The 65,465-nt window shown below is 52.0% G+C and overlaps 2 protein-coding genes across 5 annotated transcripts; both read left to right on the top strand.

Moving 5' to 3' along the window:
* The first annotated feature begins 19,570 nt into the window (after positions 1–19,570).
* Positions 19,571–41,073, top strand: TPM4 (tropomyosin 4). 4 transcript variants are annotated; one of them, XM_070416294.1, is made up of 9 exons: positions 19,571–19,765; positions 25,081–25,206; positions 29,475–29,608; positions 31,844–31,961; positions 32,527–32,597; positions 33,502–33,577; positions 35,765–35,827; positions 35,910–35,979; positions 36,980–39,799. In XM_070416294.1, exons 1-9 carry the CDS (start codon positions 19,652–19,654, stop codon positions 37,060–37,062), a joined length of 855 nt encoding a protein of 284 aa, XP_070272395.1. In that variant the 5' UTR covers positions 19,571–19,651; the 3' UTR covers positions 37,063–39,799. The 4 variants fall into 4 exon arrangements, with proteins under 4 accessions (XP_070272395.1, XP_070272393.1, XP_070272396.1 ...); XM_070416292.1 differs by lacking the exon at positions 36,980–39,799 and adding an exon at positions 39,806–41,073 and having other exon boundaries at positions 19,578–19,765; XM_070416295.1 differs by lacking the exons at positions 19,571–19,765; positions 25,081–25,206 and adding an exon at positions 25,311–25,714.
* A 3,615-nt stretch (positions 41,074–44,688) lies between these two features.
* Positions 44,689–63,718, top strand: RAB8A (RAB8A, member RAS oncogene family). Its single transcript, XM_070416296.1, has 8 exons — positions 44,689–44,843; positions 49,769–49,829; positions 51,645–51,705; positions 54,954–55,031; positions 56,454–56,543; positions 57,124–57,189; positions 58,623–58,673; positions 62,439–63,718. Exons 1-8 carry the CDS (start codon positions 44,720–44,722, stop codon positions 62,529–62,531), a joined length of 624 nt encoding a protein of 207 aa, XP_070272397.1. The 5' UTR covers positions 44,689–44,719; the 3' UTR covers positions 62,532–63,718.
* The last annotated feature ends 1,747 nt before the right edge of the window (positions 63,719–65,465 follow it).

Raw genomic sequence — 65,465 nt, forward strand, 5'->3', positions numbered from 1 at the left:
ATTTTGATGTGTGTAGCGCAGTTTCCACGTGCCAAGACAAGATTTACTGATTATATTGTCCATTTTTTTTCTCAACCCCTCATCCAAAATGAGCCTATAGCAGCCCCAGCCAAGCTGCTCAGTTGGTTGGAGCATCATCCCATACTCCAAGAAGGTTGTGGGTTTGATTCCCGGCCGGGGCACATATGTAGGTTATGGTTCGATCCCTGGCCTGTGTGTACAGGGGGCAACCGATTGATGTTTCTCTCTCACATTGATTTCTCTCTCTCTCTCTCTCTCTTCCTTCCTCTCTCTCTAAAATCAATAAAAACATGTCGTTGGGTGAGGATTTAAAAAAAAATAGAATGACCTTTCATTTCTAGGTCGATCCCCAAAAGTATTGAAAGCTGGGTCTCCAAGAGATATTTGTTCCTAACAGCATTATTTACAATAGCTAAACCATGGAAGCAACCCAAGTGTTATGAATGGGTGAGCGAAATGTGATGTATATGTACGATGAAATATTATTCAGCCTTAAAAAGGGAGGAAATTCTGACACATGCTACCACATGGATGAAGCTTGCGAACATTATGCTGAGTGAAATAAGCCAGTCACGGAGGACAAACACTGTGTGATTCCACTTATATCAGGTACGCAGAGTAGTCAAAATCACAAAGACAGCAAGTGAAATGGAGGCTGCCAGGGCGGGGGGGAGGGGTAACGGGAGTTCGTGTTTAATGGGGACAGAGCTCCAGTTCTACAGGATGAGAGGTGTTCTGGTGACGGTGGTGGTGAGGCTGGCCCAGCAATATGAGTGTATGAAATGCCACTGAACTGTCCACTTAGAAATAGTAAAGAGGGTAAAAACACAATTTTACAATGTGAAAAACACACACAGTGAGATGCCTCCTCACACCCACTAGGGTGGCTATCATAGGAAAAGATAAGCAATAACAAGTGTTGATGAGGATGTGGAGAAATTGAAACCCTTGTGCCCTGCTGGTGGGAATATAAAACGGTGCAGCCACTGTGGGAAACAGCTTAGCGGTTCCTCAGAAAGCTAAACATAGGGTTGCTACATGACTCAGCAATTCTGCTCCGAGAGATAGACCCAAAAGAACTAAAAACAGGGACTCAAACAGAAACCTATCCAGAGCAGAAACATGTTCATGGCAGCACTATTCATGGCCACCCAATAGTGGAAACAACCCAAGACCATCAAAGAGTGAATGAATAAACAAAAATAATATTCACCGTGGAAAGGAATGAAGCTCTGACACAGGCCACAATGTGGATGAGTCTTAACAACCCTACCTTGAGTGAAGACGTCAGACACAAAAGATTACACACTGTGAATGACTCCATTGGCATGAAATGTCCAGAACAGGCAAATCCACGGAGACAGGAAGCAGACTGGCCGCTGCCAGAGGTGGGGGCAGAGGGAAATGGGGAGTGACTGATAATGGGGACAGTTTATTTTGGGGTGATGAAATGTTCTGGAACTAGATAGAGGTGATGGTTGCACATCATTTAAATGTGCTAAATGCCACTAAATTGCTTACTTTATTATTTTTTTTAATATATTTTATTGATTTTCTACAGAGAGGAAGGGAGAGAGATAGAGAGCTAGAAACATCGATGAGAGAGAAACATCGATCAGCCGCCTCCTGCACATCTCCCACTGGGGATGTGCCCGCAACCCAGGCACATGCCCCCGACCGGAATCGAACCCGGGACCCTTGAGTCCGCAGGCCGACGCTCTATCCACCGAGCCAAACCGGTTTTGGCAAAATTGCTTACTTTAAAATGATTCATTGATGGCGTATGAATCTCACCTCAATTTTAAAAAATGAACATTAGGAAGCCATTGCTGCAGCAGTGAGGAGCCATGGACATATCCCAGTGGTTGGCTGGACCAGCAGAGCTGGGGGAATTCTGCTGGGCCCAGTCCCCACATGGGGGTCCCCCCAAAGAGACCTGGACCCCCCAGTACCTCAGGCTCAGGAGTAGAGTGAAGCGCCCAGAACAAGTTACGGTCACCTCCTCCCCAGAGACGCAGGCCCAGCAGGAGAGAGTGTGGAGTGGAAGAGCAGCAGATGCCCTAACAAGACACAAGGGACTGAACCTGAGTTGCAAGGATGGAGGGTCAACTGGGCTCTGCCAGGTCCATGTGCTCCCTCCTGCGCGGGCCCCAGACCTCCTCCAGGGCCCAGGACGTTCTCCCAGCAAGAGCTGGCTCACATCCTGCCAGACATCTCCGCAGCCAGAAGGGACACCTCCCACAGGGGACTGGGGACAGAGAGGGCAGGGAAAGAAACCAGCAAGCTTGGTGTGTGACTGCAGAGAAGTGGTTTTGCCTCTCTGAGCCTCGGTTCATTGGTCTTTATAATGAAAACAAAATAAAGTGGGAAATGCCCTGTGTGTGTAAGCCCTGCTAAGAGGTTCTAGATCTGGGTCTTTCGTCAAAGAGTTGTAAGGGCTTCAGAACAAGACAGACTGTGAGATTCTGGGTAGTTGATTCTTCTCGCCTCTTCACCCTATGAATGGAAGTAAGAGTGCCTACCTTAGACGGTTAGTAATGAAGCATGTCAACCTCCCTGTCGCGGTGGCACGTGCACAGAAGCACAGAAGAAATGTTCGCTGTGAGCAGCGGGGGTGGGGAGCCAGTGCAGGAGAGGCAGGTCATTTCACCGGGGTGGTGGCCACTGTGAAGGCTGAACTAGAAGAGCGAGCGGAGCCCAAAGAGACCAGGGAAAGGACAGGCAGGAAGTCTAAGAGCACCAAGATGAGAGCCAGGTGCTGGGAAGGAAAGGAGGGTCGGAGAGAAGATAGAGGCCAGGGTGCAGTGAGTGGGGCCAGGGCCTGACTGCTGCCCGTGTCTCTGGCCTGGGTGGCTGGGTGGTCAGCAGCGCCAGCACTAAGTTTGCATACATATGAAGGACGGGACTGAGGTAAACGCTGAGCTGGGTTAGACACGGGTCTGGGGGGGCGGGCTGGGCAGTCCCAGCAAAGGTGGGATGTGGTGGGACCCCCAAGAGGTATGTCCGGACCTTCGGGCTGAGAGCTCCAGGGACACAGTGACCTTGACCAGAGAATGGGTGTGGAATCCAAGACTTACTTGCCATGATGTGTGTGTGTGTGTGTGTGTGTGTGTGTGTTGTGCACAGATCATCATTAAGCTGGAATGCATCTTGTCTTCACCCAGTTTAAAATGTAAAACCTCCACCCCAGTCAGTTTGGCTCAGTTGTTAGAGCATCGGCCTATGGACTGAAGAGTCGCAGGTTCAGTTCCGGTCAGGGGCATGTACCTCAGTTGCAGGCTCTTTCCCCGGCCCCAGCTGGGATGAGTGCAGGAGGCAACCTATCAATATGTCCCTCTCACTTCAATGTTTCTCTCTGTGTGTCTCTTCCCCTCGCTCTAACAATCAATGGGGAAAATATCCTCGGGTGAGGATTAACAAACAAACAAACAAAGAGTAGAACATCCATGCCCATCTCCCTACTCTCATTTTCTTGTCTATCTCCCCTCCTCCCTCCTCCTCTCTCTCCCCTCCCCCTCCCTCTTTTTCTCTCTCTCCCTTTTCTCCCTCTGAGATAATCATCACCCTACATCAAGTGTTTATCGCTCTCATGCACGTTTTTCACCTTCCTACATGGGATATCTCCACGAACAATATACAAAATCGTGTCACATGTGTTTGAAGGGTACATAAGTGTCATTATTCTGTGTACCTCCTTCAATGATGGTTTTCCCTCTGCCCAGCACAATGCTTTTAAGATTCACCCGGTTTGGTGTGAGCAGTTCCTCATGTCCTCCATTTCTATGACTAGAGACGCCGACAGAGTGGGAGGACCACACTGGACGGGTGCACCCCTACTGTGTACTGCTCTTTCCGAACGTCCTCGAGCGTGCCTCACCGTGCGCCGTCAAGAGAAGTGCTCTGTGGTGGCGTGTCTGGGTCCGGAGAGGGGCCCTGTCTCTGTCACTGTGGCGGAGTGCCTGTCCTCAGCTGGGACAATGCATCACTGAGGATGCTCCGTAAGCGGTCAACGAACCAATGAGGGCATGAGACAGGGTGTGCAGACTTCCTGGGCAGGGAGGAGAGCAACAGGGCAGCAGGCAGCGGGACCAGGGAGAAGGCTCCGCTCCGGGCCCACAGAGCACAGTCATATGAGGACAGAGAATCGAGTGGCTGCTGTGGCCCGAGCTACAGGAGAGGGAAAATGTTGAGGTGGGTCTCGAAAGGTGGAGAGAAGTCCCGAGGGAAGAGCATTAGAGGCAGATGAGCCATCATGTGCAAAGGCCCAGAGGCAGGCTGGGTCTTGGACCAAGAGACCTGTGTGGCTGGGGGACAGTCATGTGAGTGTGGAGACTGAGGAGATGAGCAGGGACTAGACTTCGCGAGATTCTGATTTATTTTATTTTATTTTTTACTTTTAAAAAAATATTCCACGTATACATGATACCATGTGGTACTTGTCTTCCTCTGTCTGACTTATCTCTCTTAGCGTAAGGCCCTCAAGGTCCATCCATGTTGTTACAAGTGGCAGGATTTCCTTCTTTTTCATGGCTGAATGATATTCCATGGTGTATATATGTATCATATTTTTCTTTTTTTTTAAAATATATTTTATTGAATTTTTACAGAGAAGAAGGGAGAGGGATAGAGAGTTAGAAACATCGATGAGAGAGATCGATCAGCTGCCTCCTGCACAGCCCCCAGTAGGGATGTGCCCGCAACCCAGGTACATGCCCTTGACCGGAATTGAACCTGGGACCCTTGAGTCCGCAGGCCGACGCTCTATCCACTGAGCCAAACCGGTTCGGCATATTTTTCTTTTTTTAAAAAAATATTTTTTTTCCAGAGAGGAAGGAAGGGGAGAGACAGAAACATCAATGATGAGAGAAAATCATTGATCAGCTGCTTCCTGCACGCCTCCTACTGGGGATGGAGACCCAAACCCCAGGCATGTGCCCTGACCAGGAATCAAACCATGACCTCCTGGTTCATATAGGTCAATCAATGCTCAACCACTGAGCCACACCGTCTGGGCTAAGTCACATTTTCTTGATCCATTCATCCTCTGATGGTTGCTTAGGTTGTTTCTATGTCTTGGCTATTGTGGATAATGCTGCAATAAGCAAGGGGGTAAAGATATCACTTCAATATCCTGTTTATTGAATGCATAGGGGCGCATATAACGTTTTGAGAAAAATGTTTAAAATGTTTCATTTGAATTATATCTTTTTTAATCAGGTGAAGATACCCTAACAAAGAGACTTAAATAATACCAAATTAAAACATCAGAATGCTTTGCAAATTTTGCCTGAAACTCAGAATTAAGTTATATCTGTAGAATGTCAAAGAAAGTCTTTATGCAAATATTTTTCATTGAAATGACATTTCTAAACCACCACCAGAACATTACAAGCATCATTTGATCATGGTTTAGATTCAATGAATGTAATTCTTTTTTTTTTTCTTTTTTCAGATTTTATTTCAGATGTTGTTCTGAAACAGATCACAGCCTCATATGATTAACAGCAAACCTTAAACTACAGTGGGGCCTTGACTTACGAGTGTGCTGACTAACGAGTTTTTCAAGATAGGAGCCGTCTCTCAGCTGATTTTTTGCTTTGAGTTGCGAGCTAAAATTCAAGTTACGAGCCAGCTTCAGATACTGCACCACTAGTTGGCGCAGCGAACGTCACAGTGAACGCCACAACATCAGCCCAGCATCACGTGTCTCACTCGTTCACTTTTTGATTTGACATACAAGTAATTTGAGTTACGAGCTCCATCACGGAACGAACTAAACTCGTAAGTCAAGGCCCCACTGTACCTTCAAAGTCTTGAATTTCACTTTTAAAATAAATCACAGAGCCAAGACCGGTTTGGCTCAGTGGATAGAGCGTCGGCCTGCGGACTGAGGGGTCCCAGGTTCGATTCCGGTCGAGGGCATGTACCTTGGTTGTGGGCACATCCCCGGTGGGAGGTGTGCAGGAGGCAGCTGGTCGATGTTTCTCTCTCATCGATGTTTCTGACTCTCTATCTCTCTCCCTTCCTCTCTGTAAAAGATCAATAAAAATATATTTAAAAAATAAATAAATAAAAAATAAAAAAAAATAAATCACAGAAACAATTTTAGTGACGGTGTTGGAAGCTTCATTGATCACAGTAGAAATTTTGCTGACTTAGGTAGTTTTCCGCAGAACAGCAGAGTCTTTTCAGTTTTGCATCGAGCAGATCTGTGAGTCCGAATGGCAATGTCATGCCCATATCAATATTACGTTTTTTGAAGTTCTATGATTTCATATCTGAAAAGTCTCAATTACTTTTAGCCATGCATTGTAGTGTTTTAAAAGTCCTATATTACTTTCTAAATGCTTTCCATCTGCTTTACAAATATTCTTTGACATAAAACAAATTTTTTTCTGGAACTTTTTTATTATTCAAATGCTTTTTGGTGTGATACTGAATAACAATGTCCTTTTCCTTTTTCCTTATCGACTATTAAAAATTTTTTTATTGGAGCTAAAGTAAACAAAACATGGTTGCCTTTCAGATGAAATATTTAAGCATCAGCCTTTCCCACTTTAATGAACAGCATTTGCATCCAATATTTATTTTTATTTTTTTAAACTATATTTTATTGATTTTTCACAGAGAGGAAGGGAGCGGGATAGAGAGTTAGAAACATTAATGAGAGAGAAACATCGATCAGCTGCCTCCTGCACACCCCCCACTGGGGATGTGCCTGCAACCAATAGTACATGCCCTTGACCGGAATCGAACCTGGGATCCTTCCGTCTGCAGGCCGACGCTCTATCCTTTCGCCAAACCGGTTAGGGCTGCATCCAATGTTTATATCCTGTTACCATAAATTACCCATTTTTTTTAATTTGTTTTTTTTATGCCCAAAATATAAGTTAATTGTTATATTTTACAGAGTCTTACACAGTAGCAAAACCGCTCCAGGCTGCTCTGGTGCCTGCAAGTTTTGGAGGTTCCAGGGCTGCTACTCACTATAAACATCATTTCTTCTCTCTCCTCCCACAGGAACAGCAGGATGTAGTTCCTGATACTTAGTGGGAACATTAAAACGCTTGCTCAAGCGTTGTTGCCTTTTCCTTCTGGGTGCTTCTTTCAATGTTTTAGCCTCTGCTTCTCATTTTATAATTATGAGGACATTGCACTTCTGCAACTTACACAAAAATGACAATGCACCCAGAATAACAACCAAAGTAAATCTTAGCTATTTGAAACTAGAACCAACCTGGAAATTTGAGGGTGAGGATGAACTGGTACGTCTCCTGTAAGCCAGAGCAGTTCATGCAGGGACAGCAGTCAAATTGGCAAAGTTTTGCAAATGTTTCTCAGATGTCACCAGTGCATCAAAATTCATGGCAACGTTCAACAACAATTAGCTCGAAATGTTGTTTACATGAGTTCTACTATTCTTTGGAAGGAATATAAGGGTATCTTCTAGACTGTGCCAAATACCCCCCGGATTTTAGCAATGGAACAATTGTACCAGTGCATACAGTCTGTATCGTAGCCTTGGATGAACAATAGGAGGTCATGGTTGCTCTTGACAGGCAAGGACAGGCAATGTTGTTGTTGCTGCTGCTGCTGTTTTAATCCTCACCCGAGGATATTTTTCATTGATTTGAGAGAGATAGGGAGAGGGAGCAAGGGCAGGCAATGTTTTGAGGAGTGTTGGGGTCCAATGGAGCAAAGCAAGGGGGAGTGGCCAGAGGGGCATTTGGTATGAAGAAGGGATTCTTTCACCGATGGAAGAAATTCTGGAATCTTGTGTCTTTGTTTGGGTTCTCCCGAGACCCAATGAGCATTTGGGAAAGAAAGGTGTGAATGAGCAGGTTCCTGATCTGATCAGTCGAGGGGTGATCCTTCTAGGGATCTCTGAGAGATTGTAGAACACACCCCAGAACTGCCTCCCTCAGGAGTGATGAAGCCAGGACTTCACCCAGTACGCCCGGTCCCTCGCTGTCCAAAGGTCACTCCTGGGGGTGTCAGCTCTCGGCACTTCCTTGTTACCCCATGTGCGAGCTTAGCCCGTTCCTGTGGACATAGAGAGACAGGTAGTGGAGGTGAGACATGGTCCGTGCACCTGGGAGCCATGCACCAAGCTGCCGGTGACATCCTGCAGCGGGCTGTGAGCAGAGTGGTGAGCTCACTGATGGAAATAATGCAGCAGATGGGTGTGGGGTCCTGTTGCAGAGGGGAAGGGAGGAGAATTGATGAGTGTCTGAATAATGACAGGATGAAGTCCAGGGTGCAATGGAGGGGCTGGCCTTGGCCAGGACCACGGACAGCTCCTCATTTCCTCTCTGATTGCTCCAGAGACCCAGGTGGAAGGGCAAACCTCACCTGGGTCTCTGAGTTCCTTCTCAGAAGACCCCAAGCCACAGCAGCTGCTGCTTATACTGTCCCTGAGCCTGTACCTTGTTACAGGGCTGGGGAACCTACTCATCGCCCTGGCCATCGCCACTGACGCCGGCCTCCCACGCCCAGGTACATCTTCCTGGCCTACCTGGCCGTTGTGGACATGTTTCCCTTCCACCATCATCCCCAATATGCTGGCCAACCACGTGTCAGGACACAAAGGGATCCCTTCCTCTGGCTGCCTGACCCAAATGCTCTTCATCTGGTTTGCTGGCATTGACAGCTTCCCGCTGACTGCCGTGCCTAAGGCCCCTATGCGGCCATCTGCCACCAGCTGCACTACGCCACCTCTGTACCACCACGGCTCTGTGGCTCCTGGGGGTGGCATCCTGAACTGCAGCCTTTGGAAATGTCCTGACCCACATGGTATTACTAACCCACCTCTCATTCTGCACCCACAATTGGCCCCCCCCCCCCCACTTCTTCTGCGACCTAGCCCTTTTCTGAAGCCGGCCTGCTCCGACACCTTTCCCCATAATGTGATGGTGTACACCGTGGGTGCCCTGCCCATCATCATGACTATCCCCTTGGGGGGCATATAGGTCTCCTACACATTCATCTTTGCTGCCGTCCTGAGGGTCCCGTCCACGAGAGGCAAGCGGAGGGCTTTCTCCACTGGTGGCTCTCATCTCTCTGTGGTGTCGCTGCTCTATGGGGAGCTCATTGGGGTTTATTTCAGCCCCATGTTCTCCCACACAGCCCACAAGGACACGGCGCTGCAGTGATGTACACTGTGGTCACGCCCCCGCTGAACCCCTCACCTGCAGCCTACGCAACAGCAGCACGAAGGGCACCTTGGAGGCCACGGCAGCAGGAAGCCAGTTTTTATTTAGTGACCACGGCATTGGGCTTCCCACCTGAGTGTCCACACAGAGTGTCCATCTGTCCTGGATTTCCCTGTCTGGGCCCAACCTTAGATATTTCCTTCATATCATCTTGGTTCATTTCTTTACTACTTCATCCTCCCAACAGCTACTTCGTGAGCATCTATTACAGTGTAGGCACTCTTTTAAGGGTTGAGGGTATAGCAGGAAAGAAAATCCTTGCCTCCGTAGGAACCAACAGTCTCAGAAAGAACCAACCAGCCCACACCTTGATGTCAGGCTTCTGGTCCCCAGAACTGTGAGAGAATAATGTTCATTATTTAAGCCAAGCGGTTTGTGGTAGTTTGTTGCAGAAGCCCTAGAAAACTAGGACTTCTTACAGCAAGTAAGCTATGAATCCTAGCACAGAAAGTGGAGTCATCACAAAAATGAAAAATCCGTTGGTGGTCTGGTGGTCAGGACACGTATGTTGCAGGCTGGAAGGCTGGCGGCCGTTGTTATGCCAAAGAACAACATTTGGTAACACCATCACCTGTGATAACCTGAGAGGTAGACCAGATGTCTGTGGAGCCCGTGTTTCTAAAAGTGATTGGAAAGAGCTAGAATGTCACTGTGGGTTGGCTGCTCCTTGCCATTCGTGGCAAAGAATGGCAAGAATGCGATGATCTTAGACAAGAATTGGCCACGTTTCAGAGTCAGGAACATCACAAGACGGAAGGAGCCCACAGCTTCCTGTTCCTCAAAAGAGTATAAATAGAAATATTGCCTCTTGCCCGAGGCTATTGTTTCAGGTGCCCATTCACCGCGAGTGGCAAAGAGGTAGGTAGTTTAAGGAAGCAAATGCTGCAAATGAAATAGACACAAGAACTCTGGCTAGAAAAGAGCACTGGATGTGGTTCCTAGCAATGAAACCAACCAGAAACACCTAGACCGGAAGCCCATTAAGCTTTACAAAGGAAGTGTATTGCTGAACAAATAATGAGCTCAGTTTGCAAAATTGTACGACTTTTGAGCCTTTGAATTTTAGGTGTTTTTTGTTATAAGAGCTTAACCTGAACCTTCCCCCGAAGTGGGGCTTGAATCTTGGTGTCTGGTTTCCAGAGCGCTTCCTTCCGACCATGAAGTGTTCCTCAGGCTGCTGTATCTCTTCGCCACCCAAATCTGCACCAGGTCAGAAAGGCAGCAGCTGAGGCGGAACCTAAACAGGCTGAATCCAGAATCCCAAGAGAGACACCTAGGTGACAGGCGGCATCACAGAGAGAGCAAATGGGTATCAAGAACTATAAGGGGTCTGGAAGTTTCCCTACTTTCAAGCTGTTAATTTATTTATTTATTTTTTTTTTAATATGCAATTTCTGCAAGTTTTATTTTTAATTTTTATTTTTATATTTTAATAATTTTTATTTCTTAAAGTATTACAAAGAGTATTACATATGTCTCCTTTTTCCCCCCCTTGACATTCCCCCGGCCCCTACCCCACGCCCCCCCCCGCCCCGTGTCTTGTGTCCATTGGTTAATCTTATATGCATGCATATAAGTCCTTCAGTTGGCCTCTTAATCCCCCCCCCCCCAACCCTCCCCAGGCTTCCCACTGTAGTTTAACATTCTGTTCAATGTTGCTCTGCTTCTGTATCTACCCCTGTTCATCAGTCCATACTGGTCCCCTTTATTTGTCCCAACCTCACTGGAGTAGTCTCAACCTCACCAGGGCCGTCTGAGCCTCACCAGGGCCGTTTCAATCTCACCGGGGCCGTCCCTACCTCATGGGGGCCGTTTCAACCTCACCGGGGTCGTCCCTACCTCACGGGGGCCGTTTCAACCTCACCGGGGTCGTCCCTACCACACCGGGGCCGTTTCAACCTGACCGGGGTTGTCCCTACCACACCGGGGTCGTTCCTACCTCACGGGGGCCGTTTCAACCTCACCGGGGCCGTCCCGACCTCACCAGGGCCGTTTCAACCTCACCGGGGTTGTCCCTACCACACCGGGGCCGTTTCAACCTGACCAGGGTTGTCCCTACCACACCGGGGTCGTTCCTACCTCACGGGGGCCGTTTCAACCTCACCGGGGCCGTCCTGACCTCACCAGGGCCGTTTCAACCTCACCGGGGTTGTCCCTACCACACCGGGGCCGATTCAACCTGACCGGGGTTGTCCCTACCACACCGGGGCCGTTTCGACCTGACTGGGGTCGTCCCTACCTCATGGGGGCCGTTTCAACCTGACCAGGGTTGTCCCTACCACACCGGGGCCGTTTCAACCTGACCGGGGTTGTCCCTACCACACCGGGGCCATTTCGACCTCACCGGGGTCGTCCCTACCTCACGGGGGCCGTTTCAACCTCACGGGGGCCGTTTCAACCTCACCGGGGCCATCCCAGCCTTACCGGGGAAACAGGAAGTTTGGCCCTCTGCCCCCTGCCGGCGGCTCCCCACCAGACAAAATCTCCAGGCGTTCCTGGTGGTTGAACATCCAGCACTCCTGCCCTCCACCAAGTGCACAGACTGCCTGTCTGCTGTCCCCCAGCGCCCCACAAGAGACTGGGACCAGTGGGCATGTTTGTGCGCTTGCTGGTACAGCAGTTCCACAGTGCCGGCCCAGTCAGGCCCAGCCCTGGCCGGCCCCGGACCCGACTCTGCCCCCCGATTGCGTCCCTCCCAGATGCAAGGAGCTGAAATCTGCAGCCTGCTGGGATGGGCTCTGTACTTGGTGCCTCTGCACATCCTACTCAGTCTCAATGCACTTCTTTCTATGCGAGGAGTTGAAATCTGCAGTTTGTTGGGTTGGGCTCTGTACTTGGTGTCACATCCTACTCAGTCTCAATGTTCTTTCTCTCCTTCCAGTTGTAGAGCTTCCACTGGGCCAACTTTCCCATGGTTCTGTATGATAGGTGTTTGTCTGATATTTGGTAGTTTCGATGTTGTTGTGTGAGGTAGCACGCACAGGTCTCTTCCTTATGCCGCCATCCTGGTTCTCCTGGTCTGCTTCTTGAGTGTGTCTCCCATGACTGCGAGCAGTTGAAGTCTGCAATTTGTTGGGATAGGCTGCAAAAGTGCAGGTGGGTCTTTTTGTGCACCAGGCACAGCTTGGATGGGGATGTAAATTGATTAGGGCTGAGTCTCAGGGAGTCGCCATGGCGGAGCAAATAGCACTGGCTGAGTCTCCGCGGCCCCTTGAATCTCTGCCAGGGCTTTGTGTCCCCCAGTGCCGGCGAGCAGCTGTGCAACAGAGTCTCCCTCGCTTTCTGATGGCTGCAAGGCCGTGCTGCCTTTCCCCGTAGGGTCTGGTGCCTCATGATCCCGCCTGAACCAGCTCAGTGGATTTGAAAGTTTGCAGAAGCAAAGGCGTTTCTACTTGTGAGTCTGGCACAGCCCAGATGGGAATGTAAATTGCATAGGGCGGGGTCACAGGGAGTCGCCGGGGCGGAGACTCAGCGGCCCCTTGCCTATCCAGGACACCAGTGCCGCGAAGGCCGTGCCGTCTCTCGCCTTGGGGCCTGGGGCCTCAGAGACCCGCCCGAACCAGCTCAGTGGATTTGAGAGTTTGTAAAAGCACAGTCATTCCCTCTTGTGCCTCTGGCACAGCCCTGAGGGTAGGGCGGGGTCACAGTGAGTCGCCAGCGTGGAGGAAATAGCGATGGCGACGTCTCTGCGCCCCTTGCCTCCCCGGGACACCAGGACTTCTTGTCCCTCAGTGCCGGCGAGCAGCCGCGTGTCAGAGCTTCCCTCGCTCTCCGACCACTGCAAGGCCGTGGCCGCCTCTCCCTGTGGGATCTGGGGCCTCAGAGACCCGCCCCGAGCAAGCCCAGAGGATTCGAGGGTTCGTAAAAAACCGAGAATCCATTTGCAGCCCGCGTGGCGTGTGACTGCGTACCTCTGGTTTTGGTGCCTCCGTAGCTCCCACTCAGTCTCACTGCGCTTCTTTCTTTTCTTCCAGTTGTAGATCTCCCACTGGGCCAACTTCCCCATGGTTCTGAGTGGCGGTTGTTTACTTCATAGTTGATAGTTTCAATGATGCTGTGAGAGAGCAGCACACACAGGTCCGCTCCCTACGCCGCCATCTTGGTTCCCCTCTCAAGCTGTTAATTTAATCTGTCACGGTTTCACGGATGCTGGCAGAAAATGCAACGCTCCAGGGTCAGAGACAAAAGACACAGCCCCTCACAGCAGGGCAGGCAGCATAAACCTGGGGTTTGCCAGCTCCTCCCAATCCCATGGGGACAATGCAGGTGAACCCAGATTGGCATTGGATGGGCACTGGGTTTGCATCACAGCTGAGGAACTCAAAGCTTAGAATCCCCAATCTTTTCTTTTGTTAAATATATTTTTGCTAGAGGCCGGGTGCACAAAATCTGTGCACGGGTAGGGTCCCTAGGCCTGGCCAGCGATCAGGGCCAATCAGGTTCCCCTCCTTCCTGCCTCCTCATCCCTTTGCTCCCACAGCACCCTGCTGCCACTGGTTGCCCGCCATGTTCCACGACACCCCCTGGTGGTCAGCGCACATCATAGCGATCGAACTCCTGTTCTCCTGGTCAAACTCCCGAGGTGACACTTTGCATATTAGCCTTTTATGTATACAGATTGATTTTAGAGAGAAAGGGCGAAGGAGAGAGAGAAACATCAATGATGAGAGAGAATCATTGATCAGCTGCCTCCTGCACACCCCCTACTGGGGATCAAGCCAGCAACCTGGGCATGTGCCCTGACCAGGAGTTGAACTGTGACTTCCTGGTTCATGGGTCGATGCTCAACCACTGAGCCACACCAGCCTGGCAGAAACCCCAGTCTTTTCACGTAGACTGCAAGCAAACCCACTCCTCCTTTATCTCAGAGGCATTCGTCTTTATTACATGGACAGCAAACAAACCTGCCCTCCGCCCCACAGGAAGAAACCCTCTGCCTTCCGAGGCTGTTTGCTATACAAACATCCTTGAAAAAATAGCAGGACAAAAAGCTGCCCACGCCCCTGCTTGTGAGTTCTATGAAAATACCAGAAACTCAGGAAGAAGTGTCTCCCAAGAGCGGTAGCACTGGCATTCAATGGGCCGTGCAGTCACCTGTGAGGGTGATTTGGGCTGGAAGTCAAGCATATGAGGCTGTTCAGGGTACAGCATAGTGGTTCAGTGTGTAGACTGTAGAGTCAGAGTCCTGCTTCTGCCACTTTTAACTGTGTGAACTTGAGCAAGTTACCTGACTTCTCTGCTTCAGTCTCTCCTGGAAAATGAGAACAATATGTCCTAGACCAGTGATGGCGAACCTTTTGAGCTCGGCGTGTCAGCATTTTGAAAAACCCTAACTTAACTCTGGTGCCGTGTCACATATAGAAATGTTTTGATATTTGCAACCATGGTAAAACAAAGACTTATATTTTTGATATTTATTTTATATATTTAAATGCCATTTAACAAAGAAAAATCAACCAAAAGAATGAGTTCACGTGTCATCTCTGACAAGCGTGTCATAGGTTCGCCATCACTGTCCTAGGGGCTAGGACCTAGCCGATTTTGCTCAGTGGATAGAGTGTTGTCACCCTGCGGACTGAAGGGTCCCAGGTTCCATTCCGGTCAAGGGCATGCAGGAGGCAGCCGATCAATGATTCTCTCTCATCATTGATATTCCTCTCTCTCTCTCTCTCTCCCTCTCCCTTCCTCTCTGAAATCAATTAAAAATATATATATTTTAAAAAGAACAATAGCCCCAGTAACCATAGGGTTATTGTGAAAATTAATATATGGGCTTATATGTGCAAGGCATTTGGAACAGCACTGGCAGATGGAGGGCCATGTCAGTGTTAACTGTAATTATTATTAATTATCATGACGATGCTGCGAAGCGTGTGGTCATGCCTGCTCTCCCACATTTGTGGGCAGGCTGTGTAGCCCACGCAGCTCCCTTGGAATCTGCCTCAGAGAACTCGGGGAGAGCACCAGGGCTCTCTGCTCCCTGCTCCCCACACGGACTCAATACATGGGGCTGCAGCACCGGAGCTGGGGGGTTGCAGGTTCCAAGGAAGCAAACAGACTCAGGTTCAAACCCTGCCTTTGCCACGTGCCAGCTGGGAACCCCAAGTACTTACTGCACAAGGTCTGGGTGAAGGGAGAGTGAGCCCCCCACACTCCCCACCCACACTCGCCCCAAGTGACCTGTCCAGCACACACTCTGGGCCATCCTTGGCCAGTGCCATTTTGATTATCGTCGTCATGTTATTATTCGATGAGCAAGACTCCGTAGGTGCAAGCTGAGACCATCTTTGCTCTTTGTCTCCAGTGCTCAGTGCGTTTGCCCTGGCCCCACGTCTCTCTGCATGCCTCAAACTCCAGGAGAGCCATGGGGGGCACCCCCTACTGTCCTCTGTCCTCTCACCCAAGGTACACCCAGCCCTCCCACCTGTGGGCTTCGAATATGCAACACCATCTCCACCGCCCCCATCTCACCTTTCAGTCCTCCTCCAGACCTCGCCTCAATCGCCACCTCCTCAGGGAAGACTTCCCTGACTTCCACCCAAGGCTCACCAGGTCTCCCTGTTAGATATTCCATTAACATTTTTTTGTTGTTAGTAATCTTCACCCAAGGACACTTTTCCCATTGATTTTTAGAGAGTGAAAGGGAGCGGGGGAGAGAGAAAGAAGAGAGAGAGACACATCTATGGGTTGCCTCCTGCACACACCCCAACCTGATCTGGGATCAAACCTGCAACCCAGGTACATTCCCTTGATCGGGAATCAAACCCGTGGCCCTTCGGTGCGTGGGCCGAGGCTCTAACCGCTGAACCACACCGGCCAGGCTCCATTAACATTTTTATTGGACACTCTCCCACTCTCCCCACCGCACCCCACTCCTACCCAGGGATTCCTTCTTCCAGCAACTGCATGTTTCGGAGTGCTGGTCTTTCGCCAGCTGCTGAAGCTGGCGTGGCCCAAGCAAGGCTGGCCAGAAGTGCTAGCGAATCAGCAGCCTCCCCTTCCCGGGCCACCCAACCGGGGAGCAGCCTTTAAGGAACGAGGATGGGGATTGGTGGGTAAATAGCCCGCTCCCGCGCCCTTCAGCTCTGCCGACTCGGACGAGGGTGCTCTCTGCTGCCCCCCAGAGGTCCCGGCGGCACTGCGCCCAGTGGTCCAGCCTGGTAACAGCTGGTTTCGTCACTGCAGTTACTGGCGCCTTCCCTTCCCTGTCTCACCGTCCACGCCCCGATCCGTGTCTCCTTGGGCTACCTCCCAAATAAATTACTTGCCCCGGAATTCTTGTCTCGGGGCCGCCTTCTGGGGGAGCCCAAGCTCAGACAGCACTTCGCCCTATCCCTATGAAGGTCATATTTGTTTGCGGGCATTGGGCGTGTCTCCCACTGGCCTGAGTTATGTCCACTCTTGTGTCTTCAGTGCCTGGCATGTAGGAGATGCTCAATAAATGACCCCAAGTCTCCTAGCTCTGGGGGCCAGGTGGTAACGGGGAGCTCTGCCCCCACTCGGGTCCTCAGAAGCCCCCAGTTGGAGAGAGTCACGGGGCAGGAAGGAAGCTTACTCCTCCCAAGCTATAAATGGCAGCCTCCACTGCCGGGTGCCCCAGGCCACACAGCCTGGACAGCTGGGCCAGGGCCCCCAGGGGCCAGGAACCCCAGATGACCCTTCAGGTCTGGCCAGGGCTCCTGCGATGTCCATGAGGCAGGTACATGGAGAGGACATAACTCCAGCCCCAAGGCTGCAGGGCAGGAGGGATGGCACCGCTGGGCTCGAAGGCATGCCTAGGTCCCCTCTCCTCCCCAGGCATCAGATTCCACCTGTGGGAGCTCCCCGAGCAAGAGGCCAGTGCAGGGACCAGGGTCTGCCCTACAAGGCCATGGAGCGAGCAGGCGCCTCCTGGGGGAGAGATCCCTTTTCAAGCTGGTGGTGTCAGACCTGGAATTAGCCACCCACCTGCGGTGAGGCCGGTCTCAGGGTCTCCCAGGGCCAGCGGGGGGGGGGGGGGGCGGGGGCGGGGGGGGGCTGAGCTGATTTCCAGTGACTCAGCTGAGACAGTCAGGGAACCGGGGGCGGGGGGGTTAGGACCCCTCTCCAGCTCTGTTCTAGGGTCAGCTAGGTCAGGGTCCAGCTCTGCCACTCGCAAGCTGGGTGACCCTGGGGTGCCACCCTGGACCTCAGCTTCCTCCTCTATAAAATGAGAATAAAAACAGCCCCCTGCTCAGGGCTCAGGGAGGCTGGAGTGAGATGCTGCCAGTCAAGTGCTCAGAGCCGTGTTCGACACACGGTGGGCACCAGTGAACCGTATTCCATGGTCTACTCTGTACTCTGCGCTGCCAGGAAAAGGGGGGAACAGAGGGTGGGGGAGGGATGAACCAATGTCCTCAGAGCATAAGAGATTCCAGAATGTTCTGTTTGCTACTATTATGGCCCCAATGCCTTTGAGTGGGGGAGTTCTAACCATGACAAAGAGAAGGACTAATAGCCTAAGGGGCAGTGAAGGAGCCAGGATGGGGCACAGGGGAGCCAAAAACTCTGGATCTTGGCCTCCCCCGCTCCCTCCCCCCTCCCCAACTCCCCAGTGGTGCTGACTGCTGCCCAGTCTCTCTCGTTACCCCACTCCCTCTGTGGCCTTGGGCAGGAAACCCAGAAACCTCCATACCACCTGGAAGTGTTGGTTCAGGGCTCTGTTCAGGAAGGCTTCCTGGAGGAAGAGCCATCTGGTCTGGGTTTTGAAGGATGAATAGGAGTTTCCTGGTTAAAGAACTGTGTGTGAGAGAGTGTGTGAGTGTAGAGAGGGGATTGTTCATTTTAATTAACGAGGCTCATCTGGGTCCCAGGCACTCAGGGGCCCACAGACAAGACCAAGGCCCAGGACTGCCGCAAAGCAGCTCAGTCTGAACGTGATGATCGAATAGTAACCATAAGAGCAATAGCTCGCACATTCCGAGTATGTGCGCGAGGCCTCAGCCTGCGAGGGGCGCTCTGTTTGTCAAGTGAATGAATGAGCAAACAATTCTTTCTAAAGGCAGCGAATCCGCCCAGCTGGTGCTTGAGCATTGACCTGTGAACTGGGAGGTCACTGTTCGATTTCCGGTCAGGGCACATGCCCAGGTTACAGGCTCAATCCCCAGTGGGGGGCATGCAGGAGGCAGCCAATCAATGATTTCCTCTCATCATTGAGGTTTCTCTCTCTCTCTCTCCCTCTCCCTTCCTCTCTGAAATCAATAACAAATATATTTAAATAGAATGAAACAAAGGCAGCGAGTCCTGCCCCAGTTGATGGAGGAGAGAGGGAAGCACAGTGGGCAGCGGGGACCACAGGTGCAGAGGCCCGGGAGGAGGAAATGGCAGCCCTGCCTGGGAGCTCTGAGCGCTGAGCTGGGAGAGCTGGGTCTAGGTAGGGGTGGGTGGGGGTGGGTAGGAGTGTTGAGTGAGAGGCTGAGGGGCTAGGCCTCCTGTTCCTGGGGGGGCTGCAGCGTTGGGCAGGGAGGGCATCAGGGTCTGGCCGGGGCCTGCCGGGGCCTCCAAGTTTCTGAGAGGACAGCCCAGGTCAGTCTCACCCTGGTGAGCCAGATCCATGGGGGCCAGGGAGATGACAGAGGGCGAGGGAGACAAAGGAGACAGAAAGAGAGAGGGGGACAGAGAGAGGAGTCTGAAGAAATAGAGGGAGAAAGACAACGAGTTACAGAGAGAATCAGAGATAGGGAGACAGAGGGGGGGAAATGGAGACAGACAGAGTGACAAAATGAGAGATACAGAGAGACAGAGACAGAGAGATGGAGAGAGACACAGCCCAAAAGAGGGACAGAGACAGAGAAATGATGAGAAACAGTCACCAAAACAGAGACAGAGGGAGACGATGGTGAGACGAAGACCCTCCAGGAAGAGGTGGGAGGACCCCCTGGGGTGGTAGCAGGAGATGGGATGGGGGCCTGACCCCAATTCCTGGAGGCAGTGCCAGGAGGGGAGGAGGCGGGAGGACAGGAGCCTCCCCGGCCCACTCTGTACCCACCCACCAGTCCTCCTCGCCCTCCCAACCACAGGTGTGGAAATTGAGGCCAACCAGCAGGCCACAGGGGATCGCCCTGGGCCAGCACTGTGGCCCCAGGTTCATGTGGGACCAGTGTCACCAGGTTAAAAATGGAAATGGGTTCGGCCTTTTTTTTTTTTTTTTTTTCCTTTGAGAAAATCTTAGGCCCAAATAAGGTACGGGCTGCGGGTGCCGGGCGAGCTGGCCAAGTTCTCCTGAGCGAGCGAGTGGCGGCTGGCCCGGCCAGCCTGGGCTTGGGCCTCCTCCAAGACTCGCCCCAGCAGGGCGGCACACCCTGGGAGGCTATAAGGGCCTCCACTCCACCCTGCTGTTCACTGAGCCCAGCCACAGATCCCGCCACAGACCCACCACCCGCGCCCCTCTCCGCCCAGCCATGGAGGCCATCAAGAAGAAGATGCAGATGCTCAAACTGGACAAGGAGAATGCCATCGACCGCGCCGAGCAGGCCGAGTCAGATAAGAAAGCCGCGGAGGAGAAGTGCAAGCAGGTGGGGGCCCGGCCGCTGGGCCGCGCCAGGCGGCCCAGTGCCCTCTCTGAGCCGGCGAAGCTCTGGGCTGAGGGTGGGGCTCTCAGAAACCTTGGTACCTGGAGGTTAGGAAGGGGACAGGGGGTGATGCTTCAGCCAAGGAAGAGTGAGGGGATCATTGTCTTCCTGGGAGGGGGGTCCCTGGGCTGAGAGAGAGAGGTGACAGGACCCACCCAACAGGACCAGCCGGAGCCAAGCAAGTAAGCAGGGGCGTCAGTTTGTACGGGATGTGTGTGTGCAAACGTAAGAGTGAGTGTAGGTGTGTCGGGGTGAGTGTGTCAGGTGGGTGTATGTGTACTGGATAGGGTGGGGAGAGAGAGGGAGAGAGGAACCTGAAGAAATAGAGGGAGAGAGACAAAGAGATACAGGGGACGCTGTGTGTAAGTGTATTTGTGTGTGTTTGAGCATGTCTGTGTGTATACATGTTGTGTGTGTGTGTGTGTTTCCACTGGAGAGAGTGTGGAGGGATGAGGGTGGCTGTGAAAATGAGGGTGTGCAGAGAGGTATGAGCGTGTGGCTATTGGAAGTGGGTGTGAGAGAGTGTGGATGTGTGTGGATGGTGGTATCAGTGTGGGGCTGTGTGTATGGGGGAGAGGCTAGCTGCGCGTGCGCTTGTGCAAAAGATGGCCTGACTAATGGAATGTGCGAGTGTCAGAGCGAGTGTGTTGAGGTGACTCTATTGGGGCTGGCCTGTGTGTGAGCTTGCCAGGGCTACTGTGTGTGTGTGTGTGTGTGTGTGTGTGTGTGTGTATGCGCACGTGCGCGCATGCGTGCCTGTTGAGGTGAGGGGGGCAATGCAAAGCTGTGGGGGAGGGGTGACCTGTGCCCTGTGACTGTGAGCCTGTGGGTCCACTTTGGTGACCGCCCTGGGAGGGTGGCCAAGTGTGGTGTGTGGTGGGGTTAGTGCCTGGCTGCAGAGGCGGCTGGTGAGGCCAAGGGTGCCTCCCGATGGCCGGGCAGGAACCTAAGTCCCCAGAGGTCAACTTCTCCATCTGAGGTGGGGAAGGCCTGGAGACGGGGCGGGGGGTGGGGGGGGTGGGGGGGCGGTGAGTGGAGATGTGAGACTCTCTATGAGGCTCTGCTTAGCTGGGTGCCCCTGCTGCCCCTGCTGTGAACCTGGCAGGGCTTCGGGGACAAGAGTCCCAGGAGGCTCCGGCAATAAGGGTACATCAGGAAGCTACCAGAGGAGCAATGGCAGAGGCTCTGCTGGGCTGGGCCGTCCAGAGCAGAAATCAGTTGTCGGGGCCTAGGTGGCCAGAGCAGCCAGTGAGAGGAGGGGAGGGGGTCCTGCCCCTCCCATAGGGCCCTGCCCCCCACAGGGCTCATCCACATCCCCTGAGTCAATGACCAAATCCTCAGGAGCATCAGGGTCTCAAATAAGCCCCAAGAACTGCCCAGGACAGTGACACCACGTGCCCAGTCCTGTCCAGCCCAGGCGCCAGGCCAGCTTGGCAGGTCAAAGCATAGGCTCTGAGCCCAGACTGGCCCTGTCGGAAGCTTGGTCACTGAGCACCTGGAGCAAATGGCTTTCCTCTCTCGGTGCCTTAGTGGCCTCAAGTGTGAAATGGGGAAGTGACCGTGGTACCTCCCTCGTAGCCATGAGAGGATTAGAGGTGACTATGCAGGTAGATTCCCTGTCACTGCGCCGGGTACAGAGTAGGCGCTCAATAAATGCAAGGTTGTTTCCTGCCCCTCCCTACTTCCTGGGGCTGTGACACATCTGTATAGGGCAGCTCCACCTCAGCCCTCCCCGCCCTGGGCCCCTCCTTGACAAACACAGCCGCCCATCCTGTGCTGGCCCTGAGCTGCCTGCTTCCATAGATCATGCAGCCCTCACCATGAGGAGCTTAGCAGAGAAAAGCAACTTGATGGCTCTAATTTTCACTAAGGTGTGAGTGACTGATATAGCATACTCCACCAAGGCAGACACAAGTTCAAAAGGGAAGGCTCCTCAAAGTCTCCAGGCAGCTGTGTGGCCAAGGGGGCAGAGACAGGTTCTCGGGCCTCCAGCTAGATTTTCATCCTGTTCCCCCCACCCCCACCCCCACAAAGTCTCCCACTCGGGTGGACGGTGCTCAAATCCAGACCAGGTCATCTAGCTTTGTGACTCAGGGCACGTTGCTGACCCCCTCTGAGCCTTCAGTGTTTTCATCTGAGAAATGGGGGCAAATGATGCTTCCGATGGCCCGGCATGAAACCCAAGACCCGAGAGGCCCAAAGCAAAAGCCAGAGCCCCTTGGGGCCAATGGGCAGTCCTGCCTGGGAACAGAGGCAGGGGGCCGACAAGGGACTCAACTTACCCAGAGTGCCACATGCTTCAGAGGAAGCCCTGAGGACCCTGCAGCGAAGTCCAGATTCCAGGCCCCTCTAACCCCACCCCCACCCCCACCCCGCCTGCTGAGTGTGGGAATGGGACCAAGAGGTCCTGCCCGCCTGCTTCCTGCCCACTTCTCTCCCAGGGCAGTGACATCCGCCACAACTGGCCTTTGACCCCACATCCTGCCTCAGCCCTGTCCGAAGCCCCGCTATGGGGACTAAGGTGTGTAGTCCATGACCCTCCCAGCTGATTTACAGGCAGGGAAACAGGAGGAAGTGACTTTTCCGAGACCCCCCAGAGCCAGGGCAAGGCTCTGCCCACCAGCAAGGTGCCATGCACCTGCACATGCTTCATGTGTGGAATTCAGAGGGAAAGAAAGGAACTGATTAGTGTCGGTCTTATTTATTTTTCACACCAACTCCAACCATTAAAGGGGCTGGGGTTGCGTCATTGATTCATTCGGAGAACTTCCTCCCGGGGTCGGTGGTGAGGGCCCAGCCCAAGCTGGGTGATGCTGGGGCCCAGAGTGACCTTAGGCCCAGGCCTGGCTCCCAAGGAGCCCCAGGCTGGGGGAGATGGAGCCAAACATAGAGGGACGTTCCCTGCCTCCAGGGTAGGGCTAGACCAGGGAGGGACAGGGACTGGAGGGTCCAAGGGGGTGACAAGGGCTCCGTCCAGCACAGCAAGGCACACCACCCAGCAGAGTGGGCTTTGGCGCTGGGTTGGAAGGTCAGTGGGAGAAGGGTGTGCTGGACAGTGGGCAAGCGAACCAACTTGGAGTCCGTCTGACTCCAAGGTTCAAATCCCCTATCTGTAAGGCCTGGGGCAAGTCCCTTCCTCACTCGGGGCCTCAGTTTACCCTTCTATAACATGGGCCTTCAGTAACGGGCCTGGCACATTCTAATTGCTTCAGAGCCCTCTGCCCACTTCATCCCAGTCCCACCCGTTGTACACATTTTGCCAGAAAAGGTCATCAAAACCCAATCATCTCTGTAGCTGGATGGGCACTCGGAGACCACCGTGTCAAGGCTTCCGTTTTGCAGAAGAAACTGAGGTTAAAAAAGGGATACAGCTGGGGCTTGGAGTCAGGCTTCTGAGCTCCTTACCTGGAGGAGTAACTTTCCCAGGTCACACAAGACCCATAGATCCTGATTTAGGCCTGAGCTGCTGCCACCCTCCCCCTCCTCCGGTCCTCTCCAGTGGTTCTCAACCTTCTGGCCCTTTAAATACAGTTCCTCATGGTGTGATCCAACCATAAAATTAATTTCATTGCTACTTCACAATTGTAATGTTGCTACTGTTATGAATCGTTATGTAAATATCTGATATGCAGGATGGCCTTCGACCGCCAAAGGGGTCGCGACCCACAGGTTGAGAACTGCTGCACCCCTGCACCATTTCCACCTCAGCGTGGGACACTCAGGGGTTCTGGGATGGGAGGCTAGGTGCTATCACCTTGGGACAGGGGCCCTTTTAAGAATTTGTGCGTGCGCACGCACACACATTCCCATACTTTGCACATCTCACTAGTGAACATGTAACCCAGATCAGATTCCCAGCTTGATCTAAAAGCTGCAGGAACAGCAGCTTGTAACATACCCTCTTCCGGAAGGAAGAGAAGGAAGTCAGAGAGGGATGCAGGAAAGCAGGCCTGGCGTGAGGACCGGTTAGAAGGGATGCGGTTCCTCTGCAGTGTGACCTGGGAAAGTTACTCTAGAGAAGAGGAAGTGAAGAGGAGGCAGGAGGATGAAGGGAGCCCGAGAGGGCTGCTGGGAGCATGGACAGGATCAGGAGTCAAACTACCCAAGTCACAAGTCTGGTCCAAGCATGACTTGAACTAACCAACCACCTCAGCCCAGAATTAGGGGCAGGGGGAGGTGCAACCAGGGGTTTTCCTGAGCTGACCCTTACTGATGGGCTGGGGGCAATAGAAATGGGGAGGTGAAGGGTGTGTGGTTTATCTGCCACAGACCTGAGCTTCTCAAAGCGGGGGGAAGGGAGGGGGCCAAGACTAAACAAAGGATAAACAAAGATGACTCAAAATTTAGGAAATGTAGGGAACGTTTTTATTAAAATTAAAGCCACATGTGCAAGAATTTAAAAGATTTAATCTGAGCCTCAGAAGAAAGTGGTTTCTGAAGGGTAGTTCTCTTCTAGCCAAGCCCCCAAAGTCCAGGAATGGGGGCCGTCTGAGCCCTTAAACCCTTCATTTTTGTGAGATAGTGTGAAAACCACTCTCTTGGGCAATGGGGAGCCATGACAGGTTCTAGGCAGGGGGAGAGCAAACATACACTTAGAAAGGTTCTCTGGCTTGAGGTGGTGGGGCAGAACTAGAGGGGGGTCAGCTGGAAGTAGGGATGGTCCATGAGACTCCCTCCCTTTTTTTAAATATATATTTTTATTGCTTTCAGAGAGGAAGGGAGAGGGAGAGAGAGATAGAAACATCAATGGTGAGAGGGAACCATTGATTGGCTGCCTCCTGCACGCCCCCTACTGGGGATCGAGCCCGCAACCTGGGCATGTGCCCTTGACCGAAATCGAACCTGGGACCCTTCAGTCTGCTGGATGATGCTCTATCCACTGAGCCAAACCGGCTAGGGCGAGACTTCTCCTTTCGCTTTAACCCAGATCGCCGGGAGGTTGCACCCCTGAAACTGGGATGCAAAACTGAATGTGTATTTCTGGGAAACTGTGTCAGGACTCAAGTTTCTCCAAAGCTGTCCTCGATTCCCCGAGTATTGGGGAACCCTACAACAAATAAGCACAGCGGGTCCCAGGACAAGGAAAGGGTGTGAAAATGAAATTCACGGTGTCGTTTATGGAGTGGTGCTTGGTGCTGCTATCCCGTGTTACAGAGGCGGAAACAGGCCCGGATAGAGGACTTCTGTGAATGTGGGGAAGCTCCCGCGCGCCCCGGGGACGTGGCCCCCGACTGACGCGTTCCCCACTCTGTCCCCAGGTGGAGGAGGAGCTGACGCATCTCCAGAAGAAACTGAAGGGGACTGAGGATGAGCTGGACAAGTACTCGGAGAACCTGAAGGACGCGCAGGAGAAGCTGGAGCTGACAGAGAAGAAGGCCTCGGACGTACGTTCGCAGGAATGCGGCGGGGCTGGGCAGGAGCCGGGGGCAGGGAGGGAGGAAGAGGAGCAGGAGGAGGAGGAGGAGGAAGGGAAGGCGGTGCCTCCCTGCGCTTTCTCCAAATAAGTCCCGAAAAGGGGCACTTTCCAGCAGCTGCGGCCAGCGGTGCCGACGTCAGGCCCTCCCCCAGCGGTGCTGACGTCGGCGGCCGGGCCGGGTGACCTCATCGCCCCGACGGCGGCCGGGCCTGGGGCAGGGAGGAGCGGGGGCGGCACCGGCGCAGGCGAAGGCTCGGGGGCTGGGGCGCGGCTGCTGCAGCTTCACCGAAGCCGATTCTAGCCAAGTCGAGCGCCCGCTGCGTGCGCCCCCGCGCCTTCTTGCCATGGCCGGCCTCAACTCCCTGGAGGCGGTGAAACGCAAGATCCAGGCGCTGCAGCAGCAGGCGGACGAGGCGGAGGACCGCGCGCAGGGCCTGCAGCGGGAGCTGGACGGCGAGCGCGAGCGGCGCGAGAAAGTGAGAGCTGCCCCCGGCCCGCGCCCCGGCCCGCGCGCCCCTTCCCCCAGCAAGGCGTACTCCGGGGCCCCGCGCGCCCCGGCTCGCCCCGCGCGCCCTCCTTTCTTCCCTTCTCCCGGCGCCTCTCCCTTCCCGCGTTCCCGCCCGCCGCCGCAGCTGCTGTCCACCCCTTCCCCCTCTCCCCCCCATTAGCCTGCCTTCGCGCCCTCGGGCCCTGCAGCTCCCGATCGGGGACCCGCAAACCACCCCCACCCCCACCCCTTCCCCGCCTGGGGTTGGTTGCTGAGACCCCCTTCCTCCGCAGCCTTCCGCCTTCCCGGGCCTGGGACTGGGCAGGGAGCGCCGAAGCCGAGTTGGGAGGGGCCGACCGAGCGGGAAATGGGGGGGATGGGGCCGAGGGCTAATGCGATCCCAGAGTGGGGTAGGGGCACCCAGCAGCCACAGAGCTCGGGCTGGTGCCGGGACCCGGAGGTGGGGCGGGGTGGCGGGGGGGGGGGGAGGCAAGGAGCAGCCTTGGGTTCATGCACCTCCTAGGCGCAGCCTTCCCGCTCCGTGGCTGCACCTAGGAGCGGGAAGTGAGAGTGGAAAGAGCTCCCATTGTCTGGGGCTGGGCTGGCCGACTCGGACTGGGGTGGGGGAGGTTGCGTCGCACTCTCGCCTCTTCTGAGGCTTCCCGGCTCCGTTGAACTTTCCCAGCTGCTCCTGGAGGCGCGGCGGCGACGTGTCTGCTCCCCGCAAGGGGCGGTCAGCCTTGAGCCGACGGCCTTTCGCTTCCCAGCTGGTCCCTGCGGTGACCAGGGCTCCTTCTCCAGGGGACCCTTGGAGTGTTAGCGCGGCGATCGGTCTCTTGCGTGTCGCGGGGCCAGAGGCGGCAGATAATGGGGCTGAATGAGGGGGTTGCCGCCCTCTCTCCATCCCCTGACTGCCCCTCGGGATGGTACAGATGGTGGCAACCCTGGGGTTGTTGAGAGATCTGGATTCTAATTCCATCTCCTACTACCAGATACTTAACCCCTAGGGGTGTCTCCCCATCTGCAAAGTAGGGGTGATGATAATGGCGACTCTCTAGGGTAGGTGGGAGGTCCCAGGAGTAAAACCTCCCTGGGTGCATCTGGCACATAGTAGGTGCTGGATTCCTTTTTTGTTTTTCTTTTTTCTCTCCTCCCTCTATCCCCAGAAGAGCTCACAGTCTAATGTGGATAAGGGGGACAGATACACAAAACTGGTTTGCATTCCAGGGGTCTCAGTTCTGTTGTGGGAGCAAACCAGTGGAGCTTCAAAATGGAGGTTGGGCAGAAAATTCTGAATTTTCTGGGACAGGACACCTGGTTGTATAAAGACTCATAAGTTGGCGGGGGCGGTGAAAGCCAAGGGGCCCTGAAAGCTGGAATGTTGGGATTCAAGAGTGGGGACCCCAGAAGTGGAGAAGACACCGGGCCAGGTGGAATTGCCATGGGTGTTGTGCCCCAGACTGCTTCAGGGTTGGCCCGAGTCTCAGCCTTTAATCCTGTAAGCCTCCAACAGTAGCTGGTTTGGCCTCTTTCGCACACGGAACCAGTGTAATCCTCCCTCTGATCTCATCCCAAGTCATCTCGCTGGAGGACAATTACTTCTGCTTAAAAATGGCCCTCAGCCGCGAGCCAAGACAGGAGTGGGATATCCATTTGGGAGGAGAGATGTTTTTGGAAAGTTGCAGACATCTTAAAAAGTTAGCCTTTCAAAGCATGCTTCTCTCGGTCAGGAGGGGGAAAGCCTGAAGAAGGTTCTTGGGCAGAGGAATGGGGCCCAGAGGGGGGAAAAACTTTCTCAGTCGCCTGTAGAGTAAGCCAAGAGCCGGCGTGTGGCAGACTTCTGGGGCTGCCTCCAACAGCTGGTTTCATTTAGATTTTTGTGTGATTAACCGACATCTTCCTGTTCCTTGGCCACATGTATCTAGCAAGCCTCTTTTACCTTATAAGGGAAATCCTTTGTAGAGTGTAGAAGCTTTGATTGCAGGAAGGGGTGGAGCCCCAAATGACTAGCAGTGACTAGCAGTTTTTCAAAAATACATATATATGTCTGCGTCCATAGAGATGAGTGCATCGCAGAAGCCTTTCGAGCCAGATAGTTGAAAATGTGCCCAAAACCTAGATGTCAGGATTCAGAATCCCCAACATAAGGAGCCGCTCACTTTTTTTTTTTTTAAAAAGACAGCTTCTAAATCAAGCACTCTATATGAGCTTAAACATCAATTCCTAACTGCTAATTGGTATGGGATTTCTTGTTGGGGTGCCAAAAATATTCTGGAAGTAGTGGTGTTGGTTGCACAATTTTATGACTGTACTAAAAAACTGGGGGGAATTCAACTCCTGCCCCAGTTGCTGAAGGAGTTAAGATTCACCTAATTTAAAAAGGATAACAAGCACTCATTGGAAGGAGTGGGTGACATTTCTTAAAATAATTCATTAGTGGTTTTTAATAGATTCTCCAAACTGGTGTTTCAGAAGAGGCTGCCATCAGAAACACTTGTGGGAGTTTCCCCGCCATTTGCTGCTAGAACTCTGGAGCTGAGAAAAGATGCCTGGTTCTCTGTTTTGGAGCAACTCAGGCCTCGTTCTATGACTCCATATTTTTGCTGTTTAAAGGAGCAGGGGAGTGGTTTCCCACTCATTTTTACAGCCTACCCCAATTCAGAGGCCTTCACGTCTCCCCTTGGTTCAGCCCTGTTTTCACACATTCTCAATACCCCTTCCTGAGCATGGCTGGCCTTGATTGCCCCCCCTCCCCCTGCCCCCTCCTCCTCCCCAGGACTTCAAGGTTCAGGGAGCAAGGTAAGAACCCTGGACTAGTGCCCAAGAGGCCATTCCTTCCCAATTCTGTGACATTAGCCAGAACTATGTCACCTAGCCGGGCCTCTGTTTTTCCATCTGCAAAATGGGTGGGATACTCGAGGATTAAATGAGATGAAATCCTGGCCGTAAAGCTGCCCTTCGGTGGGACTTAACCACAGGACAGGCACAACGCCTTGCCCTTCAATGACAGTCCTCACAGCAGTGTGAGGAAGCAAGACAGGGAAGGGATAGGATAGGGAGGCTCAGAGCCGTGAAGCAACCAGCCTAATGCACATGGCTACAAACTGGCAAAGCGAGCCAACGCCTTTTGATCCTGGAGTTCTTGCTTTTATGCACACTCCACCATGTGATCTTCCTTGTGGGGAAAAACACCTTGAAAAGCCAGTGACACTCTTCAGACATCTCTTCCATGTTTGTAACCAAGATTTCTTCTATATGTTATCCTGTCATCTCTCGGCCAGACTTAGTTAAGGATGGTGTTCCATCTTGGTTGCCTTCTTCCCCCCCAGCGTATGGCCAGGATTTAACTGAGGGCTCCATGTTCTTGCATTTATCTTGCCATCGAGGTGACTGGGTGGGCCAGGTCCCCGGTGGCCTTGTTCTCTAGGAATCCCAGGCATGGAGAGGCCAGCACTGTGCTCTCACAGCATATGGTATACTTACTTCTCTTCTGTGTTGACTTGACCACCCATCCCGTACTGGGACACACCCCCTCATCATTGAGTGGCGTGTGTTCCCTCATGTTTTCAGGGAAGATCACAGAAAATTATTCACATTCTCCAGAAAAGGGTGGATTCCTTACTGCCTGGATTCCTGGACAGGCTCTGGTAGGGGGAATCATGTTAGCTGAGGGAAGGCTAGTGTGTGAGTGGGGGCTTCCCACTGCTGGCCTGTTGCCTCCTAACCTGGCTGCACCTCTGACCTCCCAGGCTGAAGGAGATGTGGCAGCTCTCAATCGACGCATCCAGCTTGTTGAGGAGGAGTTAGACAGGGCTCAGGAACGACTGGCCACGGCCCTGCAGAAGCTAGAGGAAGCAGAAAAGGCTGCCGATGAGAGCGAGAGGTAAGGATGCTTTGAACCCAGTGGCACTGGTGGCGGCTTCTGGGAAATGGAGTTCTGAATGGATGGCTGACCTCACAGACCTGGGGTGAGAGTGTAATCACATGATGTGAGCATGCGCACATGTGTACAATGCACGAACCCTCACACTGTGTATAGAGCTGTTTGTCTTGGTGGTGGTGATGGAGAAAAACTCTCATCAGGCAGAGGGAGGTAAAAAAAAAAAAAAAAAAGGGCAGCTATAACTGCAAGTATGACTGTAATGCTGATAGGTTTGCAGAGTCTGAATGCCTTTGTGCAACTCATCCATGTTCTCAAGACATCAATTTCCGGGGTCAAGTGAGAAGGAGGCAGGTAAAAACTTGGAACAGGCCATGCGTATGTGATTGTTAACAATGCTGTTGGTCAGGCTTTGGGCTACTAGATAGCTAAACACGTCAGGGACATGCACGAACTTGAGCTGACAGTGCTCCTCACCTCTGAGGCATGAGCGCTGCATTGGGCGTCCAGCAGGGTGCTCTGTCTTCTGGAGACAGTTTTCTGGCACAATTCCATCAGACTGTGGGATTCACAGAGTACCTGTCTCTGTGGTGTAAATGGGTTCCTTGGGTGGCGATGGTGTGGGCCAGGCTGGTGGTCATTGTGTGTCTAACTCGATCCCACCAGAATTCTCACTTGACCCATCCACCGTGGTTTTCCAGGATGAATTCCTCCAAAGGACTCATTCCTGAATGTGCTGTTGTGACCATAAACGGAGATTAAAAACCAATCTGGGGGGCGGGAGAGGGGGCCTGGGGAACTTGGAGATGGACTCTGAGAGTTGCCCAAGCAGGAAATTTCTTCCCGTGCAGTGGAACGGCCAAAATGAGGGTGTAGACCCCAGAGCCCAGGGCAGGCTCTGCTTTAGCCACTTAGAGTGGGGGAGGGAGGGGATGCTATGGGAAATATGAAGGATCCTGTCACAAGGTGCTCATGGCTGAGCCTGGGGCCTGGGTTAGCTGTTGTCTGTGGACACTGTCAGACCAGCCTGGCTGGATATCTCATTTCTGAAGGTGTCCTCAGGGCAAACACGGAAAGCCTGGGATTGCTTCTCACTTGTATCACCAGAAGTTTTTGGTGACACTGTTGTTGGTGACTGATGTCTTTTGGTAAAAGGAATTTTACACTCAGAAGCTGGAGAATCTAGGTTCAAGTCCTGTGCCACTTGTTACATGGCCTAGGGCTGGCCACTTGGATCTCTCCAGGACTACAGAGGGTTTTCCAAGCTTGCTCACCTGCTGATCTTGAGGCCTTGTACAGCTGTGCAGGGTGTTGTGACAGTCAGCTGAGAATGGTAGTGACAGCCCAAATGGAAGTGTTTATTAGACAGCAGAAGTGTGTGCTCCTTTGCTCTGGGTGGGCACTGCACACAGTGCTATGTTATCCTGGGTCAGCCTTTTTGGAGCTGCTGATCTTACCTGGATCACTCCAAGCAGCACAGGCCAGAGTGAGTTCATTCCATGGTCAGCCAACTGAATCATGGGAGACTTCCAGCTGTCCCCAGGAGGTATCCCCTTCAGGCTCTCCTCACCCCTCACCTTGTTGGTACCCCTCTACCATCCATTCATCGTTCTGGTTTCCACTCACTTGTTTTTGAAACTGTCAAGTGCCACCCACCTTACAGTCCAGTCACCCTGACCTCCGCTGTGTTGTGACATTTCTCTGGGGCTTTCTTGTGCGGCTCCCTCACTGAAGAATAACTTGCCCTCCCTTGTTCACTTGTGGACTCTCTTCTGGAACGTCTTCTGTGACACCTCCCCCACTGCAACAGAATTCATCTCTCCTTAGCCAAGCTGGCCCAGCTCTCTGATCACATTGTAGTAACAGAGTACAAATACATCCTGTTACTAGTCAGAGGTTATTTAGAATGGGAACACAGACTCCAGAGTCAGACCACCAGGTTTGAGTCCCAGCTCTGCACTTACTAGTCACTTCGCCTCTCTGTGCCTTGGTTTCTTCTTCTGTGAAATGGGGACAATGTACCTACCACTTCATGGGGTGGTTTTGAAGTTTAAGGCATTTAGAGCAGTACCCAGCGTTCAGTAAGGGTGAAAAGTACATGTGAGCGGCTCTATAATTTCCTCTTCGGAGTCTGGTTCTTGGCAGATGTCTGACAAGTGCTTAGATGAGCAGGTCCGTGGAGGTGTGTGGTGAGGTGGTACTGTGTCTGTGTTGGTAATGACAAGGTTGTCCTTGCAGAGGAATGAAGGTGATAGAAAACCGGGCCATGAAAGATGAGGAGAAGATGGAGATCCAGGAGTTGCAGCTCAAAGAGGCCAAGCACATTGCAGAGGAGGCTGACCGCAAATACGAGGAGGTGAGTGGGGCTGGCAGATGGCGGCAGCGGCAGGAAATAGGGAGGAAATGGATGTGTGATAGGGAGATCCTGGGGCTGCCCAAAGGAAGTCCTCTGTTAGGTCAGCTGTCCATCTGTATCCACATCTGTTTTTCCAGAGACACCACTTGGCTGGGAACTGTATCTTCCACAATGCCAAAAGGTCCTGGGGAATTCTGTGACGCTTGTCTGACTTGGTGGGGAAGTCAGCTGACCAGGTCACTTTTTGTCCCGCGGCTGGGTATTTCAGCACAGTTTGCCTAAAATTGGGAATCGTGGTCCCTGGTCATGGGTCTTCAGTCCCCTTCCTGCCTGCATCCATGGTCTCAGCTCTTCCTTCCCCTCCTGTCTGCCTTACTCTTAGGACCTAAGGGAGAGAATGTGGATGTTCTCCAGACTGAGATAAAGCAGCAGCAGTAAGCCCCTGGCATAGTCTGGGTGTGGCCTCACTGTCTGCACTGGGAGGGCATCCTATTAGATGTGGCTGTTGGGGTGGGTGGGGGGGGGGCAGCAGGTCAGTCTCTGATGATCCCTTCTGTCTCTGCAGGTAGCTCGTAAGTTGGTCATCCTGGAGGGCGAGCTGGAGAGAGCAGAGGAGCGTGCCGAGGTGTCTGAACTGTGAGTGGCAGAGCAGAACTGAGTGGGGCCCAGCTCAACTTTTGGGTCAGAGCTGGAGGGAGTTGGTTTACACCAACCAGGGCCTCTGGTCAAGTGGATGGGCATCTGGACTCATTGCTCTGTAGCTCCTCTTTGCTTCTGTGGCTGACAGAGAGAGGTGGCAACTGTTTGTCCTTGCTGTTCACGTCTTGACTCTAACCACAAAGGTATTAGGAAGTAGGAGTGAGACAGCTGGTAGCAGAGAAGTCTCATTCTTCCAGAGAGACTATCTCAGTAGGCGTGCCTTCTTTACAGAAAGCTGACCTACAGAAGGCAGCACTCCCCTCCTCCCACCCAGTGTTTAAATACTTTGCTTCTGAAGTCATTATTTGGCAATAACACATTAACCCCGACAGGCGGGGGAGGGGGTAAGAAGCTTGACCAGAATCCAGAAAGCTCCAAAATATAAAAATTCCTCTTCCCTGGGCCCTCCAGCTCCACAGAGCATCCCACAGTGCTGAAGGGGGTCTGGTTTTACAAATCCATTCTGGGCTTGCTTCCTGTAGTGTCCGGTGTAGACTGCTGTCTCCCAGCCTCCTGCTCTCCATCTCATTCTTACACCTTCCGGAGTCAGCCTCATCAATCATAGATTCCACAAGTCCCTGTTGCCTCAGCCTTGGCAGGAGCCCAGGAGCACTCTATAAACCTTCCAATACTCCGCAGCCTGCCTGCCGCGCCTTTGCCTGGCATGATAGGGTTTTGCTAAGTACACAGTGCTCCAGCTCAGAAAAGGCCATTAACCTTTTCCCTGCATTCCTGTGGGGGGCTCCAGGCAGTGTGGATTCCTCCTTTGGAGGACTGCTGTTAGGGGGATTGCCTGCGGTAAGGGAAGATAAGACATAAAAATCCTTTTGTCTTTGTGCAGAAAATGTGGTGACCTGGAAGAAGAACTCAAGAATGTCACTAACAACCTGAAATCGCTGGAGGCTGCCTCTGAAAAGGTTGGTTGGCTGTAGTTAGAGGGTGATTGGCTGGACTTTTTTCTTTCCTTCCCTAGAGGTACACAGGAGCATGCCAGGGCAACAGGGATCTGTATTGGCTAACAGCAGCTTTAGTGCCCAGCTGCTGGGTTTTTTTCCCCACAGAAAGGTGTCTGGTGGCTGGATTTCCCTCTTTCATGGGGTCTTAGCACCATCTTTTGTCTCCAATTCTTATGAGGGTAGACATGGAAGGTGAGATTAATGCCTGGTCAGGCTTTTCCTGGAGAGATCTGAGCATAATCCTATAAATACAGAGCCCCACTCTCACTTGGATCCCTTGGTTCTTCCAGAAATACCTTATTGAAGATTGAGCAGCAGATATCAGAAGTGGGATAGGGCTTTTTAGGCTGAGACAGTAACCAGAGTGGTCACTACAGGATAGAATCACATTAGGAGTAACGTGTAGTCTTCCTTAGCTACCCCACTGAAATCCCCATCCTCATTGCTTCCTCACCCTCCTCCTGCTATCCTCCAGCAGCACTGAACTTCAGTTTCACAAAAATTCCATGTTCTCTCATCACTGCCAGTTCTTTAAACCTGCTGTTGGAGGCAACCTTTCCTTTTTTCTCTGCTTGATAACCTATTCATCCTTCAGGCCTTTGCTTAAACAGCACTTCTTCTGAGAAGCCTGCCCTGATTGCTCATCTAGGTTAGGCGTCTCTTGGCTTCATAGCCCCACCTACATCTTTTCCTATCATGATGATTGATCTCATCCATCATAATTACTCAATTACATGCCTTCCTTTCTAGATTGTAAACTTTAAGAATTGGGTCCCATAGTTGACTTGTTTAGAGCTATATCATTAGTCCTAGCCTTGTGCTTGGCATATATTTGATACCAATATTTGGGGAATATATACAATCCAGGTGTACATGACAATGTGGCCTTTGCTTCTGTGAGAGCTCAGAGTCGAGTGGAAGAGACTAACAAGATAACAATGTGCTTTGGAATTTCAACAGAGGCACCTTGGAAAGTTGGGAAAGGTGTCATGAGGAGGTGACCTTAAAAAAGGCTACAGAACATAATGATGGCCGGGAGCTCAAATTCCAGGGTCAGATTCCAGTCTCATGGCTTGGTCATTTGATAGCCATGTGACCCTAGACAAATGACCTCTTTACTCATCTGTAAAATGGGACTGAGGCTATCTAGCAACATTGCAAGCAGTTGGTAAATATTAACTAACTAGTGGCCCTGTGCACGGATTTGTGCACTGGTGTGGGGCGTGGCCTGCAGGGTTCTGCCTGTTGTGGGAGCAGCCGCTCATCCCGGTCAGCCAAGCAGGTCAGCCAAGCAGTCAGCCAAGCGGCCCTCCCACTGTGAGAGTGCACTGACCACCAGGGGGCAGCTCCTGCATGGAGTGTCTGCCCCATGGTGGTCAGTGCGCATCATAGCGACTGGTTGACTAGTCATTCTGGTCATTCTGCCATTCAGTCGCTGCACTTTTATATATATAGATATTCCTCTGAATTGAGCCTTGAAAGACACATGATTTCTAACAGTGGTAATTAGGAAAGGAACATTCTGTCCCTGGGTCCCCATCATAGACAGAGCTGGGAGACCAGAAAGTATACAAAATTTCTTGAGGAAGTTGATAGCACCTTGAGGAAGTTGGTGGGAAATGGGGTTAGAAATATAGATGTGAAGGGCCTTGAATAGCATGCATTTCCATTCAATCATTGGCTCCACCTCATCACACTTTTATTTATTTATTTATTTTTTAAATACATTTTATTGATTTTTTACAGAGAGGAAGGGAGAAGGATAGAGAGTTAGAATCATCGATGAGAGAGAAACATCGATCAGCTGCCTCCTGCACACCCCCTGTTGGGGATGTGCCCGCAACCAAAGTACATGCCCTTGACCAGAATCGAACCCGGCACCCTTCAGTCCGCAGGCTGACGTCTATCCACTGAGCCAAACCGGTTAGGGCCCTCATCACACTTTTAACTCAAGTTATCAGCTCACTACCATCCCAGAGGGGTCTCCCACAGATTCTCTGAGTTTTGCACACATTTCTTCTGCCTGGAAAGGTGCCTGCCTCTACTTTACTTCTTAGGCATGTTCAAGCACACTTTATTCCAAGGAGCAGGGAACCAGTATGCCTTTTCCTCTTTTTTTAAAAAGCAGTATTTTGATTTCTCCCACAGTATTCTGAAAAGGAGGATAAATATGAAGAAGAAATTAAACTTCTGTCTGACAAACTGAAAGAGGTGAGTGATCACACCCAACTGGTCAAGTTTCTCCTGGCGCTGGTCTTGAAGCAATCATAGTAACTCTCGTCTTTTCCTTTAGGCCGAGACCCGTGCTGAATTTGCAGAGAGAACAGTTGCAAAACTGGAAAAATCTATTGATGACCTGGAAGGTATGAAATTACCATCTAATTTTGTTTGCTCTGTCTCCCCCTACTTGACACATCCATGGAAAGTTGGGGGAAATCTGTGCAGGGACTCAGTTGGGCTATGTTCAGTTTCGGATAGTAAGTGCAAAGTGATGTCACATCTGGAAGTCTGGAGCATTGGAATCAGATAGTGCCAATCAAATTCAGACTCGGGTTGCCATTTTTTGAGAAATAAAATATCTTTGGTTAATTACCTCTACGTGTGAGTACAAAGACCCAAGTATGGCTGATTTTTTTAAATGTCTTTAGAATTTTCTTCCATTTGCTCATTTCTGAGAGATGCCTTGCATTTTTCAGATGCCTTGCATTTTTTACAGAAGCTCTCTCCCAGAGAGCTGAGCTTATCACTATATGAGACAACGGAAATACAGAGAACGTAGGGACTAAATAAAGACTCCAGTCTGCAAGCCTGGTGCCCCCACAGATTCCAGAATTTCTTATAGAGTTCCAACTTTTTAAAAAATTCTGTCCTGTGTTCTTCATGAAATAATTCTGGAATTCCAGATCTTGGGGTTCAGACAGGATCCCCCAAGCTGCCTCTTTCACCTAGAAAAGGTACAAAACTTATTCCTCAGACCATGTGTCCCGAGTTTGGTTTGGGAAGTGAGGCTTCCATATAAGGAGAATTGCCCTCCTTCCAAAGTGTGACCTTTAACCAGGTGACATCATTGAAAGTCAGAAACAACCCCAGGCAGGAGACTAGTGACCTGTGCATTTGTAGTCACCACTCTTTTTAAAGGTTATGACTAATCCCCAGTAGAACTTGAAAATGCTTAGAAATCACTCTGTCCATCTTTTGTTTTCTTGTTTTCCGTAAGACACAACTTCCTCCTAGTTCATGCTTTGTTTTCTCACTTTTTTTCTCCCTTTCATTGCTCATCTGTGGCACGCCATTTCGACCCTCGCATTCTGTCCCCTGTACCTCTTCTTCTGAACTCTCTCTCTGGGGACATCCACCCTCTAGATGAGCTATACGCTCAGAAGCTCAAGTACAAGGCTATCAGCGAGGAGCTGGACCATGCTCTCAACGACATGACCTCTCTCTGAGAGGCAGCAGGGTGCTGTCCTCTGTCCTAGCAAAACTGAAGTCTGCTTCTCACTATGGTACCTGTGTTCCCATTTCCTGCCTCCTGGTTTGACCCTTCAAGCCGCCATCTGCTGTGACTGTGACTGTGTGACCGAAATAAAGACAGGGGGTCCTCATCTTCATGCCCTCTTATTTTCATTTTTTCCACTTGCCGCTCTTGAGCCGTAGTAGCTGTGGTGCCCTTGATGTGGGTGGTTCAAATGAAGAGCTCATTTCAGAAAGAAAATTATGCCCATGCGATTATTTTCTGATGACATGAAAACAAAAGCCAATTTGGCACGAGCTCTCAGACTCTGTATCTACCAGTAACTGTTTTTCCTTAAACAGAAATTGTTTTGAGTGGAGATTCATCCACCCTCTTAAGCAGCTTCATAGAGTCAGCAGAACTTGCAGAAACCAGCAGGATTGTGTCTAAAAAGAGGCTACGCTTGAATGGGGTTTGCTCTACGGACTCAAACAGTGGCAAAGGCATTTTCATCTCTACGCCTTTTTGCATTTGTTTCTCTTTATACTCTGAGAACAGTGCCTGGGGTTCCCTATGTTTTCATTGTTCGTGGAATATCTATCCAGCTCCCAGTCCTGGGAAGAAGTTCACCCATGAACTTCATCCCTATACCTTGCCTGTAGAAAACTACCCTACAAAGAATTAAAGAGCATCCCATTAGCAGGGAGAGAGTGGAAGCTGCTGGAATGCCAAAGAAAGGAAGCGAGGTGATCCTTTTCTGAGTTTCAAACAAAGTTGCCTGAGATGCTAACATCTACCTTCCCTTATACTTGAGTTAACTAGAAAGGAACCTTTGCAAGTCCAGTCAGCCCTCCCCTGCACTCCACCACCACCACCTCAGATTGTCTCAGTAACGCTGACATGTTGATGTCCAAGCCACATCTTCCAGACTTCCCCTCGAACCTGACAATGGCATGAAAATCTCCAGTTAGCATTAATTTGGGGTCCCTACGACCTGTTATTCCTCATCCTGTTTTGATTCAAGTGGGAACCTCTGTCCTGATTTTTCTTTATAGTCATTGCTCCAAAATACATCTCCCCTAAACAACCCACACCCTTCCACCCCCAGCATCTCCCTGCCTCTAACTGCCATCCACCGGGAACTTCTGTATAAACCACACCCCTCACATGTTGTCATACATCCACCCCTGGAAAAGTTACAGACTGTGTGGAGGTGGATGTATTCTGTTTGTTCTCTCTGTGTATTTGTTCCCGGGATTTTTCCAGACAGTTGTAGCCTCCACCCTTTGAAACAGCTGCAGCTCTGCCTCTCCAGTTACTCTGGATTGGGTCTATGGTGATCTACTACTACCTGTCTATGGGACTGTCATGATTCCCAAGGGCAATTAACACTCTCAGGGAAAGTTATTTTATCTCAGCCCCAATAACAAAGTAGATGCCAGGAATCTAGTGGCAAGGTGAAGTGAGATCAGGATTTGTAATTGGGATGTTGGGGTTTTGATTCTAGCTCTACCACATTAGCTGTGTGACCTTGAACAAGCTATTTAGCTTTTCTGCGAAATAAAGGTGCCATCTTAGTTATTGTGAGGATTAAATGAGATAATGGAGAAATTAGCTCACACAGTAGGCACTCAATTACATGTATCATTCTAGACCTGGGTCACTGTTCTGATGGAATCCTCTGAGATCAGAGTGGCTAGGTTTTTTTAAGTGCCTGGTCAAATGAAAAGTTTCGCAGTTGTATTTGAAAGGCTTTTTTCCTTTCTGAAAATTTCCAAGCTGATCCTATCACCTTTTAGGAGACATTTTACTTCCCTTCTGTATTTTAATGAGTCTTGGCCTAGTCCCTTATCAGCCATCACTCATGGCAAACCAGTTCTCCCTCGTGTGCTGTCATGCATAGCTCTAAATGGCATCTTACTTTCTTAAAAAAAAAAAAAAAAAATTGTGTCATCAGCTCAATCACTTAATAACATACCCGTAGTTTAGCTTAAATTTCAATCATGTTGCGTCTGCTTGGGTTTGACTACATTGCTATGGACACATAGACGCAATAACACAATTACGGGTGGAATTTCAACAGCCATTCCCAGAAGCTCCAAAAGAAAGATGGGTTACAGGACTAATTAACTGGCATTTAGGGGGGAGATGTATTAAGTCACCCATATCTGGAATTAAAATCTTATGTTTGTGTAGCACTTCATAAGGTCTGAAGCATTTTTCATTCTTTCTCATAATAACCCCCATACCACACAGTAGTATTGTTATCGCCATTTGACAGATGGGGAAACAGACCTAGGAAGGTTAAATGGCTTACTTCATTGGCACAGCAGGGACTTAAATCCAGGAGTCCTGACTTTAGGGTTGCCAGATGTAGCAGATTAAAGTACAGAATGCCCAATTAAATTCGAATTTCAGATAGGCAGTGAATAATTTTTTGGTATATGTATATCTCATGCAACATTTGGCATATACTTATACTAAAAAGTTTGTGTACCTGAAACTCAAATTCAACTGAACACTCTGTATTTTATTCTGCAATCTGATCTGACTCCCAAATTTGGTACTTGATCTCTATTATTCCATGGTGTTTCATTATAATTAAAATGCAAAATGCTTTCTCTGCTATGATGTATACTCTGGCAGTATGGATTTTAGGAAACCTTTTCCCCCACCCCCACCCCTCTTTAAAAAGATGCTTATTAATTTATTTTTCTTCCACTCTTAATCCTCACCAGAAAAACTTGCTCAGGCCAAAGAAGAGAACGTGGGCTTACATCAGACACTGGATCAGACACTAAATGAACTTAACTGTATATAACCACATCAGAAGAGTCTTGTTCCAACAGAAGCTCCAGACCTCCGTTTCTTTCTCTTCTCTTGTAAGAAGTTTCTTTTGTTACTGCATCTACGCAAATTATGAGTATGTGACCAAATATTTTGTATCAGAGAAGCTTTGAGCATCAGTTAAATCTAATTCCTTCCCCTCTTCCCCAAATGGCACCAGATTTTTTTAGCTCTATTTTTATCCTTAAATTGCATTTATTCCTAAGCTAGTCAGGGTGTTTCCTATTGAACATTAGTCTCTTAAGACTGCGGGCATATGGTTTCTGGGAGATTAAACAACCCCACACTTCCAAAACACAGACTCTAATATCTAGTCACTGGCCAATTTAAAAGGTTGAAGAGTAGAACCACTGGGCCACCGTTGGACACACTATAGGAGTCCAGGGACCATCACATTAAAATGGGTGGGGATTTTCCATCCAGAGCATAAAAAGGTTTGGGGAGAGGCTATTGTGGGAAGTCATAAACCATAGAGTAGTCGTTCTGGCTCTTTTCCACACTCTACTGTGCAGAACATCCTTTGAGCAAACAGTGTGAGAATGCTTGGGAAACAGTTATAACATTTACTCTTATTTGAGGCCATCCACTCAGCAGGAATGAATTCAGTCCTGTTCAGGAAGCCATACCAAAAAGACTGCTAGCCTTCAATAATTGAGCAAGAGCATTTTTCTATTAAATATTGGGCAGAAGAGATAATGTAATCGGCCTAACTTATCTCCTCTGTACTTAGGGAATGGTAAATCGAAGATTTACTTATTTAGGGCTTTAATTCCTTCATCAGGACCAAGTTAATAAAAGACCAGGAAACTCCTGATTCAACTGGATATGGAGTATTTTGTAGACAGGGCTGCACATTTTGGCTTTGTTATCTTTTTGCTTTCTTGGTTAACATCTCAGCTGAAACATTCCATATTCCCCAGCAGTGAGGGGAGTAACTCAAGTTTACAGTTCTGCCTAAAAATCACCCTGATTCTAGCTTTTTGGACTCCTCTGCCCCTCACTCCTATTTATTACGCATCACACTACCCAGGAGATACACTAGCAAATTGTGCAATTGAATAAAACCCACACTTTTCATTTAGATTCTTGCAACTGTATCATATGTAATAGTATCACTTTTTCTACATTTTGGTCAAATAAATTTTTACATAAACTATAATTTGTGTGAATTTTAGAATGTGTGGGGACATATCAGGCATTTTGGTTCAATGAATGTTAAATGGGATGAATAGATAATTGTGCCATGAATTGAGCAAATTTTATTTATTAGCTTCATACTATGACTTCATGATATAAGGATTATGATCTCTCTATTACAGTGAGAGCGCTTTGCCTCGGTTACTCAAAAGCTCCTGTCCTTTGTTATTCCCAATCATGAGCCAGACTGTGAAGAATGAGTAGGATATTAATAGATGAATAGGAGTAGGAAAGATGGTCCCTGTTGCTTTAGTTAGGAAAGCACTGGCCTGCCTGGAAAGGTTTCCTGTACATCGAATAAAGGAAAAATATAGGAAAGCTGGAAGGTAGGCTGGTCCACCTTGATGAAAGCCTGAACATAACTTGGTCGGAAGTGGAGAGCCATTGACATTAGAAAACTCCACTTAGCATTCCTTTTCAGAAAGGATTAAAATGGGGATACACTAGAGGCAGGAAGACCAGTTAGAAAGATGTTTCAATTAATCCAGGGTAGTACTTGCCATGGAATAGGAAGGAAGAAGTGATCTGAAGGAAGTAATCTTAAGATTTAGCTGACTGCAGTTTAACTACCTGAATTGTTTTGGTATTTGCCTCAAGATCACATCTTGGAAAAGGGAGCTAGGGAATCAAAAAGAGAAATGAAAGGCGCTAAAACACTGATGCAGCATGCAAACAATGTTTTGTTACCAAGTACAATTGAAAACATTTTCTGCTATTCAACATTTAGGTGACACTGAGCTCGTTTAGATGGTAGAAGGGAATGTCAATAAAATAGTATCCCCTCTTAATGTCTACCATTACTAGACTGAAGTTCCTTCTCCCTCCTTCCCACCCCCCTGGGATATAATCTAACCTCAGGATACTGTTTTAGTCCTGTGCCTGAACACTTAACACAAGTGTTCAATGTTTATTAAACTGAACTGTCTCAGCTCTTGGGGAATCCAGTCCCATGAAGTGTGCGTGGAACACAAGGTGAGGTTAGGACCGGTTGTGAGGACGTTATCCTGCCCGTAGACCATGGATGGATATCGGGTGTTTTAGAATGAATGAGCACACTGCAGGATGGAGTCTGGATTAGAGAATGTCAGGGAGACCAGTGGGAGATGTGATGATCTGAGGGGCAATGGAAACAGAAGAGCAAGGTTCAAGAGCTACTGAGAATGTCCCTGAGAACCAGAATGCGAGGTTTCAGATAGAAGGCAATTCAGGACAAGCTCATGTGAGCAGATGATGAGGTCGGTTGTGGCCATGCTGAATCTGAAGGATCTTTGACAAATCCAAAGGCAGATGCTGAGAAGCCCTTGGACACAGAGTGATCGCTGGGCACTAGATTCTCTAAGAAGTGAGAATCACCAGTGTGGAGAGATACTAGAAGCCACGGGGACGGGGGGACCACCTAGGAAGTGCAAACAGATAGGAAGGGAACCATGAGACACATGGACATCTAGGGGACAAGTAGAGACCTGCCCGCGCCCCCCCCCCCCCCCCCCCCACCACCACCCCTGCAAAGACTGCAAGGGAATCTGACAAGCAGCACCCAGAGAAGGGGCGTTGTAGGTGGCAGGTGAAGAAACAGGCAAATGAAATGGGGAAAGTGCCAAGAAAAGGAATTGCCAGAGGAAGGTGGTCAATAGCATCAACTACCAACTACCACAGGGACTGAAACCTGTGGCTGGTGCTTTTCCTAAACAAGATGAACGGAATGGGCTGAGGTGCAGGGAGGAGAGCCCGAGACCATGGCTGGGACCCCACTCTGATGCCCCAGAGTGACACCACGTGGCAAGGCCGCATACGGGCTGTGGCCCACCTTTGAGACGCAGGAAACCCTAGTGATCAGGACTTGGGCCTCGGCAGCTTTTGGGTCTGCATTCATCAGCCAGCTTCCCACTCTGGGGCCTGGGCAAGTCACTCTATAGCCCCTCTTTCCTCGCCATAAAACGGGGCAAATCGCCCCAGCTGTTTGGCTCGGTGTCACCGGTTTGAGCCCCGACTTGGTGGGGGCTTTTGCCACCAATGATGTGTGTCTTCCTCGCATGGCTGTTTCTCTCTCACCTCCTCCCTCCCTCCCGCTCTCTCTAAAAATCAACGGGAAAAATATCCTCGGGTGAGCATTGAAAGACAAAACAAACAAAACGCGGTCACACAGCAGTACCTACCTCAGCGGGCTGCAGTGGGGATGGAACGTCTTACATGGTTTCCTTTTATCACTGTTCCACAAACACTGGCCGGCACAAAACCAGCGTCCCCAAATACTAACTGTGCTTCTCGCTCTCCTAACCTGCCGGCGGGTTCTGAGCTCCGGAAGGCTGACTGTGAGGGCAGGGAAGCTCCAGGGTGCTGGGTCTCATCAAAGAATCGGATCGATACCCCCCCCCCCCCCCAACCGACCTTCAGGCGTCACAGGGGACACTCCACTTGCTGAGACCATTCTCTTCCCTCCGGAGCTTCCCAAATCCGCACCTGCACAGGGACTTCTCCACCCAGAAAGAGGCCGCCAGAGTCCTCTAAAAACCACCGACTCCCCGTCTTTGGGTGCCACTGCCGTTTGGGGGCTCAGCCCATCTGGGTATCCAGGTGACCTAATCCTAATCCTATAAAATAAAAGGCTAATGTGCAAATTGCCCCCTCAACCGGGAGCTCGACCAGGGGGCAGGGCCTGCCGGACCCCACCCGTGCACCAATCCGTGCACCGGGCCTCTAGTAAATGCATAATTCTTCACTCCTTTCAGCCTCGTGCGTCCCTCCTGCGGTGACTCCAACACAGGGTAACACTGAAGGCAGAGAATGTCCTGGACAACCTCTAATTAGGTCCGAGGGCCACCCTGAATTGTGCCCGCGAGCTCAGCTGGTGAAGGCCTGGGTAGCTTTAAGTCGGTCCCCTGGCCAGCGCCTAGATCCCGGAGTACACCTGGGGGCGGAGGGGTTGGGGGTGGAAATAAGGGGGATTGGCTCGTTTCCACTGTGACCAGCCCCCCTACTCCCCTTTCCTCTTCGGATTTCCCGGCCTGCTTACTGCCCTGCCCGAAGCGGAGGCCTCCAGACGACACCACCGAAGGCACCGCGCCTTCCCGCGCTCTTCCCGGCGCCTACTGAGCCTGCGCGGGCCGAGAAGGCGGGAGCCAGAGACCCCATGCGCGTGCGCCCTCTGCTGGCACCTAACGGTCTCCCTGGCGCGCGTGCGCAAGCTCCCCTCCCCGGGCTGCGGGGGCGCGGAGCCGTTGGCGCTGATCCCAGCGCGCTCCCCGCCTTCCTCGGGGGCAAGGCGGGGCCTCCATAGAGTCCGGGAAAGAAAGCCGGGACACGAGAGACCACGCCCCTTGTCCTGGTCTTCTTTTGAAGCCCCTAGACTCCCCACCGCTGGCCAATCGCAACCCGCCCTGTCTCGAGCGCCGGCCAATGAGCGGCATTCTTGGGCCGCTTCCGGCTCCGCGCCCCGCTCGCCCCTTCCCCAGTTCTCCCCGCGACGGGCGGGGCGCAGGGGCGGGCGTAGGCTTCGGTGACGCGCCAAAGGCTGGGAGCCAATGGGAGGCGAACTGGGCATTGATGGACGGGAACAGCGGCCAGTGGCGAGGCGCTGGCCGCACTTCCCGTCGGGGAGAGAGTGTAATATGGCGAAGACCTACGATTACCTGTTCAAGCTGCTGCTGATCGGGGACTCGGGGGTGGGGAAGACCTGTGTCCTGTTCCGCTTCTCCGAGGACGCCTTCAACTCCACTTTCATCTCCACCATAGGTAGTGGGGCAGGGGAGCGGCCGGGGTCGCCGGAGGCCTGGGTTGGGCGCGCCCCTGGGAGGCTCGGGCTGAGGGAGCGGCGGGGCCGGACGGACACCGGGATCTGAGAGGGTCGAGGGGTTCGGAGGGGAGAAGAGCAGTCGCCTCCGCCGCCGTTCGGGGGTTCCTGGGCCACGAAGGGGACCAAGTGCCCATTTTGCAGATGCGAAGACTGAGGCCCCAACCCTCAGCCTGCTTCTCGGGGAATATGTGTCCTAGGCTAGGGTCTCGGCGCCCGTCATCTGGTTCGGTCCGCACAGCAGTCTTGGAAGCTGTTCTTCGGGGTTCCCGTCTTGCAGAAGTGAAATTGAGGCATAAGGAGCTGCCGTGGGGAAAGGCCCGTGACATTTAACCTTATTAAGAATTTACTGTGTGCCAGGCGCTGTATGTTCATTATCACATTCTGCAATCCTCTGTGGTAGGTCTGTTATGAGCCCATCTCACAGATGAGAGATTTGAGGCTCAGGGCGGTGTGGGACTCCCCCAAGGTCAGAGTTTGCAGGTGGCAGAGATGGGATTTGAATCCATGTGTGTCTGACCCCAAAACTCAAGGCTCAGGCATCCCAGAGAGTGAGAGCACAAGACAGGCACAGCTGATCCACCTTGGAGCCAGAACTCTAACCCAGATCGCTTCTGCTCTTACCCCTTCAGGGGTGAAGACCCTTCTCTCCTCCCCCCGACCCCCATGGGTGGATTTCTTCTAGAGAGGGAGCTCAGAGCCTTTCTCTGCCCTGCCTTCTCTCCCACTTACGGGTCACAGCAATGGCAAGTGACAGCTGCCTTCCCTGGGACCTGTTATCCCCAAAGAGATGCCAGATAAAAGCTTCAGTGAGAAACCAAAATCAGCCGCTGCCACAGGCAGCTTGACTTCCCTATCGCGAGGCCCAGGACACCGGTTGTCACTTTGCAGAATAGCGTTTCCTGCAAGGCCAGCCCACACTGTGGCGGAACGGAATTGACTTGTTGCCCTTCGGTTCTGATAGCCACAAACGTGGAGCGGACTTCTCCCCACGCCATAAAACAGCTATTGCCCGCGTGAGAAGTTGTGACCTGGGAGTAACTCTGGTCTGTGCAGCCTTGCTCTGCAGTGGGGACGTGGAGGGACAGTTGCCAAGCCCAGGGATTGTTTCTGAACGGAGAAAACCGGCTCTGCCTTGTCCCTGGGTGACTTAACCCCAATCAGGTTATCTCTTGAACCCCACAATGCGCTGCTGAGTACCCTGCTCCGGGAGCTGCACTTTGCAAAATGAGTGCCAGGTGCAAAGGGGAGGAAATCTTCATGCCTGATTTCCAGCTGTTGTTCGTTCGTGAACAATCACTTCACCTGTCTGAGCCCTGGGTCAGTGTGATGCTCTCTGCCTTGCTTCGTGCCCTGGGTGGTGGAGGATCAGAACTGGACCATGAAGAGGAGATGGTCCCCATAGCCCGGTGGATAGCATTCTTCCCCAGGGCACAAGTGTTTCTGATGCCTTCTCCTCTCCCACTCCAAGGTCTACCTTTGGTATAACCCTTGTGCCCCCATCAATCAGGAAGTGATGTTAACACCTGGCAAGCTGTGGGTCGCTCTCAACTCAGACCTCAGTTCCCCAGTATCAGACACCTCCTGTTCAGCCCAAGCACTAGTGAGATCAGTTTAGGGGTGTGTTTTTTATTTGCTTTCTGATTCTTGACCAGAAAATCCAGGCTGGCACTTAGGGCTCTGAGGAGACAGGCCTCCACGTGCAGAAGAGACCATGATTTGGGCAAGGTCACCTAGGAGAGTAGAGGAGGCTCTGGAACCAGGATCTCTTTCCCTCCCGCTGTTTTTCCCTCATGACACGTGTCGCCTTCCTGCAGGTCTGTGCCTTCTAGGAAAGTTCAATTTAATTCTGACCTTGAAGTTACAGCCTCATAATTCTTAGGCCTTGTAAAGTTTACACTTGCTAATTAAATTTGGTGTGTGAATAAAACCCAGGAGAAGAATAGGACAGCGATGTGGTGCTCTGCCGATTGAATGGTGCTTCTTGATTTCATAGGTCCCGTGTGTCTGTGATGGGGGTGGGGGTGTTAGGAAGGAATGTCACTGGGATGCTTAGTCCTGAAATGCAACTTAATGCATAAAGGGGATTCTCTGTTGGCAGTGTGTGTACCTCTGGGTTTTCTTTATAGATCAGAGATTAAGTGGCTGTTCATTTTCTGCAGATTATGTTTTGCCAAAGCCTGTTCTCATAAACTCCATCGATTGTGGTGTGAACTTGGCCCTGTGGCTACCAGAATTGGTTCTCCCGAGCCTGGCTCAGCCCCACCACCTCCTCCAGACCCTATCCATTCATGTATTCACAGAGACAGATGACATCGGGGCAAGTGCTGTGTACATCATGGAGTATCACATAGATCCATTGCTCTTCATTCTTTAATTCAGTCATCTTTCCTTGGCGCCTGCTGCATGCCAGGCACCACCTCCGTGTGGAGGCTGGAGAGACGACTCGAATGAATCAGAGGGAAGCAGCACTATAACAAAGTCTGTAGTCAGGGTGTGTGTGCAGGACTGGGCAGTTCAGCCCCTGCCACACTGTCACTGGATATGCAGCCATAAAGCTTTTGAGTCTCTGCTCTCTTGGAGCTTATAGTCTAGTGGGCACAATTTTTTTTTTAAATATATTTTATTGACTTTTTACAGAGGGAAGGGAGAGGGATAGAGAGTTTGAAACATCGATGAGAGAGAAACATCGATCAGCTGCCTCCTGCACACCCTCCACTGGGGATGTGCCCGCAACCAAGGTACATGCCCTTGACCGGAATCGAACCCGGGACCCTTCAGTCCGCAGGCCGACGCTCTGTCCACTGAGCCAAACTGGTTAGGGCTAGTGGGCACAATTTAAGTGCAGGCTTATATTCTATGTGGTCCCCAGGACAGGTCCTGAGGGGGCAGGGATGGAATTAGCATTGTCCTAATGGATTCTGAGGGTGCAAGTCAGGCCTGAGCCTCAAGGCTTCCCAGGCAGAGATTAAGAACAAACTCACAGAGGCAGAGGCTAGGTTTGGCTGTTCCCCTTCACACAGGCCATTCAAGTCGGCAGGTTTTGCTGCTAATGTTCATGGAGCAAATAACCAGATAGACAATGTCAGGGATAAGTGCATGAAAAAAGAAAAAGCAGGTGGGGGAGAGAGAATAAGGAAGGTCAGGAAGGCTCCCCGGAGGAGGTGACTTGAACAGGAACCTGAGTGAAGGGAAGGGAGGAAGCCAGCTGACTGTGGAAGGAAAGACCGGTCCAAGGGAGGGAAGAGCAAGAGTGAAAGCCTGAGGCTAGAGTATGCCGAGGGTGATTAGGAAACAGCCATGTGGGCAGTGGCCAAGGCGGCTGGGGAGGAGCACATGAGCTGTGGGTGCCGAGAGGTGCGCGGGTTAGACAGGCAACTGTTTTTACTTTATTCTGGGGCCGAGGTCGAGTGGGAAGGTGTTTTGAGTTTTTGTAACAGTTTTATTGAGATATAATTTGCAAACCATACACCTCATCCATTGAAAGTGTACAATTTAGTGGCTTTCACAGAGTTGTGGAACCATCTCCATCGACTCTAAAACACTTCTATTATGCCAAAAAGAGACTCCAAACCCCTTGGTCACAATACCACCCTACCCTCTACCAATGGGACTCCATCTCCGCATTCCTCTCACAGCCCCTGGCAACTGCTAATCTCCTTTCTGTCTCTATGGAATTGCCTGTTCTAAACATCTATAATAATAAAAGCGTAATATGCTAATTAGACTGGACAGCAGAACGACCTTCCGGACGTCATTCCGGACATCCTTCTGGACGAAGCCATGTCAGCGGGGGCCAAGGCAGAGGCAGTTAGGGGCGATCAGGCAGGCGAGTGGTTAGAGGTGGGTGATTAGGGGCGATCAGGCAGGCAGGCAGAGTGGTTGGGGCGATCAGGCAGGCAGGCAGGCAAGTGATTAGGAGCCAGCGGTCCTGGATTGTGAGAGAGATGTCCCGGATTGCGAGAGGGTGCAGGCCAGGCTGAGGGACACACACCGCCCCGCCACCGCCTGCACGAATTTCGTGCACCGGGTCTCTAGTTTCATATAAATGGGATCATACACTGTGTGGCCTTTTGTGTCTGACTTCTTCCACTCAGCATGGTGTTTTCAAGGTTTATGTATGTTGTAGCATGTGTCAGTGCTTTGTTCCTTTTCATGGCTGAGTAATATTCTATTATATGCATAGACCACATTTTGTTTATCCATTTATCTCATGGTAAACCCACTGGAAGGTTTGGAGCAGAGGTTAGCCTTGTGATATGTTGAGTTTGTGTTTTTAGAAGCTAGGGAAGGGACTGAGGGAGCAATGGTGGGAGCCTGGAGAGCAGCCAAGGAGTTGAGAAGCCACCCTGGTCCTGGGGAGAGAGGCAGATGGGAGAGAGGAGGGCAGGGTCAGGAAGGCTTCTTGGGAGGTGACCTTAAAATGGCTTTTAAAGGAGAGAGAAGTTTGCCAACCTGATAGGTGGGCAGGGTGGGGACCACCACAGAGAAGGAACAGTATGTGCAGAAGCTTGAGCCCACCTGTATCAGGGGCATGTTGGGGCCTATTGCCCTGGGTGCTCGGAGGCCCAGGGGCAGCGTGGTTGGAAGTGTGGGTCTCTGGCCTGCAAAGGGCTCTGCTGGGCCCACTCCTTAAGGCTGCCTGATGGCGGAGGGAAGAGAACAAAGCTTTGGCACCTGAGTTACCTAGGTTTGCCTACCATCTGTGCCAGCTGCCAGGCAGTTGTGAGGGTTCCAAGATCCTGTGTGCCCAGCACGAGCCATGGCAGCTGTTACCTGCACAGGTTGGAGGTGCCCACCTCAGGTGCAGCTTGGGAAATGGGCTGACAGTGATGTGCCTTTTTTTTTCCCTTTTCTTTTCTTTCAGGAATTGACTTTAAAATTAGGACCATAGAGCTCGATGGCAAGAGAATTAAACTACAGATATGGTAAGAATCATTACCTTCTTCACCCAGAGAACACTTCAGGCAGAAGCTCCTGGTGTCCTCTCCTACTCCCTGTGACCACGGCCTCCGTCTCTTTGTGCCCAGCATAGATACTTTCTTCAGAAGCTTCATGAACTGTCCTGTGCTGGCTGCTGGGGCCAAAGTCTATGTCAGGACCTTCTGGGGACACAGCTACAAGCCCCCATTAGCTCGGTGTTTCCATCTGGGCACAGCCTGGGTCTGGGCTTCAGAGTGGCCCGCTCCCATTGAACTTGGAGAGAGCCCTCTGTGCCTGGCAGTGGGAGAAGCTGCCAGGAGGACAAAATACCCTGGCCGGCATTTCCTTCTGAGCCTGTCAGCTCACTGAGCAAGGCCTACATCGCTTCCTCTTTTCTTTCCCAGGGCAACCCAGGCCTCATTTCCTAATAGGCAGATCTGAAACCCCAGAGCCAAAAATAAGCTGAGGCCAGGCCTCACCTGGGGCTGGCTTATATGCCACATAAAACTAGAGAAGTGTGAGTCCCTGACACCGATGCCGGTCTGCAGCCCACGGCTCTAGGAGCTCGGGCTGAGCTCAGATGGTTAGATGTAGGAGAGCCCTGTCTCGCAGCCACATCACTTGGGGGGAAGCACGAGCCCTGACAAAAATAAAGAAAAGTAATTTTTTGTAGCGTGGCGCCATCCCTTCGGTCCATGGAGTGCCTTTGGGTGGGAGGCAGTGCCATGAGATAGGCTGTAAAGCTGCCCTCTTCCCCCCACAGCTTGATCCCTCCCCCCACAGCTTGACCCCCTCCCCCCACAGCTTGACCCCCCTCCCCCCACAGCTTGACCCCTCCTGTCCTCACATCTCAGAGCATGAGCATCACCCCCGCTTGCTTCATAGTCCCTCTCAACTTCAATGGTGTTCACCTCTGAATCTGATTTCAGAACCAGAGGGATGAGGCCTAAAGCCTTGCCCACCCTACAGAGCTCCTCGTCTGTCAGCTCTGGCCCCTTGTAGGTTATCACTTTGTGAGCCACACAAGTTCCTCCACTTCCAACTTGTGTTCCCCAGCAGCCTTGGTACCCAAGTCCAAAGTGACACTGTATCAGCAAGCAGAGTTTCACTTTCCTTTCCTCTCGTCTTCTTGCTTCTGCTCTTAGCAATCCCAGTGAGCTTAGTGACTTTCTTAAAACTTCTAGACTAGGCCATGGTTGAGAATAAAATGACTAATCACAAATGTCACCCCTGTTGGCATCAGAAAGTCAGCTTAGCCCCACGTGACTAGGCATGCAGATCCCTCCTGAGATTGGGGGTTGAGGGGGTGCAGAGTTGTAGGAGGAACCCTGGGTCCAGAGTCAAAAGACATGGCCCTGGTTCTGCACTGATCTGTTAATGCCAGGAGCTGGGCTGGGCACAGGCCTGTCAGTGAGGAAGGACTGTCTCCCTGGCCTCCACCGAGATGGTGTGAAAGTGCCTCCTGAGTCCCCACTGAGGTCACCCATGCCACATGACCAGCCCCTTCCACACTTGTGGTCCCAGATTTGCACAAATAATAACATCCAACCATGGCTCTTCTGGGACAGGGACTCCAGGGTGAATTCCCAGGAAGCAGAGGTGGCTGTGTTGTGTCCCCAGCTGGGAGGCATCAGCAGGTTCCTAACCTGTCTGAGTCACAGTTCCTTCTCTGTAAGAATAGGGGGAGGGAGGGGCACTGCCCACCGCAGGACAATGAACCAGAGTTAACCCGTGAGAAAGCCAGGCATCCATCCCCGTTAAATGCCCCTCGTTCTCACTGTGACAGTGTCGCTGACATCCCTTCTCCTTCTCGTCTTTAGGGACACAGCTGGCCAGGAACGGTTTCGGACGATCACAACAGCTTACTACAGGGGCGCGATGGTACGGATTGGTGTTTTTGTATGTTTGCTTGTTTAAGTCAAAGTGAAAGTCACTGTTTGGATACCAAAACCTGGCTGTTTCCGAGGGGCCCCAGGATCTGGCTCCTCGGGGATCCTTGGTCCTGGGTTAGTTTTAGGAAAAGGCTGTGTGCCCCTCCCCCATATACATACTTCCCTTCTAGCTTCAGAGACAATGCAGGGTTTAAGGAAACCTAATTCTCTGGGAACGAAGGAAGCCGGTTCTTCCAGGTGAAGTCAGTGAAATCCGAGGGGGCATGTCCCAACACCTAGGAGCGTTCGCTCAGCCCGTGCTGGTCTCTATGGAATTTGCTACAGAAAACTTGAAGATGGTCCAGGAGCTGACTTGTTCTGGGCTCTTGGCTGCGGCTGAGGCAGGGTGACGTGATCAGAAGACTGGTTCATCCCTCAAATATTTCTACCGAGCGCCTTCTCCAGGCCAGGCTTGAACTGGATGCGGGGGGAGACCTATGAGGGCTCTGAGCAGGTCATGCATGTGTGAAGTATGTACAAATGGGGTGCTCAGGGGTCAGCAGGAGCAGACACACACCCCCAGGACCTGGGTCACCCTCTGAGGTCCATCTCCTTACTTGCAAAGTGGAACAGAGAGTAGGACTATGTCCAAACAGGGAGGATATGTGGTCATCTCTCCATTTCAAGATCCTACCACACCCTGCCCTTTCCATGGTCATTGCCATATGCCCTGTGTCTGGAACTGTGCTGAGTATGTGGTGGGAGCTCAGGAAATGAGGTGGCCTGCAAAAATGAATGGAGACATTAAGTATTTAGCATGTCCCACACAACGTCTGAAACATAATAGAAACTCAATCACAAAGATTGCAACCTTAGCTCTCCTCATTAAAATTAATTTACTAATTTTCCCCTCACCTTGCTGTGTTCTGATGGGGCGGAGTCCTCAGGTCCCTGAGGGACCTTCTGCTGTGTGGTCTCAAGTAGTCCCTTCCTTCCAGGTCGTGGCCATAAGTCCCTGTCTCCCCTGAGTGTGGGTGCCACGTTATCCCCGTTACACAGATGAGGACGCTGAGGCTTGGCGCCATTGCATGCCTGACTTACGTTTATGCAGAGAGTACATGGCTGGGCTGGTCCTAGCAGGCTCTTCAGCTCCCACACCCTCAGCCCACCCCTGGCCAGGCTGGACTGAGACATCTGGAAGGCACTGTCCAGCTCCAAGACGATGGTGGCTTGTGATCCTCTTAGGCCTGCACTAACCATGCAGAAGCCACTGGCCACCTGTGGCTCTCGGAATTTAAATCGGTTAAATAGGAATCCAGCTCCACCGTCCCACTGGCCACATTTCGGGTGCCCCAGAGCTGAATGTGGCCAAGCAGACACCTCACAGGACAGTGCAGGGAACATTGCCACCATTGCTGCCCCTTCATCCTCTCTGTCCATGAGGTACTAGACTATGGGGTCTCGAAAATGGGAACATTGGATGCCTGGTGTCCGCTTATGAGCCTGCAAACAGCTATGGGGAGCTGTGCCCAGATGGGGCCAGGGAAATGATCGCTAGGAGCCCCAAGGGGAGTTGTAGGGAGGACCTGGAATAGCCGTTTGATGGCAGTGAGGATCCTAGGCCATCAGAGAGGCCAGTCCCTGGATAAAGGGGTGAGAAGTCCTCACTGCCCCAGATGGCTGGGGTGCAGCTTCTGAGCAGAGACCCCTACTATGCTCCACTCAGAGTCTTCCCACCAGCATCTACTCATGCTGGCCTTGGAGGGAGACCGACATCACATCCTCTAAAATCTCTGAGGCCTCGTGTCAGCAGTCTGTTCAGTTCCTCAGGAGACCCCAGAATGAGGACCCAGATGGTATTTTCGAGCGGTCATGACCATGGCTGTGGCAGGCTGTAAGGCCGCTGTGGGTATCCCTAAGGTCACGGTGGGGATTTGGAAGAGCTGTGGCTTTCTTGCCCTGTCTCCATGGTGACCCTCGCCCCCGAGGTTCTCTACCCAGTGCATACGGATCGTTTTCTTACTCTGCAAACTCAGGCCGCCTCAGAGACAAGGTCTTGGCCACACCAGCGGCTGTGGATGCAGGGCTGGGCCCTGGGAGCAGGTAGTGGGAGGGAATGGAGCAAACTGGACCTGCGCAGGACAGCTTGAGCCCAGATGCTGGGCTGCACAGGGGGATTGCAATGCGCTGCAGGTTGGTTTGCTGTGGACACCCCTCAAGGTCTGGAGCAACCAAGGGTGGCCTGAGTGTTGCTTGGTGCTGAGGAGGGCCCAGAGAGGTCCTCACAGGAGCCAGTGTCACAGCTCCGTCAGGATTAGCCGCACCTGGGCTTAAACCTTAAAACTAAAGCGCTTCCCTCTGTGCTTTAGTTTTCCCTCTAACAGGGATATTTGCCCTTCACATGATGATGAAATCATGGGCTCAGGTGGAAGCGAGGTCACTCTGTGGCTCTTTGGGGACCTATGGACTGTACCCAGGCACTCACACATTGGTTACAGAACCACTGGGCCTCAGTGCTGCCCGGCCTGTGCTGGAAGCCAGCCCCCACTCTGGTGGAGTCGCTGGAAGGCACATCGATGTCAGGATCAGGCTGCCCGGGGTTCAGAACCCACTTGTGCCCTTTACTGTCTCGTGAGGCCAGGGCCAGGGACCTAGCCCTGTCCTCCCACAACCTCAGGTTTCCATCTGCAGAGGAGGGAGGGGAGGGGACCACTTGACCCAGGCCTGTGAGGCTTTAGGGAGACCCACTGCAGTGTCTGGCACATAGGAAGCGCCCAGAGGAGGCGGCATTGGCTGAACCCAGGAGGTGACTTGGGCCAGGGCAGGGGCATGAGTGAGGATTTGGAGGAAGCCAAGGACAGTGAAGGCTGGCATGGGGGAAGTACAGGGCTGTGGAACCCTGTAGAGGGTGGGGAGCTGCAGGATGAGAAGTTGGGAGGCCAGCAGGATCTCAGGGGCTGCTGGGCACATGGGCTGTACTTATCCTGCTGTGAGGAGCCAGCAAAGCTGTTTGTGAGCATGGGTATGGTGGGATCTGGTCTAGGGTGAAGGGTCACCTTGGTGGCTGAGGGGCCAGGACTAGAGCCTGGGAGACCAGGGATAGGCTGTTGCTGGAGCCCAGCAGAGGAAGAGCCCCAGTGAAGGAGAGGAGGGAGTTGTAGGGAGAGGTGTCATGTCAGGGTCCCTGCTGCCCTACCTCGCTGGGTCTCCCCCTCAGCTCACAGCTTTTCTAGAACATCTCTGTCTCCCCCTGCTCAGGGCATCATGCTGGTCTACGACATCACCAACGAGAAGTCCTTTGACAACATCCGGAACTGGATTCGGAACATTGAGGAGGTAAGGCTTAAGGGAAACTTCCACCTTGCTTCTCCTCGGTTCTCACCCTGGAGCCCCCTGGTTTACAGGTGAGATCACTAGGCACAGAGCCACCCCCAGGAACCTGTCCAGAGCCCCATAGCTAGCGGTGTAGCCCAAGCAGGGCCTGGAGCCCAGGCAGTGAGCCCTAGAGACCACGCTGCCCTCGCCTGGTCACAGAGTGACTCCTCTGGGCTGTTGGTTTTGGTGCTGAGAAGAAGTGATACCCAAAGTCACCGTGAGCATTTGGTGCTTCCTAGAATTGGCATGACCTTTGTCTTTGGAGGGTGTGGTGAGAAGCTATATCAGGTGACTTTGAGCCACAGCAGAGTGGGGTGTGAGTTGATGTGAGCTCCCCGTGTTCAGGTCAGCAGCACACAGATCACAGCTGGCTCGAAGAGAGACCTTGAACCATGAAGGGAGGGGAAGGTGGCCAGCCCCAACTCCCCATTCCAAAGCCAGTGTCGTCACCTTTCTGCTCCCCGAAGAGCTTATCTCACCCCAGAGCCTTCCTGGACAGAGGCGCTTGCAGCTTTTGATGACTCACTAGGTGGGGCGTTGGGGGTGAGGTGTGGCCAGAGGACTTTCCCCTCCTGGACTGCCACCGCAGAAGGTCGCTCACTGCTGATGCGACGGTTATAAGCAGTTGCACTGGGCCTCCCCCCCGCCCCCCAGCAACTCCGCATTTCCTGTCAGTGGGCTGTGCCTGGCTGAGGAGGAGGAACTGCCCACACTCACAGTGGTCTTTGTGGAAGCTGCGTTTCTGGCCAGCAAACAAGAGGGCCTTCCAGTTGGCAGGATGTTAGGCGGGGAACCATGCAGGGCATTTTGGTAAGATCAGGTCTGAGCTGCAGCAACAAGGTCCTATCCAGTGCCTCGGATCTTCAGGAAGCAGGGCCACTGCACGGAGGAGGGGCGGGTGGGACAGAGTTAAGGGAATGCCAGGTGCCACCACCCCAGGCATGACCCATTTCCGGAGCCCAAAGAGAGTAAGCTGGAGCAGGCTAGAAGTTCTCAGGATAGCAGCTGCGATCCCCCTCTCCCCCCCTACCGCCCCCCTGCAGAGGAGCCAGGGAGGGGAGCAGGGTTACCTCCCATAGACCCCACTGGGTTTCCAGGGACACACTCAGGAGCCTGGTTATTGCAGCCCATAGAGAAGCCATCCTCAGCAGGTAGAAGGCATGCACTTGGTCAGAGAAGCAGCCAGAACGCTAGACTTGGCCCTGGCATTGGCTGTGTGACATGGAACAAGTTATTCAACCTCTCTGAACTTCAGCTTGTCACATGCACAAGGGTGTGCCTAGCAATCCTGGCCCTACCACTGATTTCAGGGGTCAGGCCACAAGTTGGCCTGTGAGCCCGTCTAACTGCACCTTTCACCTCCTCTGTCTGTCCTCTCCCCAGCATGCCTCTGCAGATGTTGAAAAGATGATACTTGGAAACAAGTGTGACGTGAACGACAAGAGACAAGTCTCCAAGGAACGGGGAGAGAAGGTGGGCATGGTGGCCAGCTTGGGCCTAGTATTGTCAGGCACCTCAGGGCAGAGGGACCTCAGGGTTTTAGGGTTCTCTGCATGGAGGCCAGCCCTTTCATGCCCCCCAGCGTTCCTTGATTGCTTACTAAACCCCTCAGAATCTTCATGAGCATAAGATGACCTACCATCTCAGCTTGTCCGAGGCTAGGGGTCCCAGGATGCAGGACTTTGCTGAGCAAAAGGGGACGAGTCGATCGCCCCTGTGGGGTACATGCCAAGGGAAGAGAGAGTGGGAAAAACATGCCCAGCCAGGCTTCAGGCTAAAGACTGCGAGCAGTGAAGGCTCCTAAGCTGCGCTGTGCACGTTCCTGCATCGTGTCTCATGGGAACCCGTCGAGGCCACCGAGAGCAGAGAATGGAGCTGTGGTCCTGCCATGAATAGACACCACCTGCTGTCCACTGGTGACTCCAGGGAGCAAGTCCACAGTACCCAGCTCATCTGGGGCCTCCTCATCACTGTTCCCAATTTAGGGTGCTTCCTGGGGGTCAGGTACACCTGGCCGCTGACGTGTGTGCATATATGTCTCCCTCCCTCACAGCTGGCCCTGGACTATGGAATCAAGTTCATGGAGACCAGTGCAAAGGCCAACATCAATGTGGAGAACGTGAGTCCCAGGCCCACAGCCCTAGCCCCTTGAGGCTGAGGGTTGGTCTATACCCTCTGAGAAGGCTCTGCCACAGGGTCTGGTCACAGGCTATGGGCTGTCCTGTTGGCCATCTGTCCAAGAGGCACTTCCTGGTCAGGGCCATTTCCAGGCTCCTTGAGCTGCCCAGCTGGCCCCGTGTATCACCTGCTATCTCCCTGCCCCTTCCCCACCCCATGTTCAGATGTTAGCAGGTGCAGGCCCCAGCTGGGCACCTAGGATATTTTCTCACTGGCTCTTAGGGAGCCTTGGGAAATGGGGAGGGTTTCAAAGATGGGGAGACTGAGAGTCCCTGGGTAGATGCTCTGGGTCACGCCACCTACATAGACGTCCTGGTCACAAGCCCAGACGAGCGAAGTAGGGAGCCTTGGCCTAGCTTTGGCCCAGGCCACCCTCTCCTCTTCACAGGCGACGCCAGCCTTGCAGCTGACCTACCTTCCTCTTCACCCCACCACCCCAGTGATCTTCCCAAAACGGGCCATCCATGTCACTCCCAACTTCAACCCCCTACACCTGGCTTAGAAGGCCCCCCCAGCTGTGTGTGCCGCCCAAAGATCAGGCCTCGCCAGCCGCTTTCATCCCAGGCCACCTCCAGGCCTTTGCTTACGGTCCCTTCCCTCACACCCCCTTTTCCATCAGGGCCTGGCCCAAGTGGCCCTTCCCCAAGGAAGTCCCCACCATCGCTAGACCCTTGGGCCTACCACTTTGGGTCCCCAGCACCCCCTCCCCGCTCCATGACAGAACTGTCCACATCACATAGGTGTTTGCTGAGACTCCACTCCTCCCACCAGACAAGTAGCCCCTTAGGTGCAAGTGCTGAGGCCAAGTCTCTGTGTGAGGCCCGGGGGTAGGGTGTGGTTTATAAGTGTTCTTCGAAAGAGCAGGTGAGGGAAGGGAGGGAAGGGTTAGGAGACTGCAACAGAGGCAGCAGCCTCTGGTCAAGCCATCCCTGGAAGACAACCCTTTACCCCATCCCAGCCCTTCCAGGCAAGGACCCAAATGGAGCTTGTTTGGCCAAAGAGCTGCTTGTCTTCCTCTCTGCCCTGCCCCTGACCACTAGAAAAGGGGCAACGCAGGAAGGCAGAGCATAGGAGTCAAGGATGGGTTCTCCTGGATCCTTCCAGATTGGTCAGTAACCTCTAGATGCCTTGGGACAAGGGACTTCGTCCTTTTGAGCCAGTTTTCTCCCTGACCAGTCAAGGTTGAGTCACCTCCCAGGGTCATTGGCTCAGGGGAAGTGCTGGTCTTGGCGGGTGGGGGTAGGAGGTGGGGCTGGACAGGTGAGACCCCCACCTCGCTGTCCCACCACCCCCGTTCCATAGTGACACCCAGGAACCAGCAAGCCCCCATCTGCTTCCTGCTGCTGGGGTACTAACACCGTGCTTATTTCACAGGCATTTTTCACTCTCGCCAGAGACATCAAAGCAAAAATGGACAAAAAATTGGTGAGTGTGTGTCCTTCCTCATCCCTGAATGGTTTTCTATTGGAGCCTGCCATTTTCCACCTCAGTGTGACTCAGCCCAGACAGATCCTGCATCAGGGCCCAGCCAGACCCAGTCAGGATGGCTAGGGAGGGAGAAGAGGTAGCAGTTGGGGTTGGGCATCGGCTCCCAGACATGCTCATCTACTTTCTTCTTTCTCTGTGGCTCAGAGCTGCTCAGCTCCAGGCTGTGTCCAGGCAGACAAGGCCCTGCCTGCTGAGTGCACTGGCTAGCAAGGGACACAGGGCCTCTCCCCACCCACGCTGCAGAGGACAGCCCAGCAGCACCCGTCCTGGCGAGTCTGGCAGGTTGATAGCGTTTTCCCCCGCCAGCCCCAAGTTGTGCAGGTTGTGATGGCTCTGTGACGTTTAGTCGTAGGTCCAGGGCTCTGAAGCCTCCAGGAGGTCCTACTTGAATCCCCCTTATCCACCCTTTCATTTATTTCTGGCTTTTTTGCTCACCACCCAAGCATTTCATGGTCCTTAATACTCAGCATAATTATACTTTCTTGGTCGAGTCTGAAATCTCGGCTGTACTTGGGCATGTTCAGGGCCTAAATGCTGTTGTGAGTGTTGCCTGGGAGCCTCATTCAGTGGCCACTCTTCCAGCCAGTGACACTCTCCAGGGCTCTACCTGTGGCTCATTTAGGTCTCATTACACAGAGTGCACGCAGAGCACAAAATGCCTTCAAGTAGGTCACACCTGATTTAAAAACAAATGTATTTTTATATTTCTAAGATACCATGAGTTAAATCGTGAGGCACAAGATGGATTTAATAGCAGCTCTTTGGCCAAACGGGAAACAGTCTGTGTAAACCAGTATACTTTTATTTTTCTGTTCTTTATATATATATATATTTTTTTTTTTTATTGATTTCAGAGAGGAAGAGAGATAGAAACATCAATGATGAGAGAGAATCATTGATTGGCTGCTTCCTGCACACCCCACACTGGGGATCAAGCCCATAACCCAGACATGTGCCCTGACCGGGAATCAAACCTGGTTCATAGGTCGACACTCAACCACTGAGCCGTGCCAGCCTGGCACAGTGTACTTTTCTTACAGAAATTTCCTTACAACGGACTTGCTTTTCTCTTGAGTGTAATGGTAAATTTTTGATTCTTAACGATCCTCCTGACTCAGTTTTGCCCGCTGCAGTTACGTTGAGCATCACAGTGACACTGGGCCTGTGTTTTTGATACTGGCCTGTTGATTGCCTCCAGAATGTGCCATATTTATTAGGGCTCAGATCACGAAGCACTGGTACACAGCCATAATCCTTGCGATTTCTCTCTCTCTCTCTTTTTTTTTTTTAACAGAATTGCAAATCACCCATTTCCTACCATCTTTCTGTTTGTATTTAGCATTGCAGCCCCATACTATTTTATATGTGTCTTTTTTTAAATTGAAATATATCTGATATACAACATTATGTAAGTTTGAGGTGTACAGTGTTAGCATGAGATATTAATATGTTGCAATATGATTACCATGGTAGCGTTAGCTGACTCCTCTATCACAGTCCCATAATTCTTCCTTTTTTGTCTTGAGAACAATTAAGGCCTAGTCTCCTAGCAACTTTGAAGTTTATACTATTGTTGACTCTGATGACAGGCTCTTCATTAGATTCCCCAGGACTTGCTTAGCTTACCAGGACAGTTCATGTTTATCTTTCTCATCACTGACAGCCAGCTCTGCCCACCCTTTCTTCTCTCTCGAAAGTGTCACAGAAGGGCGGGCTCTGTTGGTGCCCACCCCACGCCCAGACCTCTGGCATTTTCCCTCTCAGCACAACCCAGTGCTTCCCACTGCACTGACAGCAGACTCCACACACCGTGCCAGTCCACCTGGGCGTCATGCACTGGCTGCTGCCACCTGCTTCACCTTGTCACCTACTGTTTCCCTGTCACCCCCGTGCTCCAGCCATGCTGGCCTTTTCTTGTTCTTGAAGCACCCTGTTTATTCGGGTTTCCTTTCCTTCCACCTGAGGTGCCTCTCCCCGCCCCATCAGTTTCCTAGGGCTGCCCTAACAAGTTCTTGTAACAAACTTTCCAGCTTGCACCGCACACATTCATGATCTTAATGTCCTGGAGGTCAGGATTCTGAAATGCGTCTTCCCAGGCTCAGAGCAAAGTGTCAGCGGGGCTGAATTCATTCTGGAGGCTCTGGGGGAGAATCCATTTTCTTGCCTGTCAGCTTCTAGAGGGTACTGCATCCCCAGCCTTAGAACCACTTCCGCCAGCTTGGGCCCTGCTGCCATCACCTCTTTCTTGGACCCCAGCTGAGAAGGTTTCTCTGCCTTTGAGGATTCACAGGATTAGATGGGGCTCACCCGGATGATCCAGCATGCTCTCCCCATCTCGCCTTAGTCACATCTGCAAAGTCCCTCTTGCCACAGCAGGTGCCATACGCATATGTTCCAGGGATCAGGGTGCAGACATCACTGGGGGCCGCTACTTGGCTGACCACACACCCGGACTGTCTTACTTCATGAGGTCTCACCATCAAAGCACACCTCCACCTCTTGCCCTGCCTTTGCGCTCATTCCTCACCGTGGTGGGAAATCACTGCTTTTTTGTTACCTCATAATTTCCGTCCCCAGTGTGAGCTTCCCAAGGCAGGGGGTTCTTCACCACTGCATGCCCAGTACCCACAAAAGTGCCTGGCACAGCACAGGCATTCGAGAGTTATTGTTAAGTAAATTCAGGGTCTTTTTTTACCTAAGAGCTGAAAGATGAGAAAGAATTTGTCAAAGAAAAGGGGGCTGACCCTTTCCAAACAGGGTGACCTGGGAGAAAATAAGATTTCCATTCCCAGAGCTGGCAGAGGCTCTGGATGCTGGGTGACAGTTTGACAGAGGGGCAGTCCTCTGAAAGCAGTGTGGGGACTGGTGTGTTCAGTAAGGCTTGAGTGGGCAAGGTTAAGGTTTCTGCTTTAGACTACCCACAGCAGAATGGAAGGTGGACCAGGGGAGAAGCGGTAAGTCAGAGCCTTAGCACAGAGACATGGAGACCATCCAGGTGTGAGCGGAATCGGGACCTTGAATTCAGCACCTCTAACCCCCAAATTCCAAGGGACATTTGGCTGCCCCTTGACTGCCTCACTAGTAGGGGTAGAAAGAAGGAGGGGAGGGAGGATGAATGGAGAGAAGAAAGTAGGGAAAAGAGTGAGATGGGAGAATAAATGGAAAGGTGTTGAGGGGATGAAGGGAAAGGGTTGAATGAATAGGTGAATAAATTGAAAGAATGAATGATGGTTGGAAGGGTTGGTGGGTAATAGAAAAAATTATCTCTGGGTTTGTGTAAGATGAATTGTCAGTTGGAAGCGATAATTGGATGGATGGATGGATGGATGGAAGGGAATGGACAGATGTATGATTTATAAGAAGAGGATGAGTGGAAAGAAGGAAGAGAATAGACAGGTGGATGGTTAGTTTGAAGGGGAAGGAGGAAAGAGGGTGGACAGATGGATGTATGGTTGGTTGGAAGGGGATGAATCCATTAATCGTTGAAGGTGATGGATGATTGGGTAGATGGGTGATGGATAGGAGGAAATGGATAGACTTGCAGTTGGATGGTTGGATGGAAGGGGATGGATGGATGGATGGGAGGGGATGGGTTGACTTGCAGTTGGGTGATTAGATGGTTCCTTGGTTAGGTGGCTGGCTGGTTAAGAGTCATAGTGCTTATGCCCAGTCATAACCTCAGAAAACTTCTTGTGACTTCAGGAAGGCAACAGCCCCCAGGGGAGCAACCAGGGAGTCAAAATCACACCGGACCAGCAGAAAAAGACCAGCTTTTTTCGATGTGTTCTTCTGTGAGGAACGCCGCCTTACTCTGAGCCTTGTTCAGCCGAGCTGACTGTGCCTGTCCTGAGTGAGCCTCTCACTCAGCTGGGGCCCCCCCTCCAATGCCCCTGCCACGGCCACCGGGCCCAGGGCCACCAGAACACAATTGAGAAATTGTTTATTTTAGTAACTGATCTTTTTCAACTTTGGAGATGGAATAAGTTAAGAATTTGCTATTTTCCCTGTGATGTCCACCGAACTGGCCCATGCATCGTGTATCTGGAGAGAAAGATGGACATGACATGACCAGCAACCGTGACCAATATGGTGGGCCTCCATCTCTGGGGTGTGACCACGAAAATTCCACTGCAAAGCAGAAGCAAGGCTCCCAGAGGCCAGCGATGGTTCCAGGAGTGCTGAGCTTCCCCCCGCGGGGCGGTGACCCATCAGGCCCAGGAGGCATCGAGACACGTCTGACTCCCACTGTCACCTTTTCTCTCAGTTTTGGACAAGTGACAAAAACCGTTATGTTTCTTTTTCTCCCCTCCCTCTTCTTTTTGACTCTCAAACCAAAGGGAAGCACAAATTAAGGAAATCCTGTGTAAAGCGTTCAGAAGGAAGGAGGAGGGGAGGGGCCTTGCCTGTCCACAGCCAGGTTTTGGTCTGTAATCCAGTCAGGCCTCAGGCATGGTCAGTGGGCCTCGGCAGTCCCTGTCTGATCACCGAGGGGACACCATGCATCCTACGGGTGACCCCAAAAGTGCAACCACACACCGATCACCCGCAATTAAGGCGTTGGCCTCTCGGCCCCCAGACAGCCCCCACTCCCACAGTCTCCGAATCGGACGTTCTTGCCAGCTGAGATTTTTATTTTTCCAGACCTGTAGTGCCATGAAGTGATTCCGTCTTTGATTTCCAGCGGCAGACCCAGGTGACCAGGGACACGGGTGCATCTGTGATTGGATGTGGCCGAGAGCACGCAGCGTCCCAGGCAACAGACTGGCCACAGCTTTCGGGGATGGTTTTTAACTGCTGTCGTTGGTTCTGTTTTGACAGCTCTGCCTTCCCATAGAGGGTGCATTTGAGACCAGGTCACCAGGTCCGAGGGGTGTCACGAGGGAGCCTTTATATTTCTTTTTCTTACACTTCACCCCAAGCCGCTGTCTACCCAAGCCACTGGCGTCGAAATGTCTTTTTTGAATTAAAACCAATGTACCAGCCATAGTCTGTTCCTGGAATCTCTTAACATGCTGTTTACATCAATAAACACACTTAAGGGAAACAAGTTAAAGCTCATTTTAAAGTTCTCGGATTTTATATCCACAGTTCTCTGTGGGTAGACAGATGTGGCCAGGCATTGGCTGGTAGGTTCGCAGAGGCCTGTTATTTAAAACACAGCCCAGGCCAGCAGGGGCCTCGGGTCTGGACAGGATCAAAGTAGAGGTGGTGTGCGCCCCAGGCTCTGAGATGACACCATTATCCAAAGGTTGGCGTGGAAAATAAAGCTTCCGACCCCATAGAAAAACAGGAGACCCTGTTCTCTGCCCCACGTGGGTTTCCATGTCCCATGCTGAACCTGCTTGTCAGCATTAGCCCCCACATGTCCTCAGGTCCTCACGTCTGGTCTCTGTTGGCATCCATCGGCCAAGTTGCACACTCATCTCTGGGACCCCTTTCTCACCTCGGGAGCATCCTCCTCCCCCACCCCCGCAGTCCGGCTTCCCCTGGCTTCTGGCACATGGCCACCATTTGCCTCTTCTCTAGACTGGCCCCAGTGGGTTTCTTCTCTGTTAAGGTCCCCAAGACCACCCAGGTCACTGGTTCCCTGGGACTTGACGTATCGCTAATGTATTACAGCCAAAGGACAGGAAAATGGCTCGGGAAGAGGCGCGTGGAGCCGCGGCCAGAGGAAACCAGGCACAAGCTTCCAGGCGTCCTCTCGGCGTGGGGTCACGCTTTGCCACCGCCAAGCTGTGACAGGTGTGAAGTGTGAGCTGCCAGGGCGCTCCTTGGAGACTCAGCACCCAGGGTTCTATTGGGGCTCGTCCTGGAGGCACCTCCGCGGCGAGGCGTGTTCCAGCACCGCAGCAGCCTGGAGAGCAAGCCGGCATTTAGCATAAACCACATTGTGCAAACATTTAGGCATGGTTGTGAGCCGCTCTTCATGCTGGGAAGGCTTTATTTCAGCATAGCGAACTTGACCTGCCAAGTTCCTGAATGCCAGCCATTGGCCAGCCTTTGGACGGGCCAGTGACTTCTGTGTGCATCCAGCCCAGACACCAGTCTGAGCTCCAGGCCCCATATAACTCACAGTGTACCATGGACCATGAGCTCCTGCACGCTGTGGCCCTGCCCACCTCTTCCCGTGTCTCTGCCATCCTCCCGGCTCACCTCACCCCGGCCCGTGTGCCTTACTCTCCTGCTTCACCCCATGCTCGCCACTGCCCTGGTGCCTTCACACCTGCTGCGCCCTTGGCCCGGCAGTCCTCTGACATCTGCACAGCCCACTTGTGCAGGTCCTGACCATCCAGGACAGCCTCCCTCCCGCCTCATCATCAGAGTGGCTATGGGAATTCAGGTCTCACGGCCAACTTGTCCCCCCACCCCCCACCATGGAAGCTCCACGAGCCTGACTTGCCCACCCCTGACATCCGTGGCAAAGTGGCATGGTGGTCACTTCCCCGGAGGGCCACCCACCCCACACGAGCCACGGCAATCCCAATCACCAGCTGAAGCTGCCAGTGGAAAGTCCAGGCCTGGGGTCAAGGGGAAGGGGCTTCTGAGTCCCAGCCCCGATCTCCCTGCTGGCCCCCTTCCAGAAGGTCCTCTGGGGACCACTTGTCCATTCAGTTTCCAGTGGTCACTGAGGGCTGGGTAGATGAGCGGGGGGGATTCTCAGGGGAGGATGTTGGTTTGTGGGAGACCACATCCACCAAGCAGGTTGGGGGACTTAGGCTGCAGTCCTCT

Source organism: Myotis yumanensis, unplaced genomic scaffold (genome assembly GCF_028538775.1).
Source record: "Myotis yumanensis isolate MYYU_CA2020_CCGP unplaced genomic scaffold, mMyoYum1.0.hap1 SCAF_5, whole genome shotgun sequence".
In the NCBI taxonomy this organism is placed as follows: Eukaryota; Metazoa; Chordata; class Mammalia; order Chiroptera; family Vespertilionidae; genus Myotis; species Myotis yumanensis.

Bases quoted from the DNA above. Each gene is read 5' to 3' on its own strand.
- TPM4 (XM_070416294.1), top strand. From the start codon at position 19,652: ATGGAGGCCATCAAGAAGAAGATGCAGATGCTCAAACTGGACAAGGAG. The intron at 32,598-33,501 runs GTGAGTGGCAGA...GTCTTTGTGCAG, and splicing joins CGTGCCGAGGTGTCTGAACT to AAAATGTGGTGACCTGGAAG. The intron at 35,980-36,979 runs GTATGAAATTAC...TCCACCCTCTAG, and splicing joins ATCTATTGATGACCTGGAAG to ATGAGCTATACGCTCAGAAG.
- RAB8A (XM_070416296.1), top strand. From the start codon at position 44,720: ATGGCGAAGACCTACGATTACCTGTTCAAGCTGCTGCTGATCGGGGAC. The intron at 56,544-57,123 runs GTGGGCATGGTG...CCTCCCTCACAG, and splicing joins CCAAGGAACGGGGAGAGAAG to CTGGCCCTGGACTATGGAAT. The intron at 57,190-58,622 runs GTGAGTCCCAGG...CTTATTTCACAG, and splicing joins CCAACATCAATGTGGAGAAC to GCATTTTTCACTCTCGCCAG.